Source organism: Carya illinoinensis, chromosome 16, assembly GCF_018687715.1.
Source record: "Carya illinoinensis cultivar Pawnee chromosome 16, C.illinoinensisPawnee_v1, whole genome shotgun sequence".
NCBI lineage: Eukaryota > Viridiplantae > Streptophyta > Magnoliopsida > Fagales > Juglandaceae > Carya > Carya illinoinensis.
In genome coordinates, this window is record NC_056767.1 from 11,088,315 (window position 1) to 11,160,403 (window position 72,089).

Consider the following 72,089-nt stretch of genomic DNA (forward strand, 5'->3'; position numbering starts at 1 on the left):
GTAAGATTGATTGGAAAGTATCTCAAAATATTTGTGAATAGTAATAAAACAGTTTATAAATAGCAGTAAAATTGTTTTCTATGTATCGTCAAATTGAACAGATCATGGTGGGTATCTAATCCCATTTTCTTTTGATGATACAAATTATGTCACGTACCTTATGTATGGTATAAAGTCTTTTAAATAAAATTATTCTTAAAAAAATAATTTTTTATGTGTGATCTAAGTGAGATCTAAATTTATTCAATTTTTTCAAAAGAAGCATGCGAGACTCCTAAAATTGTAAATATCATTTTTTCTAAATATATATATATATATATATATCTATATCTACTAATACTCAATTAAAAATTATGATTTATTTTTATGTTGACTTGCAAACAATTTAATTTAATTTTTTTTTCTTTTTTTTTCTTTTTTTTTTGAAGTAAACTTTCATTACATATCAACGTTTACCTATACAACTTCTATCAAGAATCACTGTGCTTTACACTTCTCTTGGACAGTCTTCCATCCAGACTTTTTCTATCTCACTAGACAAGCATAGCTTTGACAAACAATGAGCTACATTATTTTCCTTTTGATTAATGTATTGAATCGACCACCTATGCCTACCAGACAAAACTTTATTGACATCCTCAATTAATTGACCATACAAACTCCAGCATTCCTCCTTCCTGTTTACAGCCCTTACCACCTGTAGCGCATCACCCTAAAAAACAACCTCCCCCATATTCAACTCGGCACAAACTTGCAATTAATGCTTTCCATAGAGCCAAAGTCTCTACAATCACAGGGTGAGCCACCCCTTCTCAGCTTGAACACCGAGTCAGCTACCCTTCCCCATTTGCATCCCTCATGATGATCCCAACCCCCATCCTTTTCAACTTTGAGTCATAAGCAGCATCCCAATTTACCTTAACTGCATCACCCATTGGCGCTGCCTACTTATAACCCTCTCTATTGATACACCAATACTTGTACTCCCCATTTGGCTATTCTGGGTTACCTGCAATTCCTCCATTTGGATGATTTTTGCTTTAACATCCACATCCGAGTGAGTAAATTTTTTCTTAAATTTTAGCTAAAAAATCATCTTGCCTTAAATTTTTTTCTAAATTTTACTCATCTTTTCAAAACCTTCTGCATATCACTTCCTATTTTTTCTTTATTCTATTAAAATAATATTTCTCTATTCTTTCTTTATTATTTTTTAACTTATTTCTTTATTATTTTCTTAACTATTCATTATTTATCTTTCTCCTTGTATTTTGAACTATTAATTTCTAATAATTTTAAAAATAAATTAATGATTTATCTATTGAAGATTGTAATATTTTCAAAATTTATCGTTTGTAATGATAATATTTTTTTCAAAAACCATCGTTTTGGGGAATGACTACAATTTAGGTGATGGGAGTTTTGAATCCTTGATCACTCGGATGCCAATGCGGAAGGGACTCTATATCATGTGCGGCGGCAAGGGTTAAGTGGTCTACAGCTTCAGTATGATTCGGAATGTGTCCTGAGGTCAGGGCATGAATGTAATTTTCTTATTTCATTAAGGGTCTTTAAGTCATTTTCTTTTTATGTTATGGTTGAGCCCCATAATGGGCCAGTTATTTTAGTGGGTCAAGTGTTCTGACTGAGTCCAGTTATTTTTCAAGTGGGTTGCAATGTGTTAGTAGTGGGTTGCCTTTGGGCTGTGCCATCGTGCTAGTAGTGGGTCATTTGTATAGTTGTTTTGGTCACAAATATGTTCGATAAGTGGTTTAGAGTAAACACCATCTATGATGTGGGGGAAAAAAGGAAATGCGAGTTTTTATTAATGGTATCCAAAAGTATGAGAGGTTAGTGGTGTGCAACCCGATCCGGATATCTAGCAATAACCGGATCCGAATGTTAAAATTCGGGCGGTTATCCGCCCAACCGGGTTAAAACACAGATCCGTAACCGGATCACTGGGATTTTCGAGTTTCGAATCATACTAGAAAAAATTCGACACAGTTCTAGACTCCTAATGAGGGGAATGATAGAGGGGGGCAGGCAACGAGTGAGTGGTGTTTATGATGCGCCAGTTGATTCGAGTAACTACATGGAATAGAGCTGGAAATGGATCAAATTTTACAGCTGAATACATCACTAAAGCAAATACCATCAAGGAACTCCATAATTGTCCCGATATGGACCTCTACAAATTATTATGCAAATCTACTTTCTTAAAATAGTTCAGCATTATCAACATATAATCTGGAGCCGAATGCTCCCATATCAATTTGGGTTTGCATCCTTGTAGATGTTGAACAATGTAACTCATAAGCTGGGTAGGCATTAGATACACCTAGAAAGAAGAAAATAATTCAAGCTCACTTGAAGTTGAATCATGTTTTCAAAAATAGGAAGCAACCGTGTCATTCAATTTGATTCCCAATAACATCATATCATTTAATTCGTTCACTCCAATAACATCATATCATTTAGTGCCCTGCTGCAGTTGTTCCAGCACCAACATAATGAACCTGCATATAAATTGTGATGCAATTACAAATAAACTTTTAAGTGATTGAAAACTTATAAACTATCCAAAAAACATTAGCTGCTTGGAATGGTGGTTTTCATCTTTTAACTGATATCAACGCTCAAGAAAAAAAAAATGCAAATTTCCCACTATCATATATAAAGGTAGCAATCAAAGTAATGAGATTTTTTTGCCAAGGGAGCTAGTTACAAGACATCAAGTTTGTAAAATTATTTAAATTCTACTTAATCACAGCTTAATAATTAGATTATAATTACCCACATGCAAAAGTTTCTTATCCAAATGCAAATCGGAACTCGACATATGGAGGAGCACTTGGGAAATTCTCAAAAAGATGCATAGTGCAGTGACATACAATGTAAGATTGATTGGTCTTTCAAGTGTCAATATGCATAAATTAGGCTCGTTTGGACACTTAAAATATCTCATAATATCTATGAATAGTAGTGAAATGGTTTATACATAGCTGTGGCGCCCCCAAATCCCCACGCACGGACACGGGGAAATTGAGACGTCCGGATGGTGACAACCCGGATCACCACCCTAACGACGGGTGCCAAGTGTGTGCAAAAGCAACATATGTGCACGAAGAAACACGCAGCGGATAACGAAAGCCATAACTAAGTACCAGAATTTTTTCTTAACGTAATACAAGCTGTTTAAAACATACATAAATAAAGTATTACACAAACACAAATACAGATTTAAACCAAATATAAAGCATAACATCAGCAACCCGGCGGAGCCGCATCCTCGGGCTCAGCCTCTTCCTCCTCATCCTCAAAACCTGCACCAAAAGCTACGGAACCAAAAATGGTGCCGCAGGTAAGCAAAACCCAAACGCTACCAGATAAAAACACATAGAACTCAAACAAAATGCATGAAGCATGCCCAATGCACAAAGCCCATAAAACATAATTTTCCACACACGCCAAAAACCCATTTGGCCCAAAAACACATCCTTTCCGAAAAACACGCCATAAGTCACATTTGACCTCTCAATCAATTAACCAATTTTATCCGTATGCACCATGACCTCCCCTAGGGGTCATCCGCACACCCTGGCTCCAGTGCCACACCGCAGAGTACCACAACGCATGTGACACCTAACGAGCGATGCCCAGTTCCGTGCCCCGCACGTTCGTAGCCAAGCATCCTCTAGCCCTCACCAGCGAAGGGCCACGGAGTCGGTGCGTAGAGCGTTGCCCGGTTTCGCGCCCGGCGCGTTCGTAGCCAAGCAACCCCTAGCCCCGCTCCCGTCGTCTAGCGACAACTCAGGGGACATCACTCAGTTTATTCCGCTCCCGAGTGACCAGAGGAGCTCCACCGGGATAATACCCCATCCCGGCTTGGGGTCGTGATACACACGCACCCGTAAGACCACTTACGCCAATACACAGGCTTTTCACATTTAAACAAAAACACATGTGCATGCACCATGTAATGCCATAACAATGCACAAAAGTAACCAACCAACATAAAACAATAAAACAAGTAACTCCGTCCTCCATCCATCCGACCCCCGAACTCCTCGGACTCAATCCGGAATCAACCAACCAACAGATAAAATAATTGAATGAGCAATATATATTTAAATCTGAAAATAGGGTTTGGAAAATACTTATAGCGCTATATGGCAATTTTAGAAAACACGAGGCGTTGCGAACGGCGGCGAAAAAGCAACGTCACAGTGAAAATTCACTGTGGTCGTGGGTTGTGAAAAATCCACTTTTGAACGGGGACAAACTAGGGCTTGGGATTGATTGGGAATGGTCTAGGGATGGTTGTGAAGCTATTGGAAGTGGTGGTTGGCCGTGGGTGGCGGCGGAATCGCCGGAAAGAGACCGGATTTCCCAAAAAGGAAAGCTAGCTCGTAGGAGCTGTTCCGGTGGTCGTTGGTGGCCAGAAATAGGTGGGTTAGGACGGCAAGGGACCGGTGATGAAGTGGTGAAGAAATGGTGGCCGGAGGTGGAGCGACGGCGGCGGATCGAGCCAAAAACCGTGGAGCTTTGGAGGGCTTTTCCGGCCAAACGGCCGGCCGGATGGGGGAGATATTTGGTGGGAAGGTGCGCCGGAGGGAGGGGGTTCGAACGGTGCCGGTGGTGTCGACCACGGTGGCCGGACGGTGGCGGGTCGAGGGCCGAACCAGTTCCGGCGTGGGTGAGGAGAGAGAAGAGAGAGAGAGGCCGGGGGGGTCGACGCGGGGAGAGAGAGGGAAAAAGAAAGAAAGAAGAAGAAAAAGAAAAAGGAAAAAGGAAAAAGAGATGTAGGGAAAAAGAGATGAGGTTTAATCCTCATTCCGGGAAACAAAACTAAACCGCCGAAAAGAGATTAAAAACTATAAACAACTAAAAGAAATAAAACACAACATCAATTAAATAAAAAAAAACAATTTTAAAACACAAATAAATAACTAAAATATTAATTAAAATAAAAACAACTATTTCAGTGAAAATACACTCAAAAGCGGGTCATCACATCCTCCCCTCCTTAAAAACAAATTTCGTCCTCGAAATTTGCAGATCAACCACCAACTTAAAACAAGCCACAAGAAAGCACATAAATCATCTGTGATCAAGATTAAGACACATACCTTCTCTATTCGAACAAATACGGGTACTGCTCCCTCATGTCCGCTGCTCGCTCCCAAGAGAAGTCTTGAGCTAACGGATCTCCCCAAGCCACTTTAACCAAAGGTATCGTCTTAGATCTCAACTGTTGCTCCTTCCAATCCAAAATCTGCGACGGAACAACTTCATAAGTGAGATCCGGTTGCAACTGAATACCCGCTGGGTCGACGAAGCGTGGTTCTTGCTGTCCAAAGCTCTTCTTCAGGGATGATACGTGGAAGACATCATGAACATCCCCAAAATAATCTGGCAAAGCAACTCTATAGGCGACGGACCCTACTCTCTCCAGAATCTGAAAAGGGCCGACGTACCTCGGATCTAGCTTCCTCTTCTTACCAAAACGCTTAACACCTCTCATGGGAGAGACTTTAAGGTAAACCCAATCACCAACTTCAAAAGACAACTCTCTACTCCTGGTATCAGCGTAGCTTTTCTGGCGACTCTGAGCTGCCGCCATTTTATCTCTGATGATCCGGACTTGGCTTTACATCTCTTGAATTATTTTGGGTCCAATTATCCTACTCTCCCCAACTTCATCCCAACACAAGGGCGACCTGCACTTTCTCCCATAAAGAGCTTCATAGGGAGCCATCTGAATGGTCGCATGGAAGCTGTTATTGTATGCAAACTCGATGAGCGGCAAATGGTTTTCCCAACTTCCTTGGAATTCCATGACACATGCTCGCAACATGTCTTCCAGGGTCTGAATGGTGCGCTCTGACTGGCCGTCTGTCTGCGGGTGATAAGCAGTACTGAACTTCAACTTAGTACCCAAAGCTGCCTGCAAACTCTTCCAGAACTGCGACGTAAACCTCGGGTCTCGATCCGACACTATACTCTTTGGTACGCCGTGTAGCCGCACTATCTCTTTGACATACAAACGGGTCAACTTACCCAACGAGTCGGTGTTATTAACAGGCAGAAAATGAGCACTCTTCGTTAACCGGTCCACAATCACCCAAACAGAATTCTTCCCACTAGGCGTTCTCGGCAAACCCACAACAAAATCCATCGTGATGTCATCCCATTTCCACTCAGGAATAGGGAGGGGTTGAAGCATGCCTGCAGGTCTCTGATGCTCGGCCTTCACCTGACGGCATGTGTGGCATCTCTCCACATATAAGGCAACGTCCTTCTTCATTCCATCCCACCAGTAATTTTTCTTCAAGTCCCGATACATCTTTGTACTGCCGGGATGAACTGAATAAGGGGTCGCATGAGCTTCCGCCATGATCCGTGCTTTGAATTCTGAGTCCTTCGGGACCACTCTGCGATCTCGGAACCGAAGTATCCCATCATTATCCATGCTATAATGCAACGGCCCTCGAGATTTTCTGACTCTTTTCCTGATGTTCAGCAGCTTCGGATCCTTTCTTTGGAGAGTCTTCAATTCTTCAAAATCAGTTACCCGAATGTCCAGAACTGAAGATAAGATCTCCACTTGCTGCGAACTCTCTATAAGGAGCCTTCTCATCCCACAAAGCAGCGAATCCAATTCTGACAGCTCGGCTTCATCTTCCAAGTGTGACTTCCGGCTCAAAGCATCAGCAACTATATTAGCCTTCCCCGGGTGGTACTTGATCTCACACTGATAGTCACTGATTAGCTCCAGCCATCGCCTCTGCCTCATATTCAGATTTTTCTGGGAAAACAAATGCTTCAAGCTCTTGTGATCGGTAAATACCTCGCAAGCTTCCCCATACAAGAAGTGTCGCCAAATCTTGAGTGCAAAAACAATCGCAGCCAATTCTAGATCGTGCGTCGGATAATTCTTCTCATGGTCCTTTAGCTGACGAGATGCATAGGCAACAACCCGTCCTTCCTGCATAAGGACACAACCCAAACCAAACTTAGACGCATCACTGAAGACTACAAAAGGCTTACGCGGTTCTGGGAGTGCTAACATTGGTGCCGTCGTCAACCGGTTCTTTAATTCCTGGAAGCTTCTCTCACATTTATCTGACCAAACGAATTCTGTATTCTTCCGAGTCAAAGTCGTGAGAGGTCCGGATAGGCGAGCAAAACCCTCTACAAATCTTCGGTAGTATCCGGCGAGCCCCAAGAAACTCCTGACCTCGCGCACTGTAGTCGGGCGCTGCCATGATAAAATGGCTTCTACCTTACTAGGATCAACAGCCACTCCGCCCCGGGAAATTACATGCCCAAGAAATTTAACTTCTTCCAACCAGAATTCACACTTGCTGAGCTTGGCGTACAGCTGGTGTTCTCTCAATCTCTCAAGTACCAGACTAAGATGATACACATGCTCTTCCACGTCTCGGGAATAAATCAGTATATCATCAATAAATACTACCACAAAGGAATCCAGATAAGGTCGAAACACTCGATTCATCAAATCCATGAAAGCTGCAGGGGCATTAGCTAACCCAAACGGCATCACCTTAAATTCATAATGCCCATACCTCGACCTGAAAGCAGTTTTAGGCACATCCTGGTCTCTGATTCTCAGCTGGTAGTATCCCGACCTCAGATCAATCTTAGAGAACACGACTGCTCCTTGAAACTGATCAAATAAATCATCTATCCGCGGGAGAGGATATTTATTTTTGATGGTCACCTTATTCAATTCCCGATAATCAATGCACATGCGGAGGGTTCCATCTTTCTTTTTAACAAATAAAACTGGTGCACCCCACGGCGACGTACTAGGCTGAATAAATCACTTCTCTACCAGTTCTTGCAACTGAGTCTTCAACTCTTTCAATTCAGCCGGTGCCATGCGATAAGGAGCTTTATGCACAGGAGCCGCTCCAGGTTCCAAGTCTATAACAAACTCCATCTCCCGAACAGGGGGTAGTCCGGGCAAGTCATCCACAAACACATCGGGAAATTCTTCCACAACTGGAATGTCTGCCAAAGACTTCTTCTCAGACGGCGTGGACACCATCTGAACCAAGAATGCATCCGCTCCCCATGCAATCTCTCTTCTTGCCTGAATCGCCGATATAATTATCGGTTTTTCTTTTAATCTACTCCCCACAAATTCCAGACAATCACCATCTGAAAGCTGAAAGCTAATTATCCGACTTCTGCAATTAATACTCGCAGAATATCGGTATAGCCAATCCATCCCGAGGATGATATCAAAACCCAACAGCTTGAATACCACCAAATCAGCATCCAAGAATCTTCCCTCAAAATTTAACGGGCATCCCAAAGCAACCTTGGAACACCACACCATCTCACCATCGGGTAGAGCCACTACCATAGACTTCGGCAACGGTTCCGTGACCAAATTACACACCCGAGCAAACGTGGAAGATACAAACGACCGTGAAGCACCGGAATCAAACAAAGTACAAGCATAAAACTCATACAAACGGACTCTTCCTGAACCAAACACATCAACCCATGAAATCCAAAAAGCAAAGAATAAACCACATACACCAAGAATTAAATCCAACTTAAAATTAAATTAAACCATACCTGTAATTACTCCAGCATCATGGGTCGCTGGTGCCTCATCATCTACCTCTCCGGGTGTGACAGCATAAACCCGGGCTTGCACTGCTTGTCTCGGGTTGGTTCTTCCACCGTGTCTACCTCCACGACTTCCTTGAACTCTGACGGAGCAATCCCGAGCGATATGTCCCACTTGGCCGCACCGGTAACACTGGGATCCGCTACTCATCCGGCACTCGCCCTCATGAGCTCTATTACAAGCTCCACAAATAGGCACCCGTCCTCCCATACGAACACCTGAGGATGTTTGAGGTCGAGTTCCGGTCTGCTGAACAAACTTCTGGGGCGAACCCGAGCTGCTTCCTTCACCAGAAAAACTCCGCCTCTTATGCCCTGGAGGGGAGCCCACACTCAGATTATTTTCCCGCTCCACAAGGGTGGCCACATCCACTAATTCCTGAAAAGTGGATATCCGATGGCTGACCACCATACGGCGTATGTCATGGCGTAGCCCCTCCTGAAAACGATCTGCTTGCATCTCCTCAGTGGCGACAAGGTGAGGAGCAAATCGCTCAAGTTCTATGAACCTCCGGGCGTATTGTTCCACTGTCGCGCCCCCTTGGACCAGATTGGAGAACTCTCTTGCCTTTTGCTTTCTTACCGATGCGGGAAAGAAGCGGTCATTGAACTCCTTCTTGAAACGCTGCCAGGTCACCGCAGCAAAAGATCCTAGTTCAGATTCCAACAACACCCTCTTGGTATCCCACCAATCAGAAGCGGTACCTTGCAAGAGATAGCTGGCGTAGAGTACTTGCTGTGCCTCAGTGCATCCACACACCTCAAAGGTTTTCTCCAGATCTTTGATCCATCTTCCAGCCTGAAGTGGATCCTCATTTCCAGTGAAGTGTGGAGTCCTATGCGCCAGGAAGCGCTCATAGGTGCATCCGGCTTGCACCATGCTACTGGACCCTCCTGGATACATCCAAGGCCCTCCCTGATATGGCCAAGGACCTCCTGGTTGTGGCCAAAACCCTCCTTGTGGTGGACAAGGCCCTCCTTGTGGTGGACAAGACCCTCCTGATGGTGGCCAGGGACCCCCTTGTTGTGGCCAAGGTCCTTGTGGTGGCCAAGGCCCTGTCTGTTGAGACCTCGTACTCTGCTGCATAAATTCCGTCATCTGCCGTATTGCCTCGGCTATGAAGTCATCCCTGGAGGTATTGTCCCGTGGTTCCTGTGTAGATTTCCTTGGTCTCCCCATTTTCCTGCCACAACACTACTCTTGACCCTCCTTTAAGAAAACAAATAAAACCATCATAAAACCAACAAAAACAAAACCAACACCATACAGCAAGAAACAAAAGAAACCAGCTTGCAAAAACATAACTAAATAAATACAAACAAACAAACAAGCTCAAACAAATAAAACAAATAAAACAACTGTACTTAACATAATTTTCAAAACACAACTTTAAAAAGCATTCTGGTACTGCCTACGGGACATGTGGTTTTACCCAGAGTCAAACCGCTCTGATACCACCTGTGACGCCCCCAAATCCCCACGCACGGACACGGAGAAATTGAGACGTCCGGATGGTGACAACCCGGATCACCACCCTAACGACGGATGCCAAGTGTGTGCAAAAGCAACATATGTGCACGAAGAAACACGCAGCGGATAACGAAAGCCATAACTAAGTACCAGAATTTTTTCTTAACGTAATACAAGCTGTTTAAAACATACATAAATAAAGTATTACACAAACACAAATACAGATTTAAACCAAATATAAAGCATAACATCAGCAACCCGGCGGAGCCGCATCCTCGGGCTCAGCCTCCTCCTCCTCATCCTCAAAACCTGCACCAAAAGCTACGGAACCAAAAATGGTGCCGCAAGTAAGCAAAACCCAAACGCTACCAGATAAAAACACATAGAACTCAAACAAAATGCATGAAGCATGCCCAATGCACAAAGCCCATAAAACATAATTTTCCACACACGCCAAAAACCCATTTGGCCCAAAAACACATCCTTTCCGAAAAACACGCCATAAGTCACATTTGACCTCTCAATCAATTAACCAATTTTATCCGTATGCACCATGACCTCCCCTAGGGGTCATCCGCACACCCTGGCTCCAGTGCCACACCGCAGAGTACCACCACGCATGTGACACCTAACGAGCGATGCCCAGTTCCGTGCCCCGCACGTTCGTAGCCAAGCATCCTCTAGCCCTCACCAGCGAAGGGCCACGGAGTCGGTGCGTAGAGCGTTGCCCGGTTCCGCGCCCGGCGCGTTCGTAGCCAAGCAACCCCTAGCCCCGCTCCCGTCGTCTAGCGACAACTCAGGGGACATCACTCAGTTTATTCCGCTCCCGAGTGACCAGAGGAGCTCCACCGGGATAATACCCCATCCCGGCTTGGGGTCGTGATACACACGCACCCGTAAGACCACTTACGCCAATACACAGGCTTTTCACACTTAAACAAAAACACATGTGCATGCACCATGTAATGCCATAACAATGCACAAAAGTAACCAACCAACATAAAACAATAAAACAAGTAACTCCGTCCTCCATCCATCCGACCCCCGAACTCCTCGGACTCAGTCCGGAATCAACCAACCAACAGATAAAATAATTGAATGAGCAATATATATTTAAATCTGAAAATAGGGTTTGGAAAATACTTACAGCGCTATATGGCAATTTTAGAAAACACGAGGCGTTGCGAACGGCGGCGAAAAAGCAACGTCACAGTGAAAATTCACTGTGGCCGTGGGTTGTGAAAAACCCACTTTTGAACGGGGACAAACTAAGGCTTGGGATTGATTGGGAATGGTCTAGGGATGGTTGTGAAGCTATTGGAAGTGGTGGTTGGCCGTGGGTGGCGGCGGAATCGCCGGAAAGAGACCGGATTTCCCAAAAAGGAAAGCTAGCTCGTAGGAGCTGTTCCGGTGGTCGTTGGTGGCCGGAAATAGGTGGGTTAGGACGGCAAGGGACCGGTGATGAAGTGGTGAAGAAATGGTGGCCGGAGGTGGAGCGATGGCGGCGGATCGAGCCAAAAACCGTGGAGCTTTGGAGGGCTTTTCTGGCCAAACGGCCGGCCGGATGGGGGAGATATTTGGTGGGAAGGTGCGCCGGAGGGAGGGGGTTCGAACGGTGCCGGTGGTGTCGACCACGGTGGCCGGACGGCGGCGGGTCGAGGGCCGAACCAGTTCTGGCGTGGGTGAGGAGAGAGAAGAGAGAGAGAGGCCGGGGGGGTCGACGCGGGGAGAGAGAGGGAAAAAGAAAGAAAGAAAGAAAAAAAAGAAAAAGAAAGGAAAAAGAAAGAAGAAGAAAAAAAAAAAGGAAAAAGGAAAAAGAGATGTAGGGAAAAAGAGATGAGGTTTAATCCTCATTCCGGGAAACAAAACTAAACCGCCGAAAAGAGATTAAAAACTATAAACAACTAAAAGAAATAAAACACAACATCAATTAAATAAAAAAAACAATTTTAAAACGCAAATAAATAACTAAAATATTAATTAAAATAAAAACAACTATTTCAGCGAAAATACACTCAAAAGCGGGTCATCACATAGCAGTGAAATTGTTTGAATTAAAATATTTTATTGGGTTTTGAAAAATGAGAGAAAAAATTTGAATAAAATATTATAAAGCAAAAAAATTGTTTGAATATAATTTTTTAATATAATTTTTGTTTTAAAATTTGAAAAAGTTATTTCATTTCTTGTGTTTTGTTTGGAAATTGAGAAAATTTGTATTAGGTTTTGTATTTGGAGAATGATTAGATAATAATTAGATGATTTGAAATAAAAAAAATATTTTGTGTTTGAGTGATGTTTGGAAAGAAAATATCTAAGAATACATTGTTAACCGAACACGGCATAAATAAACATATGAGAGAGAGAGAGAGAGAGAGAGAGAGAGAGAGAGAGAGATGTCTAGGGATTAGAAAAAGCAGGGGAATTATTATGCCAAATTCATATATATGTCATTTGAAATTTCCACATTTAGCTTGCTAGCAGACATGTTTATATATATATTGGAGAAGACTACGTACAATGGCTAAGAAAATGGTGGAACTCACTCTTTTTCAAAAAGAGTACGCGAGACTTTTACACTATAAATATCTAGCATTACTCAAGGGAAAAAATGTTGCTACATTTGGATATGGAAACATTATGTTCCAACAAAGTGAAGACCGAGATGTAAGGTTTTACTCTAAGATTAAAGTAGAGTTTGTCAGTCCTTTTTTGGGAGTTTTGCTTAATGTCTTAATGAATGGGAAACGTGAAAAGGCTTTAGGGGTTAGGCACTTAGGCTTCTTTGTGCTCTAAGTTTAGTTGAAGCCTGTTATTTATTTAAGAATAGGCTACATGTGTTTTCTTAAACAGGGGAAAGTTGATACATGCAATAGGAATTAGGTCTATAATACTTGATGTGTTGATCTTCATTGAATATTTGAAATAATTACCTTATAAAATAAAAAAGAAAGAAAAAAATACAGAATTACTAATGGCCAACAGAAGTAGACAATAAATATTCACCTCCTAAGGAGGTCTACGACTGCTAGTCAAGAGATTGAGGAGAGGGGCCTAAAATTAGATAAAAATTGATTATAGGAAACTGAGAAATTCAAGAGAGAGAGAGAGAGAAATGAGTAAAATATAGAAATTTACATGTTGTATATGTAGACTTGGAACTTCTGCGACCTCTAAAAATTTTCAAACCTGGAAGGTTGAAATTCGAAGAAAATGGTTTTAAGAATTTTGATTCTAAAAAGGAAAAAAGATTTAATCACATTAGATACCTTATATCTAAAAAGGAAAACATACATTTCCTTTGATAATGTGTTGTATGGTGGTGTTGAGGTCTCGTTCAACCATTTGTTGAAAAGTTTCAGACTTCGTATGCACTCCCTTTAGCTTAGGTGTTTATGTACTTGTTGAAACAAACATTTTTAATTTGGGGGCATCCATATGTTTTTATTTTATCCAGATATGGCCACTCAAAAGCATGATTATCTTCGATACAAAAAACATTCCAACTTTTGTAAATTCTTGAGCAAGAGGATCTTCACTAGGGGGAATGCAATCATATCTTTTTTATCTTATTCCCGACTTTGTGCAGAAAGTTGTCGAAGATTTTCCAAACTTTCACTCAAGTTGTGTGGAAACAGAGACAACATCTTTGTTTGATTTTCAATCTCACACGCATTTTGCTCTCATTTCTTTGTCAATGTAATCTACCAAAACATAAAAAAGTGTGAAGGAGTACATTATCTTTAACAAAAATGCCATTTCAAGATAGGCTTGTAGGAGGACATTTTTACACTCAACTTCAATTTGAGCCCATAAATTATCATATTTTCTAATTAAATTACACGGCCAAACTAGCAAAACATCAATAATTTGATATTGCAAATAACCGACTTATTATTATTATTATTAATAGTCTAATAGAACTCTAAGATCTTTAAGCTCCATTTAGATGTTGAGATGGTTTCATCTCATCCTATCGCATCACATTTAATCTCATCTTAACATCCAAACACCACTCAAACACACATTTTTCAATTTTAAATATTCAACTTTTAATCTAATCATTACAATTTTTTCTAAATGTTAAAAAAAAAAGCACAAAAATAATTCAATTTTTCCAAATTCCAAAATAAAAATAATATTTTGATAATTTTTGAATTTTATAATATTTTTATTCAACATTTTCTCTCTCATTTGTCAAAATTCAATAAAATATCTTAAATCAAACTATTTTACTACTATTTACAAACCATTGCACTATTATTCACATATTTTTCATCTTATCTCAACGTCCAAACAAGGCCTAAATGAATTGTTCAAAGTTCCTTTGGAGCTTTAGTAAAAATATATATATATATATATATATATATAATAAGAATAAAAATAATTAATGCAATCAAGTGTTTCAAAAAAGTTATAAATAAAAAGAATAATAACTAAACCTCAATCACATGCCTCTTTGTTAATTAGGTCGTGTTTATTCTCTCCTAAAAAGGAGCTGCTATTTCCTTGGGCTGGGCTATAATTCCTGCGACATGGTACACAAGACTCTATGCATCGGTTGAAAAGTCTTGAAGACTTGCTGAGGAGGATGCATCACCAGGCTTTTGGTCTCTTAGATCCAATTCTGCATCCATCTTTATTTGATTTCTTCCGCTCATAACTTCTGAACCAAATGTTTTTAATTTTGGACATTCAAACAATTGGACCATCTTTATGGATGACCACTTAAGAGTAGGGGTGTGCATCCGGACCGGATTTTTTTCCGGTCCGGTCCGGAAATCCGGAATCCGGGTGAATCCGGGCGGTTAAAAAAATTCCGGATCCGGTTACGGATCCGGATTTATAACCCGGTTATCCGTAACTGGGTTATACATCCGTTTTTTTTTTAAACCCGAAAACGGCACCGTTGATGGATTGAATACTTCCTCCGATGTCTCTCGAATCCTCTCCACTTTTCATCCCCTCTCTCAACTCTGTCTCGTCTCTCAAGTCTCTCAAATCCTCCTTCTCAAGTCCCTAGCCGTGCCATTGTGATTGTGAAATAGGTATGTTAATCTCTCTCTGTCTCTCTCGGTTTAGTTGGATTCCTTTTTTCTAGATTTGTGTTTGATTTTTGCTTGGGTCTGTTTGGATTTGTGGTTGATTTTCGCTTGGATCTGTTTGGGTTTGTGTTTATTTTTGCTTGGATCTGTTTGGGTTTGTGTTTGATGTTCTGGGTTTGAGACTGGTTCCGAAATGTTTGGATTTGTGTTGGATTTTTGCTAGGGTTTGTGTTTGATGTTCTGAGTTTAGTATTTTGTGGTTTAGTTCCTATTTTCTTCTAAGAGAATGCTTACAAACATTCCATATGTGTTAACGTTTTTTAAACCGGTTAGGCAACTTACAGCAAAAAGAACATATGCTCCAGATAAAACCCCCAAACACATCACAGCACCAAGTCTAAGACACAGATAGAGAGAGAGAGCATCAGTTGCTTCCCTTCGATATATCCAAAGTAAAAAGAGAATAGTTAAATATAAGTGAAAAAGTTAAAAAAAAAAAATTACCCAAAGAAGTCGAGAACCTCAGCAATCTCATCTGCTAAATCATCAACAGAAAGCACAGACTCATCTGGGCTAATTTTAGCAGCTCCCAACTGCAACGGCTCTTGAAGAAAGAAATTATGTTAATTATTAGATTAAATGAAAGAGAGAGCAATGCAATTTTGGTTTGGAGCAGATTTGTTTTCTGGAGTAAAGTAATTGAGATTGGTGCATGGGATCCATTGTGTCTTCAACTTTTGCTTTTACTATTTCCAAAAGCTCTGTTGTCTTATTTCTTTATCCTTTTATTGGACCCACAACACCTTTTGATATTAGTAGTGTTATTTCTGATTTTCCAGTGTCGGATGACACTCAAAAGTCCCACAGATTGAGGCATAGAATACATAAATCGTCTGGGTCATCTCATAGGACTATGAGCAGATCTCTCTCCTGTGACTCGCAGTCTAAGGGGTCTGTTTCTACTCCTCGTGGGTCCGTGGTATGTGACCTTTATCTAAGCTTGGTTTTACCCTTTGTGCTGTCCAGCTTTCATGTGAAACAATAGTGACAAACATGTTCTTGGATTTGTAGGTGGATGCCATACCCAACCCATCAAAAGAGCAATTAGTAGATGTTGTTCAGAGGCATTTCATGTCACAGGTATTTTCAAAATGTGTTCACTTCGATCCTTTTCTAGCCATTTTCTATTTTTATATTTATAAAATACTGAATGAATAACATATGTACATTAATCCGGTAATGACATTGTTAGTTCAGCAGCTTTTGGATTATAGTTGCCATTATTCTGTTATGAAAAATGCATTTTTTTATCTATTGGTGAAGCAAATCGACGAGTTGCAAGTCATTGTGGGATTTGTTCAGGCTGCAAAGAGAATGAAGACTCTGTGCAAATGATGATTCACGAAGAGAGAAATGAAGAGCTATGAATTTGGTTGTTTATGCTAACAGATACTGCACTTAAAAAATATCCACTCCCCTCTAGTGATTGTCTGTAATATATTTTATCCAGTGGCTTGTCTCTGTCTTGCTTTAGTAGGTTAGTATTACTTTGTACCGAGTTATAGACGTTCTTACTTTACTTTTTTTCTTCGATTAATTTTTTTAGAAAATTCTTTTAAAGTGTTTTGATTATTTTTTTAAAAAATTCTCGGTAATTTAAATATGAGATCAGATTTTTTTTTAAAAAAAAAAAGTGATATAATTTCTTTTTAAAGTTATAAAGATTTTTTTAGATTTTTTTTTTTTTTCAAAACCCAGATTGAACCCCGGGTATAACCCGGATATCCAGGATTAAAAGCCAAAAAAAAAATTCCGGATATCCGGTTACAATCCGGATATCCGGATTGAATCCGGTTATCCGCCCGGATTGAGTCCGGGTTCAATCCGGGCGGATAACCGCCCGGATTTTGAAATCCTGATCCGGATCCGGTTATGGCCGGATACCCGGATCCGGGTCCGAATGCACACCCCTAAGTACCACCAAGAGCCTAATAGATAGGTCAATACCAATCACCATTACTTGTGATTATGTGACATCAGCATTTATCCCAAAAGTTTAAGTTGTTTAGAGGAAATAGATTTATTTATTTATTTATTTTATATTCTTAACACTACATCATGTGTGGGCTAGACTCATTCTCAATAAGTAGACCCGATAGGATAAAGTGTAGAGTCAGGATTCGAACTCAGAACCTCTACTTTAATATCATATGAAATGACCTCGTCCCAAAAACTTAGAAATTGGTATTCATTTTTATTTTATATCTTGTGTCTTTTCTAAATATTGGAGTTATAAGAAGCTGAAGTTGTCATGAAAATGGCCACCTTAATAGCTCCTTTTTGTGGTTTCGATTACCTATTCAATGATTACTACTTCTGTTCTTTTCTTCATCCACAACCTAACTAGCTCATTTTATATAGAGCTGGTTAGCTAGAACAACCTCCTCCACACGGCAACAGAGTATGTTAGACTTCTAAAAAGTCAAAGTCAAACATTGATGAACTTCACCCCACCAACAGCAATTCAAAGAAGGCAAGGCAGTTTTCCAAATCAGAGGTTTGAAATTCATAACATAGCATGGACAACAGGATAGTATGTACCATTTTTGAGATGTATATCATAAATTACTGAGAAAGTTGAATAGGGACCATAAACTACAGAACCGAGCCTGCACATTCAAGTTGAAGATAATTTAAGGTGAATATTGTGGCTTTTTCTCATCAGCAAAAGGGGGACCCATTTTGCAGGCAATGCATATGGTGTTGCAGCACTTCAAGTAATTAAAAGATTCAAACCAAGTCTGGCTAATCTCACTACTAATTCAATATTAATGGTAGCTTGGGGAAAGAGAAATATATCTTGGTTTGCTACCGAACTCTCATCTCTCTCTCTCTCTCTCTCTCTCACACACACACACACACACACATTAAATAACTTGCATCTCATTTCAGTTTCATCTGTTATAGAACGAGGCTACGATCATGATGCCAACTTGGAATATATTAAACTGAAATAGATCCTTCTACAAGGACTATATTGATCCCCCTTTTAAAATTTGAACTGATCAGTACAGTTGAAAGTTTTTAGCTCTCATAAGGCATCCCAAAAGAGGTTCTAGTCGTTTGCCAAGCCCGACCAGGTGTACCCGAGTTTTTTAAGAGAATGGGCTTCGCTATTCAAAATATCTACTCTCCTTTCTTCTCTAGCTTCGTACTCCCTTTGAATAATATTTTCCATCAAGTTGCAATCCCATATTTCAACAACTTGGAGTTGCACCAGTAGTTTTGCTATAGAAGCAAGGAGTAAATTTCTCAGGCTATGACATTCCTTGATATTAATTAATGTTAAGTTTTGTAAGCCTTGAAATCTTGGTGGAATATTCTTCCACATATGTTCCATCCCAAACAAGTTTCATAATCATAGATAAGAAAGTACTACTGGGAGGGACTTGCGATTCTCTTTGACCTTTAGTCATTCCAAATCAAATACCACTTCTAGTGATCCACAATCTTTTACTTCAAGACATTCCAAATTGGGTACCCACAAAATGGTGTTAGATGAAAGTAGTTTATGAGCGACAGTTGTTGATGTAGTGCTACCTTCTCTTTCAACTTGTTTAATCCATTAATTGAACCATTACAATGTTGTGAGTAGTTTTCATACATTATGTATTTCCTTAAGATAGGAAAGTAATACGATGTTTTTTCCCTACAAAACCATATTTTTGAAGAATTATTCTATTATCAAATTTGTGTATAGAACAAATTATCCACATCATTTAAATAATAAAATTTGATTTGTAAAATTCAAATTTTAAAATTTATTTTCCAAATCAAATTATATCATGTAACCAATATGTGGTATAGAGACTTTAGAATACAAGCAGTCATTTCTAAATTACAAATTTTTTCAGCAAGGTTTAAAACCATTGAACTCTTTGTTGGGCTTGGCAACATGTACAAAAATTTTCAACTAATCCATATAGAAAGTGAATCATATATGTATTGTTAACTGGGAGAACTTACCTTAATTGAATCTATGGAATTATAGATGCCAATGAGCCTTGGTAAGTTATTTAATGATAGTAACTCTAGGAGATGAAAGGTATTAGGTTGAGTACTATCTGATGTGGCTTCGAGTAGATATTCTAAATCTTCACATCTATAAATTATTAGATTCTTCAAGTTGCATGGTAAAATTCCTTTTTCCTCTTTCTCAAACCAAATATGTTTCGAATTTTTTGCAATATCCAAATTCAAAACTACAACATTCTTCAACACATCCCCAATTCTTGAATTCTCCCATGTACAACTCTTCTAGTCCATATAAACCAGATAATACACCAACTGCTATTTGCTTTAGAGATCTACATCCCTTCATATCCAATAACTTTAATTAACTAAGATTTCCTATTTCGACGGCAAATCCTTGATATTTGAATTACGAAAGCCAAGAATTTCTAGGGTTCCAATTGCCGATACATCACCTAAGTGAACGCTCCAGATTTAGCATCTGAACGTTCTGGATTGATGGTGGCAACGATGTCAAGGAGTAGCAACCTTTTTGCCAAAAAAACATCTTCAGCACCTTCATCCATTAAACAAATTGCTTGGGAGCATTTTTGAATGGTTTAAATATGATAGTCGCAAAAGTTGAAATTTGGGACACTTCAACTCAGTAGGAAGCCCTTTCATTTCTCCAAGTAAAAGAGGAATTACGGTGTAACTGTCATATCTATCTTTCTATGGCCATTCTTCAAGTTCTCTGTCCAACACTACCAAACCATTTTTGTCTCTAGATGCAATTGATATAACAAAATCTTGTACAAAATCATGCATTTTGATGCATTCGACCTTGAAGCTATTTAACAAGAGATTTGATCTTTTAAGATTCTTAACTATTGGGTGGATTTGATACACGCCGGCTTGAGGGAACACTTGAAGAGACGGGCAGTGCGGTGAAGGTAAAGGTAAAGTGTCGACGGCAAGAAGGGCAAGAAGATGAAGCCCAAGAAAAGTAGTATGGAGACTGGGCTCGTATGGACCTTAAGGAAATAAAGAGGCCGTAGGCCTAGAAGATTAATTAGAATTGCTTTCAGTGGCCGTGGGGCTTATGTTATAGTAAGGGTACTTTCGTATTATGTTAGTAAGGGTACTTTCGTATTTGTACCTGCTTTATTATATAAGCCTAGTAGCTAGGAATGTAAGGATTATCCATAATATTCCTGGAAGTGTCTAAACAATTAGAATATTGTTAATGGATTATGAATATGTAAATGACATTTTTTATGAATATAAGATAAATTTAAATTTTGCCTATTCCATTCACGTAAATCTCCATATTGAAATAGCTATTTTTTATTATTATATAACAATAAAATAATATAAGATGAATTTGACTTTGACTATTCACATCAAATCTTCATATTGAATTATCTATTTATTTATTATATAATAACGAGTAATTAATAATTAAAAAATATTTAATTTTTTTAATTACTAATTTATTTGATTTTATCATAATTTATTATTCTATCTATTATATGTTAATTAGTAATCATATTCAAATTAAATTATGGGTTAAAAAATTATATTTTTCAATTATATGTACTCTAATTTTCAATCCAATCATATTTTTTTCTACCAAACGTTTTAAAAATATCCAGAGGAGAGAGGAAGAGTTATAGAAAAATAATAAAATAAAAATTTACTCCGGGTATAATAACAACTAAATTTGATTTTATCCTTACATTTATTGTAGCTAAAAACTAGAGAATTTAATATTGGCTAATATGTTGCAAGCAACTTTTATCTCTAACATTTAAAAAGTGACATATTAGAGGAGCCGCCCTCAAAGTAGGCAAGACCATATTCAATACATGGCATACTTAACGACAATTTCATTCTTCATCTACACCACCTAAGCACTCCAGGCTTCAAATACCTCATCAAAATCACCTTTATCCACATCCACTTCCCAGACTGGCAAAATCACATTAGCACCCAACTGCATTGAATGTCGCGTCGTAAGCACAACTTCCCACACCGAAGACCACGAATTTACACTGAGACAGCTGCAACTGACTTTAAAGTCCTTTGCGCTCTCGGAGAGCCAACTTGAGAAGAACTTGGCGTTTGGAGGGGGCTTGCCATGTTCCCAGGTGGAAGCGATGATTAAAACTAGTGATTCTTTCAGGAGGTCCTCAGGCTCGTAGTCCTCGGGATCGACAAGATCGAACGACAGATTGTTCGACGATAAAAGATCGAACAGACGGTGAGCTAGGGCTTCCGAGGTACCTGTTTGAGAAACAAAGAAGATCTTGGCTTTCGAAAGAGAGAGATTAGAGTAAGTGTTAGGGATAGGGTTTAAGGAGAATTTAAGTTGTCTGAGGCGGCGAGACTTGTAGAAGCAATAGAATGTGGAAGCAGAAAGAAGGGCGAGAAGGGTGAGTCGAGCAGGGACAGAGGAGAGGGACATGGTGGGGATTTAACCCTCTGGTTCTAACCTTTCAGGAAAAGTGGCAAATTGTCGCAGACTTCATGTTCTTAGAGCTCAGGGAGGTTTAAGATTTCGAGAGGTAGGAAGACTGGAAGAGCATCTGGAACGAGAAGACGACAACGGTTTGGCACTCAAAAAGAGAGCCCGGTGGGCTTTGTTATCCAACTGGACTTTTGTATTCTTTATGAGCCTCATGCGTTATGTATAAATTTAGGCCCAAACAGAGCACATCACTTTTCTCTCCAAATGTATCGGCTCCGTCGAAGGAGATAAAATTGAGAAAGAAATACTATTTATCAAATGCCATTCATCTATAGTCTCTTATCATTTAAAAGAGAATAGTAAAAATAGTTTAATGTTGTAAGTGTATCTGTAATTTTTCTATTTATTTTCCAATTATTTGATATTATATCAGGAAATTATGAAAAGATGATAAATAACATTTTTCTTTTAAAAATCACACTTTCAAATATGGTAGTATTACCCTATAAAAATTATTGAAATCTTTTATTTGAATTTCAGATTTTACATATTTTCCCTTCATGTAAAATGTAGTTGTAAAATGAGTTGAAATTTGAATGGATTTCATTAACCTGTAAACTTATTCGCCAATCATTAAGAGAAATGATATTTGCAGTTCTAGAATATCCAAGCTCTTCCGCCAACTTCTTTTTAAAAAAGTTGAAATATTGGTCTCACATAAAAATATAAATTTTTAATGGCGGATCCCACTTTTTTTAAAAGAGAATTCGCAGGGCTTGCACACTCTAAGATTGTATGTAGCATTACTCATCATTTAATATTGTTTCAAAAGATGGCGAGAGAATGATAGCTAAAATTAAAAAAGATGATGAATATCATTTTTCTTTTAAAAATTACCCGACATAAGTTTCTTTAAATGTTATTCATTACTTTTGAAATTAAATTACTAACAAATATGATTATATACTAAGACAGTAAATATTAGATCAATAGGAGTGGTACTCTTTAATTCTCTACATGTATTGGAGTATTCAATATGAAGATTATTTTTATTAGAAGACAACTGCTCAATTGGATCAGTATGATTAAAGAACTATCTTTTATGTTTTTAATTGGTTATTTCTCAAACCTGTTCTTTCTTTTATTATTTCATTTGTCTCTTTTATTTCTGAATAAGTTAAAATTAATTAAAATTAACAATATGGTAAGAGGTGATAGGGTTCTCAACATATACCCCAAAACAAAAAGTTACAATGCAAAACATAAAAACAAACAAAAAGATAAAACCAAAATATTTTTTGTCCTATATTCCTTCGAGGAAGAGGATGCATTGCCTTTGTGGATTAGGTTTTAAGCTAACATTTTTCTAATTATGGTAGTGATGTACAAGATCTTTACAGGCAAGCTCTTTGAGATCGACCGTAAGATCATTGGACAGCTCTTTTCTTTGCAAATTCTCTCCCATGCATCTACAAATGTTACTACTCTCACTGCTTCCTCTCATTTATGGCATTATGGACTGGGCATGCCTCTTTTTCTTATGTTCAACTTTTAACCCCAAGGTTATCTAGGATCCGTATAATTTGAGTCTTTTGATTGTGTTTCATGCCAATTTGAAAAATAAACACATTTTTTGTTTAATGAAAGTAATCATTTTCTTCTACACATTTTGATTTGATTCATTTTGGTATTTGGCGACCCACTCCCATTTGGTCTCATTATTTTGTTACATTTGTTGATGATTGTTGTCCCTATACTTGGATATATCTCTTATAGCATTATTCTGAATTTGCTCAGATTTATAAAAATGTTCACAAAATAATACAAATTCAATTTTCTCGTACAATCAAAATCCTTCGTTCAAACAATGTTTTAAAATATGATTACAAATCTTTTCTTGATTTCTTGAGTCAACAAAGAATGCTCACATTATTCGTGCCCATATACTGGTCAACAAAATAGACAAATAGAAAGAAAAAATCGTCACTTTAGACATCCAAAGAGCCATTCTCATTTTGAGGTAAGGCTGCTCTAATTGTTGTCTGCACAATCAATGTGCCTTCTCTTACTGTCCATAATGATATTATTCATCAATGGACGTTGACTGCTTTCATCAATGGAGTTCAAAAATTTGAGGTGAAGGATTGAGGGCTTGGTGACTTATACTTCAAATGTGTAGTTTATGCTGCTCCGGCTAATTTAAGCTACTACATGGAATCAAGGTAGAGAGACTTCAAGATATATATAAAAGCATTAGATGATAACTAATATCATTATGGCTAAGAGAATTCTTATTGGATTGGCTAAATGTAAATACAAATTTTAACTAATATCACTTGAATTTGTATTTGCCTATTCCTTTCAAATTTAATCCCCACATTGAATTATTCATTTACTCTCTATATAATAATAAAATATTATTAATTTAATAAATTTTTTTATCACATTTTGTAGTTCTACCAATTAAATGTTAATAATAACTATTATTATATTCTAATTAAATTAATATTAAAAACTTATATTTTTTAAGGTCATTTAATGCTAATAACTAAAAATCTTTTATTAAACTCATCTAAAATTCCATATAAATTTCTTAATTACTAACCAAATATCTACATTTTCCATCAAATTATATTCTTTTACCAAAATTTCTTCGCAAACTTTCATCTATCAATTACAGCAACATACTAGTTACAAAAAACACCTACACAAATCTGCACTTCCAACAAGAAATTACCATGTCTAGCAACATACTTGTGCTCATGTCAACAACACATAACAACAGCACAAAAAGAAACACCCAGATTACAGCCCAATTCGTACAATACACACATCTTTTGTGCTAAATAAAAAAACTCAGATCTATCATACTAGGTTGCAAAAATCATCCATATACTAAGTTACAAAAACCATCCACATAAAATCTGCAATTCCAACAACACATAATAGCATCACAAAACACAGTTTTCAAAGAGTTTCAGCAATGTCGACCAGCCACAAAGGGTGTTCTGAGTAGTACCTGCAAAAACACAGCCATCCATAAATGTTGGCACAGTAGAAAGTATGCAGACTTTAATAAGATAAACAAGATAAACTAAATGAGACAGACTTTAATAGTTTTCTAACTATTAATTTTCTTATAGCCACATATATAAATTCTGCAATATTAAGCCCAGAATTAATGTAAATGAGACAGACTTTAATAGTTTTCTAACTATTAATTTTCTTATAGCCACATATATAAATTCTGCAATATTAAGCCCAGAATTAATGTAAACTGTGGTTCTTGCAATTGTGAGCAGAAAAAATGCAAATTGTGATTTTGGCAAATCTAATCATACTTCTCCCTCTATGAGTATACAAGAAAAAACACCCATGAAAGTGCCAATGCAATATCCCCAACAACCAGCCTCAGAACAACCACGAAAATGTGAAGAAGCACACACCCCTTGGAAAAGAAACTTTGCAACTCTGTCCTTGACAATAGAAGCAAACCAGAAAGTTGATTTATTGTCTTATTTCAGGTTTGTATTTATACAAAACTATTTACAAATCCAATGAGATAATGACCCAAAACATTACAAATTACCCAAGATGACCAACAAAATAACCCAGAATATTATATCTCATTTTTTTTACAAACAAAACAAGAATTGCAATCTTTAGCAGTGTTGATTTCCCGACATCAATAATTCTTCAACTACAGACAATGTGTTCAGAAAACAACTAGACAGTGTGCATCACACTTTGCAACAAATGTTGTTTTAACATGTTAGATTACACAAATCATGTGCAGGCACATATCAAGGTGAATTGGCACATATAAAGGTGCAGGCACATAAGTAGAATCAGTCACATATCAAGGTGCGGGTACATGTACGGTTCCTATACATGTAAGGGAATTCTGAAACTAAAGGAGAATTTTGTCCCTCAAACAATCTAAGGAATTTTGAGACTTAAGTGATGCTCTCCAGGCAAAGGTGGGAAATACAAGCAAGTCAAAGCAACACTTCTAATTGTTATGCTCCAACATGAAACTTAATTTAAGATGATCTCAAACATATTGCAGCCTCAAACTGAAAGTATGGGCATCTCATATAGTGCTGCCAATGGCATTAAGATCATCTCAAGACCCCAAAAACTTTCCCAACTTAATGCATCACGGAAAAAGCTCAACTTAATCGAAAATAAGAGGCTGTCTTTTCTATATTTTAAAGGCTAAGCATGCATATTTATTGTATTTTTTTAATCTTAATCTTAAGCATCCCGCTCACTTTCCTAGTTGAGGTTTCCTTCTTTTTCGGCCTAATGAAAAATAGGTAGCTCAAGAACATTTAAGTAACCAGTGGCTAGTAGAAGGATAATGCACATGCATAACTCTTGTCCACTTCAACCATTTTATAACAAAAACCAAGAGTTCTCTCCCAAACTCCAAAATAACACATAAGGAATAACACGGGAAAAGAAAAACTAAAACTGTTAAAGCATATACACATACAGGATACATAAAATAGAATTTCTAAGCTCTCCCTCTTTTTTTCATTTTTTTGAATGAATTTAATTTTTGGTTCCCTAGCAGTACTCAGATTTCAGTCTAGTTATTCTGGGAGGAATAACAGGACTTCTATGGCAAAGGTAATGGCTACAACGTAAACTACCATGTTAAAAAAAAAAAAAAAAAAAAAAAATCAAGAAATCTCCATCAAAATCAAGACGTCCCCATTCTTCCCCTCTTACTATTTTTTCAAACAAAAAGTCAACAATAACCATGTTCAACGGTAAGAAATTAATCAAGAAATCTCCCTCAAATCGCAAATTAAAAAAAAAAAAAAAACCATGCTCAACAGTAAGAAAATAATCAAGAAAAATTCCCAAATCACAGCAATAACCATGCTTGAGAGAAATTTTACAAATCACATTAATAAGGGCAAACGACTGCTAGAAATTATGAGAGAGTTAGGAGAAGAGATAAACCAAAGAAATTAACAATCAAGCTGTCGTCGAGCGTTTTGTGGCTGTCGTCGAGGAGGGGCTCAGTCATGGAGAGGGTGTGGTGAATGTCGATCGGTAGGGGTTTCGGGAGTGAGAATAAAAATGGAGAGAGGGATTTCGAGAGTGAGCGAGAGGAAGGAGAGAGGAATTTCGGGATTAAGACTGGTGGCAAGTTTGGAGAGAGTGGGAGCTTCTCTATCTCTCTCACAAGGCTCAGCCGTTGGGTTATGGAAGTGAAGGTTTATGGCAGTGAGAGAGAGTTGCGAGAGTGAGGGAGAGAATGGGGAAAGTTACCGGAGTGAGTGAAGGTTCAGTGAAGAGAATGGGAGAGAATATAGCGAGGGAGTTACAAGAGTGAGGGAGAGAATGGAGAGAAGGTTCATACAGTGAGAATGGGAGGGTCTCAATAGCGGGAGGGTTTCTCGCGAAATTGAGAGGAGCGAGAAATAAATATTATAGTGTGTAGTTAGGTTACTATAATCTCGGTCTTCCCTTAAAGAATAGGCTACATGTGTCTTCTTAGATACATGCATTAGGAATAAGGTCTATAATACTTGTGTTGATCTTTGTTTGAATATTTGAAATTTCTTCCAACTGGTACAAATAATTACCTCATAAAATTAAAAAGAGAGAAATAATACATAATTTCTAATGTACAGGAGAAGTAGAGAATTAATAGAAAATTCACCTCGTAAAGAGGACCAAGACTGCCGGCCAAGATATTGAGAAGATCATAAATCTGAAATTCAATAAAAAGAAAAAAGAGTCAAAAAGAATAACTTTAAGAATTTAGATTCTAAAAGAAAGAAAAATATTTAATCACATTATGTACCTCTCACCCATCTAGAAGAAAAATCAAATCGATCATTGAACCCCTAAAAGCAAAGAGAACATAAAATACTACGTTACTACGAGGTGAATGATATTTAAGTTTTATAATTAATTATATGCATCTCTACTATTACTGTAAAATGATCAACAAATAGTTCAAGTAAAGACTTTACCATTAAGCAATGTTTGCTATAAATTGTAACATACCTTTTCCTTTATAATGTGCTGTATGGTGGCATTGATGTCTCCTTCTATCATTGGTTGAAAAGCTTCGTGTCCCATAAGCACTCCCTTTAGCTTAGGTGTTTTTGTACTTGTTGAAACAAACATTTTTAATTGGGGGCATCCAGTTATGCTTAATAAATGCAGAGATGGCCATTCAAAAGCATGATTATTTTCGGTGTAAAAACATTCCAACTTTGGTAAATGCTGGAGAGTGAGGACCTTCACTAGAGGAAATGCAATCACATCTCTATTCTCTTCATCTCCCGATTCTTTTGCAAGGATTTCTTCCATTTCGTTGCAATTACGTACAGTTATGTCCTCTAATTTCACAAGAAGTTTTGCTATGGATGGTGGGAATAAACATTTCAAACTATGACATCCACGTACTCCTAGCTGTCTCAAGTAATTGAATCCCTTAATTTCTCGTGGGCCTTTCTTCCATATATGCAACAACTTCGGTAAAGAACTTAATTTCAACTCTGTCAAATTGTTGAAGATATTGCTTTCTTCAGCATTTAGTCCCTCAAGTTCAAATATCACTTCCAATAAATCACATCGATCTGCATGAAGTAGTTGTAGATTTTTCAAACTTTCAATCAAGTTGTGTGGAAACAGAGCCAACATCTTCATTTGATTTTCAGTCCCACTCACATTTTGCTTCTGATCTTGCGTTGTCAATGTAATCTACAAAAGCATTAAAAAGTGTGAAGGAGTGTATATATAATATTTAAAAAAATGACACTTTCAAGTAGGCTCATGGTCGTAGGAGGATATTTTTACACTCAACTTCAATTTGAGAACATAAATTACCACATTTTCTAAATTACAAGGCCAAACTAGCAAAATCAATATTTTGTTATTGCAAATAACCGTTTTTTATTTTATTTATAGTCTAATGGAAGTCTGACATATTTAAATGAATTGTCCAAAGTTCCTTCAGGAGCTTTAGTAAAAATATTGATAAAAAATAAATAAAAAATAATAATTAATGCAATTGTATAAGGAAGTGTCCAAATAACTTACTCTTTTATTTATAGTCTAGTGGAACTCTAGGATCTTTAAGTCTCATTTGGATGTTGAGATAGTTTCATCTCATCTCATCTCATCCCATCCAATCTCATCTCAATATCCAAATATCACTGAAACACATAATTTTTAATTTTTAATTTTTAAATTTCCAACTACTCATTACCTAAATATTATAAATTTTCTAAATTTTCAAACAAAACACAAAAAATTCAATTTTTTAAAATTCCAAAATAAAAATAATATTAAAAAAATAATATTTTGATAATATTTGAATTTTATAATATTTTTATTCAATATTTTCTTTCTCATTTTTCAAAATCCCATAAAATATCTTAACTCAAACTATTTTACTATTATTTACAAACCATTTCACTATTATTCACATATTTCTCATCTTGTTTCAAAATCTAAATGAGGCCTAAATTAATTTTAGTAAAAATAATATATAAAAGAAATAACAAGAATAAAAATAATTAATGCTATTATCGAAGTGTTTCAAAAAAGTTATAAATGAAAAGAATAATAATCCATATAGAAAGTGAATCATATATGTAGTGTTAATTGGGAGAACCTACCTCAACTGAATCCGTGGAATTACATATGCCAGTGAACCTTGGTAAGGTACATAATGATAGTGACTCCAGGAGATGGAAGGTATTAGGTGGAGAACTATCCGATGTGGCTTCGAGTAGATATTCTAAATCTTCACATCTAGAAATGCTTAGTTCCTTCAAGCTGCATGGTAAAATTCCTTTGTGCTCTTTCTCAAACCAAATATGTTTTGAATTTTTTGCAATAGTCACCTCCAAAACTACAGCTTTCTTCAATAGTGAACGAATTGTTTGGTGTTCCTCAAGATCACTTGCATCCTCTATTTCGAATAACAAAGTATTTTCAAATAAATATCTCCCCTTTCTCCGATTTTGCATATCAACAATCTTTATATCAAAAATCCCTATATCACCAATCCCTACATCACCAATCTCTATATCAAATCTGAAATCGGAGTTAATGAAGTGCAAATTTTTTGGCAAGCACAAGATACTTGGTACACTAATTTCTAAAACCACCAGTTGACTGGAATAATGAATTAGTTCAGCAAGGCTTGCATTATTATTTGTTACTTCTCCATTTCCCTCCATCTTAGTCGTACATCCCCAATTTGTGAATTCTCCCACGTATAATTCTTCTAGTTGAGATAAACCAGATAATACACCAGCTGCAATTCTATTTAGAGAATCACATCCCTTCATATCCAGTAATTTTAATCGACTAAGATTTCCTATTTCCAACGGCAACTCCTTAATATTTGAATCAGGAAAGCCAAGAATTTCTAGGTTTCCAAGAGTTCCAATTGCTGACACATCTCCTAAGCGACAACTTTGCAGATTCAGCATTCGAAGGTTCTTGAGGATCTGGATTGATAGTGGCAAAGATGTTGAGGAGAAGCAACCTTTTTTCATAGACAACATCTCCAGCTCCTTCATGCCATTAAAGAAATTGCCTGGGAACGTTTTTGAATGGTTTAAACATGATAGTCGCAAAAGCTGAAGTTTGGGACACTTCAACTCAGTAGGATGCCCTTTCATTTCTTCAAGTAAAAGAGAAATTGCGGTGTAACTGTCATATGATCTATCCGTCGGTGGCCAATCTTTAAGTCCTTTGTCCAACTTTACCATAAAACCATTTTCTTCTTTGGATGCAATTGATATGGCAAGATCTCGTACAACATCATGCATTTTGACGCATTTGTCCTTGTGGCTATTTAACAAGAGATTTGATCTTCTAAGATCCTCAACTATCTTATGGACCTGTAGTCTTGTTTCTTCCACAGTATCCAAGCCTTTAAAAAACCTTTTTGCAACTCCATACCTGACTAAATGTTCAATCGGAATATCATGATCTTCAGGATACAAACAACATAGCAAAAAGCATGATTTGGCATCGTCACTTTTTATATAGTTGTAACTGAGCTCTATGCTAGAATATACCTTTGAATGCTGACCATTGATATCTAGTGGCCTAGACCTTTTAAGTTGTTGAAGTGCGGCTTTCCACTGATTTTTGTCGCTTTTGTTGCTAAGAAGACTTCCAACTATCACAATGGCAAGGGGTAAACGTCCACATTCCTTCACAACCTGTTCTGCAATTGAGATTAGATTGGAGGTATTCGTACAATCACCTGTCATCTTTATGAAAAGATTCCACGCTTCTTCTTCAGATAAAAGTCCAACTTGAAAAATCTTCTGAATTCTCATCACATTGCAAGTTTCTTCATTTCTCGATGTCAACAATATTTTGCAGCTCTTTTCTTGAACTGCATGATAAACTCCAATAGCCTCAAAATCAAGTGGTTCCCAAACATCATCTAATATCACAAGGACATTCTTATTCTCAGTCAATCTTGAATATAATTCTTGTGCTCTTCCACGTGAAGTCGTTGAATTAAGACTACAACCTAGCATTTCTGCAAGTTCACATTGAATCGTTTCCAAGCTTGGACTTTGAGACACAACCGCAGTGGCAACTTTATGGAATAAATTATCAGACTTCACTCTTCTCTCAATCTCTTTGGCCATTTTTGTCTTGCCGATCCCTCCCATACCGTATAATGCAATCATGTCGATATTTTCATCTTGTAGAGATTCCAAAACATCTCCAATCATCGATTTTCGTGATTCAAAATCTTTAAACTGTTCATCTGTGGATGATAACCTTACTTCCAATGGAGTTTTATCAGTGCACACCCTAGCATAATCTTTACCTTTTTCTAGCAAGTCATCGACGGCTTGAGTATTCTTTTGAGCTTTCTTACCCAAAGAATAGCGTAACTTCACATCCAGACACCAACCATTCAAGCACATCCCATTAGCATTGACATCTTGTTCAAGGAATTTCTGCACCTCCTCAATTTTTTTCTCCACATCTGTCTGCCACGGCTTAACATCCCCTGGAACTACTACTTGAAACCATTGGGCTCTATCAAGAGATTGCTGCACTTCCTCTTTCTTCTGAGCTAGCATTGGAATTTTCTTTTTAAGATTTTCGATATTGCTCTTGTAGGAAATAATATAGCCAAACTGTTCCCCAATTGGACGGACCGAGTATTCTCCTATTTTTCCAACAATTGAAAAAATAATTTCCATTTGTCCAAATGTAATTTTCTGTTTCTGTAATTTTTTTTTTTTCACGAAATCTGCCACCTGCCCATTTACCAATCAAAGAAGCAAAACAACAAAAAAAAAAAAAAGTCAGTCAAAATTTGGGGCAAAAAGATATATATATATATATATATATATATATATCCAAGAAACACCAAAATGAAAGAAAAGTTTTTGGAATATCACATAAACACAAGCTAGTAGATCGATGTCACCATGTTGTAAGTAAAGAAGGGCAGGGGCATCTCAAGTACTACCAACATGTTTTTTGTATCAAATTCTCTAATCTATATACGATTCATTATATTCATAAACGTCATGAACAAGTATTTACAATGTTTGTGACCAATTTTAAAGTTTTTTTTTTTTTTTTTATTGGCATTCATTTACAAGGTAACACAAATATATCGTGAACAAGTAATTAAAAAGTTTGTGACCAATTAAAAGTAATTTATTGGATGCATTAATAAGTGAGGATGAAATTAGTAAGAACCTCTTAATTTTGCAAGATCAACTACTTCTTTCAGCTCTTCTGAGTTTTCAATATTTCGTCTTTCTTAGAGGGACAACCTCGGCCAATCTATCTCCTGCAAAACAAAGATGAAAGTGTAACTCCGAGCCCACAATCTACAAAAATTTAGTGATGAAATATATAATAAATTTCTTAGCCACACTTTTTGTCGGTCAGATAATGTGGTGGATATCTAATCCCATTTTCTTTTGTGTTTTAGTGTCGGCGTCCAGCGGAATACTTTCCTGCGTCGACAAAAACTCCCAAGCCCAACAAATAAAATCATACGGATCCCAACACAACATGCTTAAAAAATTAATAAAATAAACTTATGAGAATTAAAAATATTTCATCTCTTCGACAATAAGATAGAGGTTATACGAGAAAATTTAAAATTAATGCTACAACTCAAATTTCATTAAAAAAAAAAATGGTTTCTCAAATGAGAGAGAATCAAATCAATAATGTCCTCATAAAAAGCCTAGAGCATTCTTAGCAACTAAATAGCTGCTCTTCTAATGTGAGTTGCTTCTCCAAATTCTAGTTTTGAATTCAAGGTTTTAAATTTTATATAATTTTTTTTTTTTTTTATGTCGGGGAACCTCTCCAAGACAGGGCCCTTTGGACCTACCCCTATATATATATCTATGTATAGATTTTAAAAATAACAAATTATTTCAAGTACAAAAGAGTTTCAAATTTAAGTTGTCTTATATGTAATAAAATCAATCACATCAACAAATCAAATATGAGCAAGAAAGAAAATAACCTCACAAATAAAACTCTTAAAGTAATTCTATAAATCTCTTTATAAAATTCAAAATTGAATTGAGACTCAAAATTAATCTTTTCTCATAAAGTATCAAATTGTATTTTCTACATGTGCATGATATATTTGAAAATTATAAATTTGAAATTTGATGTTTTTAAAGATGATTGTCATCTTTCACATGTACATGACATGATTAAAAATTTGAATTTTAAAAATTTTAAAAATGATTGATTGTCATATTTCACATGTGCTTGTTTTGTTTGAAAATTATCAAAAGTAATTGATGCTCTTTTTGACATATACAAAAGGTATAGATTATTTTATTTAAAAACTTTGAAAAGTAAATAATGTTCCTTTTGTCATATGCAAAAAGTAAAATACTAAGTTTAAAAATTTTGAAAACTGATTATACTCTTTTTTACATATGTAAAAGATATATATATTTTTTTAAAATTTTGAAAAGTAAATAGTACTCATTTTGTTATATGTGAAAAGTAAAGAGATTATATTTGAAAATTTTGAAAAGTGAATAATGTTTTCTTTGACAATTGCAAAAATGAAAAACTTTTATTTGAAATTTTGAAAAATGAGTAGTGCTCATTTTTGACCTGTAAATCTTTTTACATTTGAAAATAAGGTCTTATATGCCTATAAATAGCTCAATTGAAATCTTCAAATTTACAGGAACAACATACACACATAAATTGCAATTTTTACAACATTCATTCAAAACTTTCAATATCTTTTCTCTAAACATTTAGCCTTAACCCTTGTTCATTTTAAGAGTGATACCCTGTATTCAGTATAGTTTTATTGAAGTAGTATTTTAATTTAATTAAAATATTGGTACTTTTGTTTTAACTTGATTGTATTTTTCATTGGATTTATTTTATGATTTTTTTAAGTTGTGAAATTTATTTTGATATGCTTTCTTAGTATTAATTACTGTTTTGTGTTTAAATTTCTTTTTAATTTAAATTAGCTTATTTTTAGATTTTAAATTATGTCGTTAATTTTTACTAATTATTTCTTTTATTTTAGCCAGATACTGTGTTTAAATTATTTTATTCAATTTATTGCTTTTAAAATTATTTTTCGTTGGATCAATTTCATTACTCAAGATGTGAAGATTGGACCTCATTTCTTTTTTCTATTTTTTCTTTTTTCTCTTTTCCTTTTTCCCCCTTTTCTTTTTTTTTTTCCTTCCCATTTTTCTCCGGTCTCTCTCTCCCCTCCCGCACGACAGCTCTCACCTCTCTTCCCGTTGTTTTTTTTTCATCCCGCCGTAGCACCGTTGTTCGTCGGCCGTGCTTCTCAGCACCCCTTCCATCCTCTTCCCCACCTACTGGCGTCCATCCCTTTCCATTTTCAGACCACCCAGTGCCGCCGATAGCCACCACGAGCCCCTCCAAGCCGCGGCGTCCATTTGCTCTAGTGCCGCCATCACTCCACCTCTGGCCACCATTTCTTCACTACTTCATCATCAGTCTCTTGCCGAACTAACCCGCCCATTTCCAGCTCCAATCCGTCTTTGGAGTAACCATCACTAGCTAAAATCCAATTGGGCCATTTTTTTACTTCCACCGCCATTTTCGTCGCCACCCACGACCAACCACCACTTCCACTAGCTTCACCAACACCTCTAAACCCTTCCCTATCAATTCCAAGTCTTAGTTTGTGCCCATTCAAAAGTAGGTATTTTGAGACCCACGACCTTAGTGCGATTTGCACTATTTTTTTTTTTTTTATATAGGAAATATCAACCTTTCATTAAAAGAAACTACAGACATTTATCAAGCCAAATAGCTTGAGAAATAAAGTCTGGACAACAGTCATCCCACATAGAGATATTCTCGACATTCCAAGCATATCGGGCAAGAATATGAGCTACCCGATTACCTTCTCGATAAACATGTTGAAAAATACATTCAACAAACAAACCACACAACTTTCTAATTTCAATCAATAAAGGAGTGAGCATAGCATCTGGTTCCACATCATTGTTTAGCGCCTGAACAGCCATCAAACAATCTGATTCCACCAACAATCTTTGGATTCCCCTACTAGCACATAGCTGTAACGCACGGAAAATGGCCAAGAGTTCAATAGCTTCTGCATTAAGAACTTCATATTCAACCTTACTTGCTACTGTAATGACATTACCCTTGGCATTCCTGAGCACCATACCCACTCCAGCCTTATGAATATCCGCAAATAAAGAACCATCGACATTAAGTTTTAACCAACCAGAAGGAGGGGGTTTCCAATCATAGAATTCACGTATTTAAAGCCTAGAGCATTGTTTCAAATCAGAATAGGCTTTTAACAAAGATAAAGTGTGATCAATCACCTGTTGAACTGCAACAACTTTCTGCTCATGAACCATCTGATTTCTTCTCCACCAGAAGCCCCACATAATCGCAAAAAACACATCCAGTTCAGCACCCGTACCATGTGGCAACAGAGCCAAAGCTACTTGCTGAACTGTCAGATCAGTCTCAAGATGCTGAATTAAAGGAACAAGAGAAGACCAGCATGGGGAAACTATAGGACAAAAAATTAAGGCATGTGATGTTGTCTCAACTTGCTGGGTGCAAAAACAGCATGGGCCTTCAATAAGAATGTGTTTCCGAAGAAGGTTCTGTTTAGAGGGAAGAATATCCCTACACGCCCTCCACGCGAAAACCTTTATCTGGTTGGGGACTCTCATCTTCCACAAGGCCTTCCACAAAGATTGTTGTTGCCTAGCATTAGAGCACTCGCCTCTACAGCCCTGAAGTTGAGTTTTGAAAAATCTATAGCAGCTTTTAACGCTAAATCTACCATTTCTTTCACAGGACCAAATCATTTTATCAGGTTGCTCATTTGGGAAGATCAAAACTTTTAAAATATCTGAGACTAATCTTGGATTGAAGAGAGCTCGAAGCTGGCTCAAACTCCAACCTCGCTGAGCATCATCAAATAAACTATCAACAGACGCATCCTGAAGAACTTCTGGAACTAAAACAGCTTCCTTCATCAAAGATTGATGGCCCGGAATCCAGGGGTCCTTCCAAAGTTTAGTGGTTTTACCATCACCTATTCTCCAAGAGCATCCATGACTCATCAACTTCGTCGCCTCCCAAATACCACGCCAAGTGAAAGAAGGGTTTCTTCCTAAACCAGCAGCTAACAAATCTCCTTGGGGAAAATACTTTGCCTTAAAAATTTTGTGAAGCAAAGAGTCTGTCTCATTCAAAATCCTCCACCCCTGTTTGGCTAACAAAGACAAATTGAACACCCGTAAATCCTTGAAACCGAGACCCCCTTTCCCTTTTGGTTCACACATTTTTTTCCAGCTCATCCAAGCAATTTTCCGTTCCTCCTTTCTCTGGCCCCACCAAAATCTGGACATCATAGACTCTAAATCTGAACAAAGAGAGATAGGGAGAAGGAAACAACTCATAGAATAGGTTGGGATCGAAAGAGCTACTGCCTTAATCAAAATCTCACGCCCCCCCTGTGATAACATAGACTCCTTCCAACCCTGAAGCTTCTTCCAAACCCTTTGTTTTATTTCATCAAAAGCCTTAGACTTCGCTCGACCAACGGCAGGAGGGAGGCCCAGATATTTCTCATAATTTTGTACTTCCGATACACCCCATAGGTTCATCAACTCAGCTTTAATATCTCTGGACACATTGCCACTGAAAATCATGGAAGTTTTCTCCATATTAATTTTTTGGCCCGAAGCATATTCATACTTCTCCAGCAGCGCTTTGATTTTTTTGTTCTCAGCAACATTAGCTTTGCAAAAGATAACGCTGTCATCGGCAAACAACAAGTGATTAATGGAGGGCGCATTCCTACAAAGTTTGATGCCTGAAATCTCCTTGCGAGTGGCTGCAGCCTTCAACAAAGCTATCAGACCCTCAGTAACAAACAAGAAGAGATAAGGGGATAAGGGATCCCCCTGACGAATCCCTCTGCTTGGGACTATACAACCCTTTGATGCTCCATTCACTAAGACTGAAAAAGAGGAGGATTCAACACAAGACATGACCAAATCAACAAACCGAGTATTAAACCCCAACATACCCATCACTTCCTTTAAGAAACCCCATTCAACTCGGTTGTATGCTTTACTCATATCGAGTTTGAGAGACATAAAGCCTTTTTTTCCTTTCTTCTTCATTCTCAAAAAATGGACTAATTCATAAGCTACAAGCACATTGTCCGAGATGAGACGACCAGGCACAAACGCACATTGAGAATCTGAAATGATCCTTGGCAAGACTTTCTTAAGTCTATTAGCAATGACCTTTGAAATAAGCTTATAAAGCACATTACATAAACTAATAGGACGAAAGTCAGCCACTTTTGTTGGATGCAACATCTTAGGAATCAACATGATAAAAGTATGGTTTAAGAAGGGGGGCATCATACCAGAGTGTAGCACATCTAGAACAGCGAGAGAAACTGACTTACCTAGAATAGGCCAGTAGTTCTGATAAAACAAAGGTGCCATCCCATCGGGTCCCGGAGCTGAAGTAGGTTCCATTTGTTTTAAGGCTGAAAAAACCTCAAACTCAGTATACGGCTTGGTTAATTCTTCATTCATCTCACCTGTCACTTTTCCTACCAAATCCCCCAGGAAATCACTCGTTTCTCGTTGAAAAGAAGCTGAGAAAATATTCCTGAAATATTCGACTATCAGTTGGTCTCGCTCTTCCCCAACCTTCCATTCTCCAGCATCATTCTGCAGCTTCTCAATAAAGTTCTTTCTCTTTCTGTGAGAGGCCTTTGAATGAAAAAATTTTGAGTTTTGGTCCCCCTCTCTCAACCATAAAGCTTTCGCCCGCTGTCTCCACATAATTTCATCCCTATTTAACCATTTATGGACCTCATTCCTGGCATGATTATGAGCTGCTTTACTCAAACCCATTGAATCACCATCTTGAAGGAATTGAAGATGCTCTTTCGCCTGCTTCAGCTGTCTCTGAACATTCCCAAAAACCGTGTGGTTCCATGCTTTAAGTCTCTGCCCACATACCCCTATTTTTTGCATCACATCTTCCATCTTGTTTCTTCCAGCAGAGAGAACCCATGTGTCTTGTACAATTTTATCACAACCTGATTCCCCAATCCGCATAGCCTCGAATCTGAACACTCTATTAGTCATCCTCTCAGTTTTACGAATATCAGAAACCAAACTAATTGGAATGTGATCTGAATAGGCTACTCCTCCATGAACCACTTCAGCTTGCGGAAACAACACCCACCATCGGGAATTCCCAAAGAAACGATCTAACCGTTCGCATACTCTAGATTCTAGGTCACGCCCATTACACCAGGTATATTTAGGACCTCTAAAACCAATATCCCGAAGAGAACAAGCATCCATCGTCTGCCTAAAATCATTCATTTGGCTCTGCGACCTATCCCTTCCCCCCAACTTCTCATGACTGAATAGAATTTCATTAAAATCCCCAAAAACCAACCAAGCCTCATCATCCCAGCGACACAAAGAGCGTAGTAAATCCCACGATCTCCATCTCTGAGAAGCATCAGGATTACCGTAAAAACCGGTAATAAAATACTTCAAAGACTTAGAAACATTCTCCTCAACACAAGCATCGATATGGTTCTTTGAGTAACTCAAAATAGAAAGATTAAAATCCTTGCCCCACAACAGAGCAAGACCCCCACTATTACCCTCCCTATCAATTGCTAAGCAATTCACAAAACCAAGAGAAAACTTGCACCGGTCAAAATCACGTACCGTCAAACGTGTTTCCTGGAGAAACACTATATCGGGAGCTTCCTTCTTTATTAAGTCGCGAAGGACCTGAATGCCGCGTGGGTTCCTAAGCCCACGGGCATTCCAACTGAGGCACTTCATGGCTCTCGGCGGTGCTGGGACCCAACCACCGCCGTTGGGAAATCATGAAAAACCTCCGACTCAATGATCGGAAGAGGAGACACCATCGTCCTCTTAGCATCTCGAACCTCTGTTTCCCCATCTTTCACCGTTACTTTCCTTTTTCTTCCCGAAGGCAGATGTTTGGGGGATACTGAAATTGGAGACTTCGGTTTGTCAAGAATAGAAAGACATTTCCACTTACGACCCTCCAAGACGTTGGGCTTACTGCGTCTAGACCCCGCTGGAACCTCCTGGGCCTTCGGCTTAATGAAATCCACCTTAGCGCCAGGATTGTTTAAGCCCATTTCCACAGCATTACCTGAGTCTAGTGAAGATTCTAGGCTCACCTTTTGAATAACCGAATCCTCTCTCTGTAATTCTTTATCCACTGATATCAACACATGCATATCATCCGCCTCTGTTTCCTTGATAACCACCTTTGTAATCGCTTTCTCCGAATCAGCAACCATCGTTGGAATCACGGAATCGTGGACCTCCGTCACAGTCACTGAAGCTACACAAACTGTCCCAAGATTTTCGCCTGGATCTGAACCCGAAGAACCATCCTTCCTATTTTGTGAATCCAGAGGAACCGAGGCATCCGCCTTATTTTTATCAGATTCTTGAGCAACTTCCCGGCTATGCCCGCGTCTTGTAAATTGTATTCCAGCACGCAACCAGTTACCATAAGGGAATCCTTCCTCCCCAACGCTGTGCTGTTGATCTTTCCATTTCACACACTCCGAATGACTATGATTCAATAGACCGCAGCAATAACAAAAATTGGGTAACCTTTCATAAGAAAATCGAATCCACACAGGTTTCTCAAGGCCAATATTCACCAGTTTTCCACGTAGTAGAGGTTTTGAAATGTCCATGGCAACCCTTACACGCAGAAATTCACCCCACGCTACTTCTCCTTTTACAATATCCACTTCAATGACTCTGTCAATCTTGCTACCTAACAGACTTCCCATATACTCATTTCGAGCAATGAAAGGTAAATCGTGCAATCTTACCCAGAAAGACGCCTCGGTGAACTGGATTTGATGCACTTGTTGATGACCTTCCACCTCCTTAACCAACACCAAGTGTTTATCGAAAGACCAGGGACCATCTCTAATGACTCGGTCCTTATCACATTCATCATCAAATTCGATTAGCATGATAGAAGAATTTAGATCTCTGAATTTTATACCCCTAACCGGCCTCCAAGCTCTCCTCATAGTATGTTTGAAAGCCTCCCGATTATAATGACGATGAGTGAGCAATTTGACTACCAAACATTTTCCACCACTTAGAACGGCATCTTGCAGCTTCCCTACATCAACAATGATCTCCTCACTCTCAGCTTCCGTGAGAGAGAGATTCTTGTACATTTCCTCCAGATTGACCCCCATCGAAGCCCTTTCCCAAGCACCCCGCCGACAGTACCCCAGTGAACGAAAACGAGACTAAATGACTCAAAAGACCTGCACTAAGCCAGGAGAAAAAACCTCTACATAGGGAAAACCCTAGGAGAGGAAATCGTAACCAGGGATCGCGATTTGCACTATTAAGTCGCCTTGTCGTCGCTTTTTGCACCTTCGTGATTATTCGAAAAATATTTTATAGCACTGTAAGTATTTTTCAAAATTCCTTTAAGATTTAAATGTATTTTCTCTTTAACAATACATTGTGTTTTGGTTGGTTGTGCCGGACTGAGTTCAAGGAATCGAGAGTTTATTGGATTGGAGGATGGAGATATTTGTGATTGGTTGATGTTGGAATTTGTTGGTTATTGGATATTGGTTTCGTGTCATACATTGCATAGTGCACGTATGTTCATGTTTGTAAAATGAAAACTGGGTTTTCGCATAATTGCATGCATGATCATGTGTTGGAAATGGAACTAGATTTTCATGTGATAAGTAATTTTGAATATGTTTGAAATGAATGAATTGACCGATTTGAGTTAGAGGTATTGTAGGAATGGTGGTAAGCAGGGATAGTGGTAAAGTTCCATCTGCAATTCCTGCCTGCAGACAGAGTTGTAGGGATGGTGGTAAGTAGGGAATATGGTAAAATCTCGCATGTTATTCATACCTACAGTGCATGCGTAGGGATGGTGGTAGAGTCTTACATGTGATTCCCGCCTATAGTGCTCTGATGGTTTGGTTAATGGGCCATTTTCTGAAAAAAAAAAAATAAAATAAAATAATGGCAAAATTGGATTTTTGGGCCAAAATAGGATTTTGGTGTGTGGAAAATGTAGATTTTTGGACCTCATGCATATGACATCATGTTCATGCATATTGTCATTGCTTAATGTATTTTTATCATATGGACTGTTTGGATTATTACTTACTTGCGGTACCGTCTTGGATACCGTAGATTTTGATACAGATGACGAGGAGGTTGAGTCTGAGCATGCGGCTCCGCAGAAGGAGTGATCGGGGATCTCTATTGTGGGTTGTGACTTATTTCTTGACTTTAGTTATTACTTTTGGTTTGTATTATATTTTTACTGGTTATTTGTAATATTTTTAATACGCTTCTTTTTAAGCGAGTTTGTATTTAAAAAAATTCTGGTACTTAGTCGAGTGACTTTATTATTCCGCTGCATTATTTGTTGTATACGTGTTGCATTTATACACACTTAATACGTGGCGATGGGATGTGTGACCCGTGTTGTCATCATTTCGGACGCCTCGATTCTCAAGTTTTTGTACGTGGGGGTCAGGGGCATCACAAAGAGATATATAGTTTGTACTGTAGTATTCTTATTTCACTCATTGAATAGTATTTTCTGATAACCTATCTACTATCTACTCTTGTATTAGTAAAAGAGTATGTATAACTCTTGTGTGTATAGAAGGTGTTCTACACGGAAAATAATTGAATCACTACGTGTAAGTGATTGCAAGTGTAGAGGATGTTCTACACAGATTCTTTGTAGCGATGTTGCTCAAAAGTGTAATAAGTTTCTATCTTTACATGAAGGAGGTTGAATAAAGAATTTAAGAGCACTCAAGGGGTAGCTTGGGGCGAGGATGTAGGCAATGAGACCAAACCTTGTTAAAATACTAAGTTTGTTTCTCCTATATCCTTACTCGTTATATTTACTGTTATTTCGTATTGTGTTCATATTTTATATTGTATATTTGATTTATAATTGTAAATTTTTAAAACCAACATAATTCACCCCCTCTTGTATTAGTCATCTGGATAACAATAGGTATCAAAGTAAAGGCTCTTTTGTAAGACTAATTATCTTTTGAATTAAAATCTTATATCTAACATTGCAGCTACATTTGGTAAAAACCAATCTAGAAGCTGGCATATACTATTTTACAAAGACAATTACATATTATGAAAAGCTAGAATGAGAATTTTCTTTCAGACTCAAGGTCGAGCATTTGGAAATGTATTATAAACAAACCTTATATCCTAAAAAAAAGTTGTTGATGGAGTAAATGTTAACAAGAAAAAAAAAGAGTTAAATCGTGAAGATGAGAGAATTTTAATGTTGAATTCAACGGTTATAAATCTCCTATTAACATGAACAAGTTCAATAGAATAATGACTTGCAATACGGTAAATGAAACTTAGGATACATTGAAAGTTACTTATGAAAGAACTTTGCAAGTCAAAGAATCAAAAATTTATATTCTTACTCATGATTATGAAATGTTTAAAATGAATAATGATGTATCTATTTCCATTATATACACTCGTTTCACTAACATCATATACAACTTGACAACTCTCGGCAAAGTTTATTCCAACGAGGAGATAGTAAGAAAAATTTTCAACTCTGCCAACATATTAGGAATCAAAAGTGAACAAACAATTCTTGAAGTTAGAGACTTTAAGAAACTCGAAGTAAATGAATTTATCGAGTCACTTATCATCTATAAGTACACACTGAAAAGAGGTGAAGATGAAGGAAAGCTAAAAAAGGGATTAACACTTAAAGCTATTCTTCATGAAAGAGAAAATGATGAAAATGAAAAAAGTGACGAAAAAAATAAAAAAGTTTCAATGATAATAAAGAGAATTAAAAGATTCTTAAAGAGAAATAAAATTTTCATGAAAATCTGTCAAAATATTTTTTAAGAAAGATATATGTAGAAATGACTTTTTAATTTATTATAAATACAAATAAATATAGACAAATTAAAAATAATTTTTGTATGCATTAATAAGTGAGGAAGAAATTAGTAAGTACCTTTTAATTTTGCAAAATCAACTCCTCCTTTCAGCTCTTTAATCTGAGTTTGCAGCATTCCCCCTTTCTTAGACGGACTACCTCAGCCAATCTATCCTCTGCAAAAAGAAAGACACCAGTGTCTAACTCTGAGGTTGTAGTCATGTTTTTGTAACTCTGAGCGCACAATTTACAAAATTTTAAGGATGAAAAATAAACAATTTCTTAGCCACAATTTTTGTGGGTCAGTCAAGCAAAGGACACGGACTTTGGTTATTTAGATCATGTTGTGGGTATCTAGCTATTACCATTTTTATTTGTCTTTTAGTGTCGGCGTCCAGCGTAATACTTTTCTACTATTTGATGATACAATTATTGATAGTCAAATGGTCAATATAGATATTCATTCTTGCAACGTTTTAACACTAGTGAAAGGCCGGAATAGATCTGGTACGTGATAATGGGAATAATAAAAATTTTATAAAATAAAATATTATTTATATTTACAATTTTATGCACATAATCTTACATACTAACATGTTAATCATTAAAAATATAAAACTTTTAAAAATTCAAAATTCAAATTAAAAGAAAAAATTGATTAAATAAGACTATCGTTGAATAGGAATAACATATAATATTGACATCTCAAGTACTACCAACACGTATTTTTGTATCAAATTATATAGTCTATATAATACGATTCATTATATTAATAAACATCATGAACAAGTATTTACAAAGTTTGTGACCAATTTTAAAGTATTTTTGTTTTTCGGCATTCCTTTATAAGGTAACACGCATATATCGTCAACACGTAATTAAAAAATTTGTGACCAATTAAAAGTAATTTTTGCATGCATTAATAAGTGAGAGGAAGAAATTAGTAAGCACCTCTTAATTTTGCAGGATCAACTCCTCCTTTCCGCTCTTGATCTGAGTTTCCAGCATTCCCCGCCCCTACTCATACAGACAACCAATCTTATCTCTGAAAACGAAAAACAAAAGTGCCTAACTCTCTCCTCTCCTCTCCTGATAATGCTCTATGGTATCGGCCAGGCTGCAATCAATCATGTTTTCCATTTACGTTTGCCTGTACAGGAAACCTCGTGAAAAAAAGCGAAAAAGATAAATAACTCTGACCCCACAGTCTGCAAAAAGTTAATAGAAAAAATACACAAAAGATCTCTTAGCCAATCTATCCTCCGCAAAGTGGAAGACAAAAGTGTCCAAGTATGACGTTGTAGTCATGTTTTAGTAACTCCGAGCCCACAACAGATTTCTTAGCCACACCTTCCCTGAATCTTAGCCATTTCCTGTTGTCTTGTAGTGTCGGTTGCAGAGTACTTTTGTCGACTGCGTTCAAGGCAACTTTTCGATTATTTGATCGGAGTTTGATGCATGATAATGATTTTGAGCACTGCCTCATGTTCTCTCTCTCTCTCTCTCTCTCTCTCTCTCTCTCTCTCTATATATATATATATATATATATATATATCTATTTCTCACTTATTAATGCAAATATTTGTTGATCAATTGCAGGTGAGTTATGTTAGAGTTAGAGATATTTGCCGAATTGAAAAGAAATTTATTATTTATTAACTCACACATTATATATCACATTTTTTTTAAATTTTTTTTTGAATTTATTATTTTTAAATGAATTGAATTATTCTACTATTATCTATATATAATATTTGATAAATAAAAAAAAAGTGTCACATGTGATGTAAGAACTTATGTTTAAAATTTTTCATTTACAAATAGAACAACGGATGAATCAAGTCAGATCTGGTTTGGAATCTTTGGATAGAGTTGGATCTTTCCTGAATCGACACCACCTCCCAACAAATAGATCAACGGATAAATCATCCAGATCCCAACACAACACGCTAAAAAAAATAATGAAAGTAAATTATGAGAATTAAAAATATTTCATCTCTTCTATTATTGGATAAACTTAAAATTAGATTTAAACTTAACGCTATATTTTTAGATCCAACAACTCAAATTTCATTGTGTAGTGATTGTTATACATTCAAAGAAATTTCTTTTACCATCCACAAATGGATGTTCATTTACTTAATGAGGAATGATTTGGCTAAGCAAATAACTTAATTCCATCAAAATAAAATAAAAATAATTTGTATTATTTTAGATGTGTAAACTTCACACAATCACTTTAACAAAAGTGACTCCCGCATGAGATGCACTTAATATATATATATATATATATATATATTTTAAATCTACTTTTCAGGATGAGTCATTTTTTTAAGTAATAATTATTTCCTCAATCAGTAAATAAAATTAAAAATTAAAAAAAAATAAATATAAAATGAGTAGTAAATAAATAATAAATTAGTAGTAATCCTATCATTTTTCTAAAAATATCAGCAAGTCAAATATTGCAGGCTGGCCATCCAATGGACGAGAGCCACAGGACTTTCGGGGGTGACAAATCACCAAATGTTCTTCATGTAGACATTGTTTTGATAATGATAAACATCGATCAAAGCTAATCACAACAATGCTAACTCCAAAAAAATTTTCTCACGTGCGGGAAAGTTCTTGAGTAATTGCGTTAGTTAATCTTATAAGTCTAAATTGTAACTTCATTTAATGAATAAATGCAATGAAGCATATTTCTATAAAAAAAAAAAAAAAAAAAAAACAAAAACAAAAATTTTTTCATGAAAACTTCATGTAGACACTGTTTTGTAATATACTAATCATCGAAAAAATAAATAGACTCAAAAGTTGAGGGAAGGTCCATATATAGACTCATTCAATAAAAGACCCAAACAAAAATGAATACGTACAGCAAAGTATTTTTAAGCTAAAGTATTTAATCTGATAATTTAAAACCAAAAAGACAATTAATACTGCAAATATAAATCAAAACTTGATATGGACAAGCGTGACCCTGAAAATAGCATCAATTTGGTATTTACTATTTTAGATGTATGCAAAACATAATCAATTTCAGACAACCTTACTTTCTAAGATAAATTTAAAAAAAAAAATTAAATTTTAAATTTTTTCAACCTTATGCTTTTAGATAAACTTTCAGACAAGCTTACTACCCACAATTATGGTGTTCATTAGGTTCAATTTGGTAACAAAAAATTTTTATCTTAAATTTAAAATTCTCATCTCCTTATTACAATTTTTTAAAATCTCCATATAAAATATAATAAATAATTCAACTTTTTTAAATTTTAAAATAATAATAATATCTTAAATTCAAAATTTTCATTCTATTTACTAAGCAAAACCTAATTTTTTTTTTTTTGTCACTTTATTGAAGAAGTTGAGTAGAAAATTAAAGACGAGGTTTTCATGACTAGTCATTTCCTTTTGTCTTGTAGCGTCGGGTGCAGAATACTTTTGTCGACAGCGTTCAAGGCCACTTTTATATTATTTGATCGGAGTCTGATGATACACATTAATTTATGGAGTCAAAATAGCCAGTCGAAAATTGGGGCAAGTACCAAGTTACCAACATGTTTTTTTTTTTTTGCATTAAATTGTCTTGTCTATATACGATTGATTTAACCAACTGTAGATATATAGTAGATGCCGATATTTTCATTAACATCATGAACAAGTTTTTATAAAGTTTCCAACCAATTTTGAAAGTATTTTCAAGGTAACGTTAACACATATCTCGTGAACAAGTAATTAAAAAATTTGTGACCAATTAAAAGTAATTTTTCGGATGCATTAATAAGTGAGGATAAAATTAGTAAGAACCTCTTAATTTTGCAAGATCAACGACTTCTTTTAGCTCTTCTGAGTTTTCAATATTCCCTCTTTCTCGGACAAACTCAGCCAATCTATCCCATGCAAAAAGAAAGATATAAGTGTAATTCCGAGCCCACAATTTGCAAAAAAACTTTAATGATGAAATATATAATAAATTTCTTAGCCACACTTTTACATGTGCATGTTTTGTTTAAAAATTATCAAAAGTGATTGATACTCTTTTTGACATATGCAAAAGGTATAGATAATTTTGTTTGAATATTTTGAAAAGTAAATAATATTCATTTTGTCATGTGAAAAGTAAAAATATTATATTTGAAACTTTTGAAAAGTGAATAATATTTTCTTTAACAATTGCAAAAATGAGAAACTTTTATTTGAAATTTTGAAAAAATGGGTAGTGCTCCTTTTCAACTTGTAAATCTTTTTACATTTGAAAATAAGGTCTCATATGCCTATAAATAGCTCAATTGAAATCTTCAAATTTACAACAAGAGCATACACACATCAATTACAATTTTTACAAAATTTATTGAAAACTTTCAATATCTCTTATCTAAGCATTTAACCTTAACTCTGATTCATTTTAAGAGTATGATACCCCGTATTTTATCATAATTTTATTGAAGGAGTATTTTAATTTAAATAAAATATTGGTACTTTTGTTTTAAATTTATCATATTTTTAATTGGATTTATTTTATGATTTATTTTAAATTGTGAAATTTATTTTGATGTACTTTCTTAATATTAATTATTATTTTGTGTTTAAATTACTTTTTAATTTAAATTATTATTTTTTTGAATTTTAAATTATGTTGTTAATTTTTACTAATTATTTCTTCTATTTTAGAAGGATAGTGTTTAAATTATTTTATTCAATTTATTGCTTTTAAAATTGTTTTTCGTTCGATCAGTTTCATGACCTAAGATGTGAGGATTAGACCTCATTTTTTTTTCTTATCTTTTCTTTTTTCTTTTTCTTTTTTCCTTCTTTCTTTTCTTTCTTCCCATTTTTCTCCAATCTCTCTCTCTCCTCCCGCGCGATAGCTGTCTCCTCTCTTCCCGTTGTTTTTTTTTCATCCCGCCGTAGTGCTGCCGTCCGTCGGCCATGCTTCTCAACCCCCCTCCCATCCTCTTCCCCACCTACCAGCATCCATCCCCTTTCATTTTCAGACCACCTAGTGCCGCCGATAGTCACCACGAGTCACTCCAAGCCATGATGTCCATTAGCTCTAGCACCGCCGTCACTCTACCTTTGGCCACTATTTCTTCACCACTTTATCACTAGCCTCTTGCTGATCTAATCCACCCATTTCTAGCTCCGATCATCACCGGAGCAACCACCATGAACTAAAATCTGATTGGGCCATTTTTTACTTCCACTGCTATTTTCGCCGCCACCCACTACTAACCACCACTTCCACTAACTTCACTAACACATCTAAACCTTTCCTATCAATTCCAAGTCTTAGTTTGTCCCCCTTCAAAAATGAGTATTTTGAGACTCATGGCCTTAGTGCGATTTGCACTATTACGTTGCCTTGCCGTTACTTTTTGCACTTCTGTGATCCTTCGAAAAATATTTTATAACACTCTTTAAGTATTTTCCAAACTTCTTTTAAGATTTAAATATATTTTTGATTTAACAATACATTGTGTTTTCGTTGGTTGTGCCGGATTGAGTTCGAGGAGTCGGGAGTTGGTTGGATTGGAGGATGAAGATATTTATGTGATTGGTTGATGTTGGAATTTGTTGGTTATTAGATATTGGTTTCATGTCATACATTGCATAGTGTGTGCATATTCATGTTTGTAAAATGAAAAGTGAGCTTTCGCATAATTGCATGCATGATCATGTGTTGGAAATGGAAACTAGATTTTCTTGTGATAAATGATTTTGGGTATGTTTGAAATGAATGGATTGAAAGGTTTGAGTTAGAAGTATTGTAGGGATGGTAGTAAGCAGGGACGGTGGTAGAGTCCCGCCTACGATTTCCGCATACGGTACAAGCTTAAAGATGGTAGTAAGCAAGGATGGTGGTAAAGTCCTACCTACGATTCCTGCCTACAGGCGGAGTTGTAGGGATGGTGTTAAGCAGGGACGGTAGTAGAGTTCTGCCTGTGATTCCAGACTACAGTGCTCTAATGGTTTGGTTAATGAACAATTTTCTAGGAAAATGACGAGATTTGATTTTTAGGCCAAAATGAAATTTTGGTATGTGTGGAAAATGTGGATTTTTGGACCTCATGCATATAGCATCATGTTCATGTATATTGTTGTTGCTTAATATATTTTTATCTTGTGGGCTGTTTGGATTATTACTTACCTGCGGTACCGTCTTTTGTATCGTAGATTTTTACTGATTATTTGTAATATTTTTAGTTTTAAGCGAGTTTGTATTTAAACAAATTCTGGTATTTAGTTGATTGACTTTATTATTTCGCTGCATTCTTTGTTGTACACGTGTTACATTTACACACTTCACACGTTGCAATGGGATGTGTGACCCGTATTGTCGTCATCCCAGATGCCTCGATTCCCAAGTTTCAGTATTTGGTGGTCGGGGGCATCTCAAAGAGATATAGTTTGCACTGTAGTGTTCTTATTTCACTCATTGAATAGAATTTTCTGATAACCTATTTACTATCACTTCTTGTATTAGTAAAAGAGTGTGTAAAATCCTCGTGCATATAAAATGTATTCTACACAGGAAATAATTGAATCACTACGTGTAATGTGATTGCAAGTGTAAAGGGTGTTCTACACAGATTCTTTATAGTGGTGTTGCTCAAAAGTGTAATAAATTTTTATCTCCCCCTGAAGGAGATTGAATAGTGAATTTGAGAGTCCTCAATGGGTAGCTTGAGGCGAGGATATAGGTAGTGAGACCAGACCTCGTTAAAATACTGAGTTTACTTCTCTCATATCCTCACTCGTTATATTTACTGTTGCTTCGTATTATGTTCATATTTTATATTTGTATATTTGATTTATAATTGCGAATTTTTAAAACCAATACAATTCAATCCCTCTTTTGTCAGTTATCTAGGCAACAATAGGTATCAGAGCAAAGACTCTTTTTTAAGACCAACTATCTTTTGAGTTAAAATCTTATATCTAACATTACAGCTACATTTGATAAAAGCCAATCTAACAGCTGACATCTACTATTTTACCAACACAATTACATATTATCGAAAGCTAGAATGATAATTTTTCTTTAGGCTCAAGGTCGAGCATTTGGAAATGCGTTGTAAACAAACCTTATATCCTAACAAAAGTTGTCGATGGAATAAATGTCAAAAATGAAGAATAAGAGGTAGATCGTGAAGATGAGTGTCAAAAATGAAGAATAAGAGGTAGATCGTGAAGATGAGAGAATTTTAACAGCTATAAATCTCTTATATCAATAGGAACAAGTTCAATAGAATAATGACTTGCAAGACGGCAAAGGAAACTTGGGATACATTGGAAGTTACTTATGAATGAACTTTGCAAGTCAAATAATCAAAAATTTATATTCTTACTCATGATTATGAAATGTTTAAAATGAATTACGATGAATCTATTTCTAGTATATAGACTTGTTTCATTAACATCATAAACAATTTGACAACTCTCGACAAAATCTATTCCAACGTTGAGATAGTAAAAAAAAATTTCAACTCTCTCCCAAAATATTGAGAATCAAAAGTCATAACAATTCTTGAAGCTAAAAACTTTAAGAAATCCGAAATAAATGAACTTATCGACTCATTTACCACCAATAAGTACACAATGAAAAGATGTAAAGATAGAATTAAAAGATTCTTAAAAAGAAATAAAGCTCATTCATGAAATCTTTCAAAATATTTTTTAAAAAAGATATAAGTAAAAATGATTTTTTAATTTATTATAAATACAATAAATATAGACATATTAAAAATAATTTTTGCATGCATTAATAAGTGAGGAAGAAATTAGTAAGCACCTCTTAATTTTGCAAGATCAACTCCTTTCCGCTCTTGATCTGAGTTTACAGCATTCCCCCTTCTCATACAGACAACCTCAACCAATCTTATCTCTGAAAAAGAAAAACAAAAGTGCCTAACTCTCTCCTCTCCTCTCCTGATAATGCTCTACGGTATCGGCCAGGTTGTAATCAGTCATGTTTTCCATTTACGTTTGCCTGTACAGGAAACCGCGTGAAAAAAAGCAAAAAAAATAAATAACTGACTTTTTAATTTATTATAAATACAAATAAATATAGACAAATTAAAAATAATTTTTGTATGCGTTAATAAGTGAGGAAGAAATTAGTAAATACCTCTTAATTTTACAAGATCAACTCCTCTTCTCAGCTCTTTAATATGAGTTTTCAGCATTCCCCATTTCTCAGACGGACAACCTCAGCCAAGCTATCATTTGCAAAAGAAAGACACCAGTGCCTAACTCTGAGGTTGTAGTCATGTTTTTGTAGCTCCGAGCGCACAATTTACAAAATTTTAATGATGAAAAATAAACAATTTCTTAGCCACAATTTTTGTGGGTCAGTCAAGCAAAGGACATGGACTTTGATTATTTAGATCGTGTGGTCGGTATCTAGTCCCATTTTCTTTTGTCTTTTAGTGTCGGCGTCCAGCATAATACTTTTCTACTATTTGATGATACAATTATTGATACAGTTAAATGGTAAATATAGATATTCATTCTTGTAACGTTTTAAAACTAGGGAAAAGAATAGATCTACATGATAATGATAATGGGAATAATACAAATTTTATAAAATAAAATATTATTTATATTTACAATTTTATGCACATAATCGTACATACTAACGTGTTAATCATGAAAAATATAAAACTTTTAAAATTTCAAAATTCAAATTAAAAATAAAAAATTGATTAAATAAGACTATAGTTGAATAGGAATAAAATATAATATTGACATCTCAAGTACTACCAACACGTATTTTTGTATCAAATTATATAGTCTATATAATACGATTCATTATATTAATAAACATCATGAACAAGTATTTACAAAGTTTGTGACCAATTTTAAAGTCTTTTTGTTTTTCGGCATTCCTTTACAAGGTAACACGCATATATCGTGAACACGTAATTAAAAAGTTTGTGACCAATTAAAAGTAATTTTTGCATGCATTAATAAGTGAGAGGAAGAAATTATAATCACCTCTTAATTTTGCAGGATCAACTCCTCCTTTCCGCTCTTGATCTGAGTTTCCAGCATTCCCCGCCCCTTCTCATACAGACAACCTCAACCAATCTTATCTCTGAAAAAGAAAAACAAAAGTGCCTAACTCTCTCCTCTCCTCTCCTGATAATGCTATATGGTATCGGCCAGGCTGTAATCAATCATGTTTTCCATTTACGTTTGCCTGTACAGGAAACCGCGTGAAAAAAAGCGAAAAAGATAAATAACTCTGACCCCACAATCTGCAAAAAGTTAATGGAGAAATTACACAAAAGATCTCTTAGCCAATCTATCCTCCGCAAAGTGGAAGACAAGAGTGTCCAAGTATGACGTTGTAGTCATGTTTTAGTAACTCGAGCCCACGACAGATTTCTTACCCACACCTTCCTTGAATCTTAGCCATTTCCTGTTGTCTTGTAGTGTCGGTTGCAGAGTACTTTTGTCGACTGCGTTCAAGGCAACTTTTCGATTATTTGATCGGAGTTTGATGCATGATACACTTAATTTATGGATATTAATGATTTTGAGCACTGCATCATGTTCTCTCTATATATATATATATATATATATATATATATATATATAGAGTTTTGTTACGTATCAATATAATTACGTATTAATCTATATATTAATACTGATTTATTCATATTTAAAATTTAAATTAATACTATTTTTAGTAAAATTTACTTTTTAATCAATTACATCATATTAATACACAAATTAGTACATAATTATACTTACAACTATATTTTTCCATATATATATATATCTATTTCTCACTTATTAATGCAAATATTTGTTGAAAATTATAGAATGCAAATATTTGTTGAAAATTATAGGTGAGTTATGTTGTAGTTAGAGATATTTGCTGAATTGAAAAGAAATTTACTATTTATAAACCCACACATTATACACTATATTTTTTTAATTTTTTTTTGAATTTATTATTTTTAAATGAATTGAATTATTCTACTAATATCTATATACAATATTTGATAAAAAGAAAAAAAAGAAAAAAAAAAAGAACTTATGTTTAGAATTTTTCATTTACAAATAGAACAACGGATGAATCAAGTCAGATCTGGTTTGGAATCTTTGGATAGAGTTGGATCTTTCCTGAATCGACACCACCTCCCAACAAATAGATCAACGGATAAATCATCCAGATCCCAACACAACACGCTAAAAATTTTTTTCTCATGAAAACTTCATGTAGACAGTGTTTTGTATTAGACTAATCCTGAAAAGATCATCTTAACACACCACAAAAGTTGAGGGAAGGTCCATATATAGACTCAACATAAGCATCTCATCCTCATTCAATAAAAGACCCAAACAAAAATGAATACAGCAAAGTATTTTTAAGCTAAAGTATTTAATCTGATAATTTAAAACCAAAAGGACAATACTGCAAATATAAATGAAAACTTGATATGGACAAGCGTGACCCTGAAAATAGCATCAATTTGGTATTTACTATTTTAGATGTACGCAAAACATAATCAATTTCAGACAACCTTACTTTCTAAGATAAATTAAAAAAAAAAATTTAAATTTTAGATTTTTTCAACCTTATGCTTTTAGATAAATTTTCAGATAAGCTTGCTACCCACAATTACGGTGTTCATTAGGTTCGGTTTGGTAACAAAAATTTTTTATTTTAAATTTAAAATTCTCATCTTATCATTATAATTTTTTAAAATTTTTGTATAAAATATAATAAATAATTTAATTTTTTTAAATTTTAAAATAATAATAATATTAAAATATATTTTAATATCTTATTTTAAACTTAAAATTTTTATCCCATTTATCAAGTAGAACCTAATTTTTTATTTTTTTCACTTCATTGAAGAAGTTGAGTAGAAAATTAAAGACGATTTTTTCATGACGAGTCATTTTCTTTTATCTTGTAGTGTCGGTTGCAGAATACTTTTGTCAACAGTGTTCAAGGCCACTTTTCGATTATTTGATCTGAGTTTGATGATACACTTTAATTTATGGAGTAAAAGAGTCAGTCGAAAATTGGGGCAAAAAGATATATATCCACAAGTACCCAGTTACCAACATGTTTTCCTTTTTTTTTTTTTTTTGTATTAAATTGTGTCGTCTATATACGATTGATTTGAGCAACTGTAGATATATAGTAGATGCCGATATTTTGACTATATTCATGAACATCATGAACAAGAATTTACAAAGTTTCCGACCAATTTTAAAAGTATTTTCAAGGTAACGTTAACACACATATATCGTGAACAAGTAATTAAAAATTTTGTGACTAATTAAAAGTAATTTATTGGATGCATTCATAAGTGATCGAGGAAGAAATTAATAAGAACCTCTTAATTTTGCAAGATTAACCACTTCTTTCAGCTCTTCTGAGTTTTCAGTATTCCCTCTTTCTCAGACGGACAACCTCAACCAATCTTTTTCCTGGAAAAAGAAAGATAAAAGTGTAACTCCGAACTCACAATCTGCAAAAATTTAATAATGAAATACATAATAAATTTCTTAGCCACACTTTTCGTCGGTCAGATAATGTGGTGGACATCTAATCCAATTTTCTTGTGTTTTAGTGTCGGCATCCAGCGGAATACTTTCGTGAGGCGACAAAAACTCCCAACAAATAAAATCATCCGCATCCCAACACAACATTCTTAAAAAATTAATAAAACAAAATTAAGAGAATTAAAAATATTTGATTCTATTTGACCACTGAGAATTTTCAGATGAAAATTTTGAATTTTAAAATTAAATGTTAAAATATTATATTTTAATATTATTATTATTTTAGAATTTGAAAAAGTTAAAAAAAATTGAATTATTTATTATATTTTGTATAAGAATTTAGAAAAATTATAATGATAAAATAAAAATTTTGTGTTTGAGATAAAAAATTCCAATAGCTAAACAGATACAGGTTTGGTAAACATGTACTCAAAATTTTCATCTTTTCAATTCAAAATTTTTATCATATTATTATAATTTTGAATAAGCATAAGATTCCCCATATATCATGATGTGACTGACATTGAAAAACTGCATTGAAATGGAAAATTGCGTACATATTACATGAGAGGAACACAGACTTCCATCACATGAGTAGGTCAGTGACCCTCGGATTCCGCTCTTGAGCACCTCTTTAGAATATTAGCCACGTGATTTACGAGCTGCCTCAGTACCAGTGGGAGACTTGCTTTACAAGTCATTTCATGATTGTGCTGGCTTTTAAATTATTGTTGTAGGAATCTTTTACTTTGCCAGTCATAAACATGAATAATGACATTTATTTTTTGGCTAGTTTTTTCTTTTTAACTTTGAATAAGTATAAAACTTAATTCTGTAATGTTTTATTAATTAATTTATTTTTCAAAAAATCTAATTTTTTTACTTCAAACAAGGAGATTAGCGGGGATTGAGAACTCTCCAACTCGACTTAAAAGCAAGATTTTTCTCAAAATCTCTTCTCTAAATAAGATTTTCCCCATTGTATTCTTGACTCGTGAGTTTCGGTTAATGAAATTTTCCTTTAAAAAAAAAAAAATGTTGTGTTGAATTCGGCGCGTGTCAAGTCAAACTCATACCGTATACGAGCTAATTACAAGTCTAGCTCATTCATTTATTTAAACAGGTTATAAGATTCCTCAACCACAACTTGTTAACATTGGATTTGTATCGGATTCATGCCGTACTTATGATGAGAATGATTAATTACGATAAAATAATATTTATTTTGATAAAAAAAATAATTATTTTGATAGAAAATATACTAACTACAAATAAGTAATTTTAATTTTTTTTTGTAGTGTTGGAATATTATTCTAGCAAGTGACATGCCGCAGTCTGATCAGCCTCTCTATGCCTTCCAAAAATCGCGAATTTTTATTCCATTAACTGTCAGTATTTTTTTCGGTTTGTAGTGAGTATATTATATGGTGAATAATTCCCCGTATTTGACTAATATTTATTACTGAAGAGATATTATTACAATGACTAGTAATTATTAAAACGAATAGATTCGAATTCAGGATCTGTCAAACAGTATCGAAAGCTTACAAAAAATCTTTATTAAAATTGTTGTCGTCCTCTGTCGTCTTGATCATTGCTCATTTGCTTGCATGTGAGAGGGAAACAGACAATAAAGTTTTATGTCATTTCTTTTTTAGCTATATATTCATTAGATAATTTTACGTATAATTATAAAATACATAAACATTCTGTAATTATTTTAAAAAATTATAAAATTTATTATTAAAAAATTAATTTTTAAAAATAATTACACAATAATTATACAATTCACGTTGATATTTTCTGAGATCCATTTACCAAATACCAAAAACGTGAAACAAATTTAAGCAATTAATTTATACTAAATTAGGAAACTTCATGAGACTTGCATCCGCTATATATGATCCTCAATACGTCTCAAGTTTCTTGCACGTATTCAATTAGAAGAGTAATGAAGTTTTGCAGGGTTAATTTGATAAAAAAAAAAATAAAAAATAAAAATTAGAATCTTTTATTAAAAAATAATTTTTTCATATAAATTTTAGATTTATTTATTTTTTTAAAATAAAAAAAATATATAAAATTTATACATTTTAAAATTACAAATTTCATTCCTCTTATAGAATGGTAGCCACATCTTAGACTCTCAGCTGCCTCACCCTTCATTCCCTCTACGTTAAATTAAAGTAAAATACAACTTATAAAGTTGTCTTCTTCTTCTATTTTATTTTTCCTCAGTAACTGTAACAGAACGTCAAATCATTTCGAAGCGTAGGCATCTTTTTGTTGTAAGGAGTGTTGTATAATACTGATGGCAGTGAGAAGTGTGGAGAATAGTGGTAAATAATAATAGTAAAAAAGTAATAAATAATAATAAAAAATATTAAAAAGTAATAATAAAATAATAAATAATAATAAAATATGTTAAAAATATTTAAAATATTATCGGTATCCAAACGTAATATAAAATCTAAGCGAGACACCTCTTTTAATAGTTTCAAATACAATCCTTTATTATTAATAATTTAGAGTACTACGTCGTATAGAGCATAAAACTTCTAGTACTATTTAAAATATGGAAAATGATAGGATTATTACCTTTTCATTATTTATTTACTACTCATTTTGTATTTGATTTTTTTTAAAATTTTTTTATTTTATTTAATGGTTAAGGAAGTAACTATTTGTAAAATTATATATTTTTTTTAATTTTTTCTTAATGGCTAAGGATGTTAAAAAAATACTTAAAAGAAAATGATAAAAAAATAAAAATTTCTAATACTTTGTAAATAGTAAATGGATAGTAATAAGATAGTAAATCTATCGTTACCCTTAAAATATACAAAACAAATATTTGTCAAAGTGAAACGAGAGAAAAAGACAAAAACAACAAAAATGAAACACATGAGGTGGAATGAAACACAAATAATTTTGATCTTACAGGTCAGAAAAATTAGCTACACAACAAACAACAATTCAAGTAATTGATCAGAAGAAACTAGATATCTTATCGAAAGAAAAATTAGTAGCAAAAAGATAAATGACAATCTTCATTTATTTTTTTTTAATAAAGGAGCGGGGAGTTCGAATCCAGATTTTCCATTTAGAGAATCAAACTATATGCCATTAGAGCATCCATGTTGGCTTCTCTTTTTTTTTTTTTTTTTTTTTTGAAGAAAACCTCATTGTATTCATATTCAAATTGTATCAGTTACATCATACATTTTGTCTATAACAACTTGATTAGCAATTGCCTCAAGACCCTCCTTAACCCAATACCTATCCTCTTCACAGTTCAATGCCATCTTAGCTAATTGATGAGCAACCTCATTGCCCTCTCTTTGAATAAAGCTCACTTTCCATTTGAAATATGATTTTAATTAGTTTCTGCTGCAAAGCCTCCACCAGATGTCCTCCACTAGAGTCATCCCTTTCCCCCTTTTTAACTGCATCAATAACTCCCTTCGCATCCCCTTCAAACTGGACATCCCCTAATCCCAAAACTTCACATAATGCCATGGCTTCCCACAAAGCAAAGCATTCTGCAACAAAAGCACAACCATTTAACACTTTAGCAGCACATTTTGCAGCAAAAACTTCACCCTCACCATCTCTGATTACCACCCCAATCCCCAACCTCTGAGAGGACACACAAATAGCAGCATCAAAATTAGTTTTTAGCATTGAATCTTTCGGTTTTCTCCACCCATTGCCTTCCTTCATTGTTGGCTTGACAGCTTTTTTATCTATCTCCCCCCTTAACCATTCTTGAGCCAGCTTATAATCTTCATAATCTGATAATGCAATCTGTACAACACTAGCAGGAGTCAAGAATTTTTTCTCAAACACATATTTATTTCTTCTATGCCATATGTTTCTCATGATCATAGTCATTTTTTCTATATTCTCTATAGAGAGTTTACTGTACATTTCCTCCCAAAGTTGCAAAAAATTTGTAACTCTCACCCTCCATTTTTGTATAGGACTGCCCTACTCAACCCACACATCAGAAACCGCAGGGCACCACCAAATAGCATGCATTTCAGATTCCTCATTTTCCAAGCACATAGGACACTTTGCCTCCTCCACCATCCTCCTTTGCCTTAGATTTAGCATAGTAAGCAGAATATTGTTGGCAACTTTCCACAAGAAACGTTTGACAGCATTTGGGACTCCCAACTTCCATATCTGTGTCCATATCCTTTCTTCTTTGCCAAAATCTGAACTCTCCCCACCCCTTTGTCTTCTATCTTGTTGCACCATATGATAAGCACTTTTAACCGAGAACTTACCATCTTTTAAGTACCCCCAAATTAATCTATCATTTGTTTCCATTGGACTGATTGGTAAAGATAAAATCAAATCAGCTTCATCTCTCTCAAAAATTTGCCTCACTAAATCCACCTTCCATCCCCTGCTAGTTCTATCAATCAACTCACAAACTCGATCCTCAGCTTGTAAAATTTTAATATGAGATTGTACACAACCAGTAATAGGTTTTGGCAGCCATTTATGGCCCCAAATTCTGATATTCTTTCCATTTTCAACCCTCATCCTCATTCCTCTTCTGATCACCCCTAAAGCCAACCATACACTCCTCCAAATAAATGAAGGAGATTTTCCCAATGTAGCTTCAAGTAAAGGGACATTCTTGAAATACTTGTCTTTAAAAATTCTGGCAACAAGAGAAGTAGGATCCATCAACATTCTCCAACCTTGCTTTGCTAGCATAGCCAAATTAAAATCTTCAAGTTGCCTAAAACCCAATCTACCTCCCTTTTTATTCTGCCCCAACCTGCCCCATTTCCACCAGTGCATCCCATCTTCCTTTCTGTACTGAGACCACCAAAATTTAGAAAAAAGTTGTTCAATCTCACCACACAATCTCTGAGGTAGTTTGAATACACTCATCGTGTATGTAGGAATGGCTTGTAACACAGCCTTAATCAGAATTTCCTTTCCAGCTTTTGATAGTAAACCATTCTTCCAGTTTTGAATCCTCTTCCATACTCTCTCTTTAAGTCCCCTCAAAGCATTATACTTTGATCTTCCTACAATGGCAGGTAAACCAAGATATTTCTCATATCTATCACAAATGTAGGACCCAGCCTCTTTATAAATTTCACTCTTTACATTCTCCTTTGTATTGGTGCTGAAAAAAATGGAAGTCTTCTGCTTATTAAGTTTCTGCCCCAAGGCCTTCTCATAACCCTCAAGAATCTCATACATGCTTCTCCACTCATTCAAAGTAGCCCTGCCAAAAACCACACAATCATCTGCAAAAAGCAGGTGATTCACTTTTAACCCCCCCTCACAGCAGCTACTCCCCTTATTACCCCTTCTCTTTCAGCCTTCAAAAACATCTGGCTTAGTCCTTCTACACAAATAAGGAACAAATAAGGGGATAGAGGATCATCCTGTCTCAATCCCCTTGAAGGAAAAAATTTCTTCCCTGGCCTCCCATTCACTACAACTGAGTAAGATACTGATTGTACACACTGCATTAACAATTTAGTAATCTTCTCCCCAAACCCCAGTCTATTTAACATAGCTTGCAGAAAAGGCCATTCCACACGATCGTATGCCTTTGACATATCAATTTTTACAGCCATATTACCTATCTTTCCTTTTTGCTTGGACTGCATTGAGTGAAGTAACTCAAAAGCAACCATAATATTATCAGTAATAAGTCTGTCAGCAATAAATGCACTTTGATTCTGTGAAATAACAGCATGCAACACCTTTTTTCACACGATTTGCCAGGACCTTTGATATTAGTTTATACAAGACATTGCATAAACTAATTGGTCTGAACTCCATCACAGTCTTAGACACCTTTACCTTTGGTATCAAAGCTATATGAGTATGATTTAACTCTGCCACCATCGATCCCCCATTCAGAAACTCTAAAACAGCCTCACTTATATCACTACCAATTACACTCCAATGCTTCTGAAAAAAACCAGCCCCAAAACCATCAGGCCCAGGGGATTTCCAAGGTGACATTTGTTTCAGAGCCACCTGCACCTCTTCCCTGTTAAAAATCCTTTCTAACCCACACCTCGTTTCCTTGGTAATCTTTGGCTCAATATCACCAATGCACTTCTCAATAACATCCTCAGAAGGGTTGCTAGTTAAGTAAACTTCAGCAAAATATTCACTAAATGCCCCTTCAATTTCTGCCCGTTTACTCACTAAACCCCCTTGAGCATTAGTAATCTCAGAGATAGTATTCTTTTTCTTTCGTTGGTTGACACATGCATGAAAAAATTTCTTCCACCAAATATTCTCCTGTTCTAGCAGATCATCCAGCTTTCTACTTATACCTCTTATTTCAAATATATTTTTAGGTCCCTCCACTTCTTTTAACCTATTGAGTTTGCTAGTTAAGAGCTTAATATCAGCCCCTTTCTTTGCAAACTTTTCTTTGGCCCATAAACCGAGAGCCTGTCTACATGAGTTCAACCTTCTTTGTGCACTTGGTAGTCTTCCTAGCCCCTTACCATCATACCTCTGCCATGCCTTTTCCACTGTCTTCCCACACTCCTCTTCCTTATCCCAGCACATCTCATAATGAAACATCCTCTTACCTTTCTCATAGATAAGTCTATCTCTTGAGTAGGCAAGTATAATAGGTAAATGGTCAGAAACCCATGTTACCACTGTTTCCACTTCTACTTTATTAAAAAATCTCCTCCAAGCTTGATTGGCAACAACTCGATCTAACCTCTCTTTAACAAAAGAATTGTTATCATGACCATTGCTCCATGTATACTTAATGCCCCTCCACCCAAGATCACACAATCCTCCATTAGATAATGCCTCTCTAAAATCCTCCATTTGCCCCTCCTTCCTCTCATTTCCACCCCATTTTTCCTCTTGTGACACTATCTCGTTAAAATCTCCTAACACACACCATCCCACCTCAGGAGAAGGTTTTAGTATCTACAATAACTCCCAAGAACGTCTCCTCTTTACAGCCTCTGGATGCCCATAAAAACCAGTCATGAGCCACTTAGAGCTCTCCCCTTTATTCTTCACCCATAGACTAATATGCCATTGTGAGTAATTCCATAATTCCACCCCTTCTACATCCCTCCACATCATCACCAACCCTCCACACAACCCTCTTGGTTCCACCACCATACACCCTTCAAAACCCAATTTCTTTTGCACAGCTTCTACTTTCTCAGATCTTAACTTTGTCTCCATAATGAAGATAAAGTCTGGCAACTTCTCATTTGCAAGTCTACAAAGGAACTGAACTGTCCGAGGGTTGCCAAGCCCTCGGCAGTTCCAACTTAAAGCCCTCATTGATCCTGGCAAGGCTGCCTTGCAGCACCTGCCAATAATAACAAACCATCTGAATCAATGTCTTCCCTCCTTACTTTCTTTGTTTTTACCTCTTCCCTTTCATCCTCCCACTCATCCCTTCTAATCAACCTCTTTCTCTTCCCTGCATGCAACCCCGGGCTTTTTGATTTAACCATCTCTCTAGCTCTCCTCTTCCAAGTCTTTTTAAACTCATTTATTTTTTTTATTTTTTCTAACCCAAACTCCTCACTGCATGCCACCCCCTTGCAACCCTTAGATTGTTGCCCCATCACCTCCTTAACCACATTTTCTAAACCAACCTTTCCATCCCCACTTATCATGTTATTAATTTGCTCCTCTATCACCTCCTGCCTCTTAACAAACATTAACTCCCTTCCATTGCTCATCTCATTTCTTTCTCCCTCTCCTTCCTTCGGTTTTACCACAAATGACTTCTCTTCTCTAGAATCAGTAACCTTTTCCTTCCCCACAGCCTCATAAGAAGAACTCTCCTCCCCTTTACTACTATCTTCCTCATTTATTTTCCTCTCCCATGATTTTTTCTCCCCTCCTCCCTTATAGCCTTTTTTTTTAAATCCCCCCTCAGCTCTAAGCCACGAGCCAAATTGCTCTTGAGAAGACCTTTCATTCCTTAACCCCTCACCTCCCATCAAACACCCCTTCTCCCCGTGAGTTAACCAGCCACAATGAAAACACATTCTAGGCATTTTCTCATACTTCACACTAGCCCACACATTCTGACCATTTACCTTTATCCATCTCCCACGAACCACAGCCTTTTTCAAAGGAATTTCTACTCTGACTCGCAGGAAACCCCCCCAACCGATACCATTCTCAGGAGTATCCACCTTCATTAATTTTCCTAGTGATTCACCAATCAAACGTCCCTTCTCTTTTGTCATACAAAACATAGGTAGATTATGGATTTGGATCCAAAAAAGTTCATGATCAAAACACCACTCATTCGGTTGAGTAAAACATCAAACACCTTGAGGACAAACAACTGGTTATCAAATAACCATGGTCTGCCGTCCATTACTCTCAATTTATCAGCCACTGTAAGAAAGGTAATCACAAATTTATTTTCACTAACCTCACGAAAATCAGCTGGCTTACTGATGCGCCAGATTCTGTTCATCGTGCTTGACAAAACCTCCTTACTAATCGACCTCTCTAGGCAGATCTTCCCTACTAAACTGCGTTCCCCCTGTTCTCGTGCTTCCACTTCAACCTCCTCACCAACATCGACAACCACTCTTTCTTCCTCCGATAGCCTCAGCTTCTTCCATTGTTCTTCCAAACTCATCAATCCACCACTGGCAGACTCGTCCATAGTAGCCTCGCACTCACTTTCCTTTCGGTTTGTTATAACCGTTTTCACCACCTCTATTTCTAGAGAGAAAATAGAGAGGAGACTAAAAAATACAACCCACATTGGCTTCTTTAAATTACTTTTTATCTTCAAATTTAACTCATTTTATCAAAAGTTAGCCTACATTGAATTAGCCAATCCCTTTTCATCCCAAATATGAACTACAGTAATTTCATCTTTTTCTTGAAAGATGAAAAGTCCTGTAGAAAGTCTATATCAATTGTTTATTAATTTCATCTTTTTCTCTTATGTTATTTTGTTATATTTTGAGATTATTATATTATAGATTGTATATATGGAATCTTTATTTACATATGAGATTTTATCATCTATGTATATATGAGATTATTATGTTATAGATCGTTGGATTGTGAAAATGAAAATGAATATGATTGTTAGAGGTTATTCAAGATTAGGAAAATAAAATAAAAAAGTAATTAAAAAAATTTATTAAAGAAATATAAATAATAAAAAATAATAATATTTGATTATTATAGAGAATGTGATAGCTAATCTAATGTAGATTTTAAGTGTTAAGTGATTAGTTAAAAGTTAAAAAGTTACATATTCTTTAAATTTTGAATATTGTGATAGCCAATCCAATGCCAATGCTCTTAGGTCATCAGATTCTTAGCACATTCATATTTATCACTTTAGAAGCAAAAGATTCCCACAACGATTTAAGAACTAGCTCAATCATGGAATGACTCTTATCTAAAGCAAGTCTTCCACTAACATTTGTATGGTTTGTAAGATTTCTAAAATTTTTATCCAAAATTTAAGTGAAAAGAGTATAAGGGATTGTATAGATGTAATCAGTAAGCCAATGATCCAACTGGCAAAAATGAAAAAAATCTTAATCAATGGATAAAATCTCTCTTCCATATATCAGACAGCATCAAAGAAAATACCAATTAAAGATCTAGTGTCACTTTTGTCCTTGGACTCTACTTTTTAGGGTCTGTTTGGAGTTGCGTTAAGAGTCTTAAAAAGTGCCTTAAATATTCTTAAAAGTTATTTAATGAAAAAAATTAGGTCGTTTGGGTATTACATATTAAAATATTTTTAATTTCAAATAAGCTAAAATTTACGCTTGAGGAAAAGCATCATTTTGATGTTTTTTATCAAACGTGCTTTTCTGGATAATGCGGAACGTAATTCAAATTTTAAAAAGACTATCAATAGACGAAAATATCCATACATCTTTAAGATAATTACAACTTTCAAACTTTCAAGGATATGATCACAATTTTTAAAAATTCAAATAATCGTCATTTCTATCTCAGAAAGTACTTTTTTAATTTGTTTCCAAACAAATGTAATATATTTGAAAATGTTTTAAACATATGGTTATCGAAGAGTAAATAACTTTTTAATAGTAGAACTTATTACTTAAGTTATAAGCTTTAAAGTTATAAACTATATTTTTCACCGCAATTCCAAACATGTACTTACTTTCAAATACATGAGAGAAGTCCCTCTCTCTCAATCAACTCGATCAGCCACTCGTTCTCTCTAAAACAATAAACAATCCTCCCCACCAACCTTATTGGGCTCCTCCGTCACTCTTGTCATATGCCCATTACCCACGGCCTGATCCGTGAATTAGACTAGTTTAGGTCTTCTGTTGACTTAATCACCTCTATGAGGAAATGTGTTAGATAAGGTTACTTCGAATTATCTAAAGCAGAGCGAAATTTTTATAAGTTCTAATATTTGCTTGTCTTACCATCCACGCCAAATTGTTATGATTGGACTTCTACATTACTTAGGATGCCACTAGGCTCTCCCAAAATAATTCCACACTTTAAGATCAAGAGTTTAAATAGTTACTCTAGGAAATTGTAAAAATAGATAGAGAGGCCATTGCTTGTACGTACCTTCACTTTTTCCAAACTCATCAAAACTAACATACCTAAAATCTCATTTAAAGAGTCTGTTGATTGGTTAGTTAATTAATTGCTAGTAGTGGAAGTTAATTAACTACTCGTGACGGGTAGTTAATTAATTGATTGTAAGTTCTCCTACAAAAAAAGATAGAATGACCAGGGTAAACATCCGCTTGTAATGGATGGTGGCTATTTTTCCATTTCGACATTTTTTCAAACGCTTGTACGTGAAAATCTCATTAGCGGCATTTGTATATAATTTAGTGGCATTTCTTTAAACGCCGCCAGCTTTCCTAAATTAACGGCGTTTATTGAAACGTCACCATTAGTTCGTTGCCATCCCATTGCATAAAATAGCTAGTATGTTGCTCGCACATCATATAAAATTGGTAGCATTTATTTAAATGCCACCAATATTACGTTGGCGACACATTGAATACATTAACAAAAAACACCGTTGCTAGTATGGTGTCGGCGTATCATATAAATTTGTGGTATTTATTTAAACGTTACTAATAATACGTTGGGAGACACATTAAATAAATTAACAGTATTTAAATAAATGCCGCCACTAATTCAAATAGCGGCGTTACCATAAACGCCGTTGCTAGTACGTTGTCGGCGCATCATATATATATGAGATTAGCCAAACCGAATTTGCACGGCTTTCCACATGCCTCTTCTAAAAGTCTACTTCATCTCTTCCTTTCACAAACAATATTGCAGAAGTGCTTCTAGTACCATAACTTCCCTATGCATGAGCGAGGGACATCAGAAATTGTGATGGAAAGTGGAAAAAAGTTAGCAAAATAAGAAGCAATGATCTTTTTATTTCCCTTTTCCAAACATACATATATTTAATATAATTAATTCACTATGTTAATTAGATACATATATTTAATATAATTAATTCAATATGATACGCTCAAAACAACACAAAAAAATAATGATCAGAGGGACAGAGGGAAATGTTAATCCCCATGACTTTTTGCATTTCTTCATGTCAACGTGTATGCCGTATGGGGTGGCAAGTTATATAAAATAATATAAGAAGAAATATGAATATTATTGAAGCAGTACTTCATAGCTTGAAATAAGTAATAAACTTGAGATCAGGATTTTTGATCCTCCAGTGCATGCAGTCCCCTAGAAAGTTCAACAAACTACATCAACAAACAAGCATGAACATGAAGAAGCAAAGCTTGATGAAGAGCATGGACAGATGTGTTGTGCACAAAACTGTCCAAGAATCACACAAGACGATAAAGACAATATTTAAGTAGTTTGGCAATTTGCCTATGTCCACTAGAGCAAATTCACTAAGCGTGTACAAGTTTACAAACACTCAGCATAAACCCTCTTCTCTCCTCTGTTTCGCACACACACCATTTACACATCAAAGCTCTCCTTTTATAAGAGAAGTTATGCTAAATATCAACCAATATTAATGACAAATGGTGAGCTGCAGCAGCTATCTTCAATCTGCAAATATATAGGATGGTGCAAAGCTTGGACGGTGTAGAGCAATTACTTTGGACAGTGCAGACTAGTCTTTGGACTTCTTGGTTTTACACTTAGATGGTTTTCAACAATCACCACATCCACTCAAGTGTGCTAATACTAGGCTGCTTACAAACTATTGCATCATTCAAGTGATTGCACCGGCACCAATGCACCCGTGCTTAGCAGTGTATGATATTGATCAAGTCCAAGTAGTGTTGGAACTTAATCCCTGTGACAACTTCTGTCAACATATTTGCTGGATTGTCTTCAGTGCCAATCTTCTGAACTAGAATGTCCATTTCTTCTAATATCTCATAGCTTCAGTCCAAAATTGTTTACTAAATCCAGCATTCAGTAACATATATCGCACTTTCTCTAATAAAGTACAGTTTATCCGTTTTACCACACTATTCTATTGTGGTGTTTCTCGTACTGTGAAGTGTCTGACAATTCCCTCTCTCCGGTATACTTCCATGAAGGGGTCTAAAGTGTACTCCCATTCATTATCTGATCTGAGTCACTTGATTTTTCTGCCAGTCTAAGTTTCAATCATTTTCTTCCAAACAAGGAAGATATTCAGCACTTCATCTTTATTCTTATATATTATACACCCACACACGATGAGAATAATTATCTACAAAAGTTACAAACCAATGCTTACCTCCCAAAAATGCAATCTTGGTAGGTCCCCAAACATCGGAGTGTCCATAGTCAAGTATCTCTTGTGTATATTGTGATTCTGAACTTGATCCGTGTCTGCTTCCTCAATACACAATGCTCACAGAAAGACAATTTACCAGTCTTGGCACCTTGAGTAAGCCTTACCTGACCAGTGTACCTGACCAGTGTTTGCCAAGCTTTCTCTGACGTGTCCCATACACATATGTTAAAGATTGGTGGTGTTAGCATCAGTCTCATCTAGCTTCTCATAGCCTATAGAGCTTATCTAGCTTCTCACAATCTGTGGAAGCTCTACCATCGACAGTATTTTCTTGCAAGAAGTACAAGTTTCATAGCCACTTGAACTCCCATTACTATTGTCAGAGTCTTGACAGTTCCATTGTGTAGCTTCAACTGAATGCTTCCTATTCCTTGAGTTTTACAGGCACTGTCGTTGCTCATAAGTATTGCTCCACTATCAATATTTGTAAAACCAATAAACCAAACATATGTGATAATTACAGGCACTGTTGTGGTTCATCACATAGCTTCAACCAGACACATGTGATAATTACATTCAGAATCCATAATCCATTCATCAAAATGACAAATGGATGATGAACTTGACAAGGCAATGTCTGAATCTTCATCTCTGTCCACGATATTGGCTGTGGTGGGTTGATTCTTCTGTTGTCCCTTCAGTTTGGGACAATCATTCTTCCAGTGCCCTTTGTTGTGACAAAAAAATACTCGTCTTTGACGAGTTTTCTCCCGACTGATGAACCATGTGATGTGGCCCGAGTTTTCAATTGAAAACCTTTCTGCTTTGCTGGATACTTTGATTGTGATCTCATTCTTGCTGTTAATGCATCACTTTATGTATCTAGTTGTACCTATTTATCTTTTCTGCGGTACTCATTACTAATCAAAGAACTACATACATTGTTAAAACGATTTTTTCCTTCCCATACAATAGTGTAGTAATTAAATGCTCATATGTATCAGACAAGGAGTTTAGTAATAGTAAAGCCTTATCTTCATCTTGGATCTCAACATCCAAGTTTAGTAGATCAGCAAGAATTTGATTGTAACTATTGAGGTGTTCAGACATAGAAATACCTTCACGTAATTAGAATATGAAGAGCTTTTTCTTCAAGTACAAACGGCTCTCAATGCTCTTCTTCATGAACTTATCTTCTAATTTCTGGTAAAGTTCACTTGCTTTTGTCTCTCTTATGATAAAATACTTCTAATCTTTGGCCAGGGATAAATGGATTGTACTACAAGCTTAGGTATTAAACTTTTTCCAATCCTTCTCGGTCAGATCATCTGGTTTTTCCTCTAACGTGATATCCAACTCTTGTTGGATCAAAACGTCCGTCACTTCGCATTGCCACATGCCAAAGTTGTTACTTCCATCGAATTTCTCAACTTCAAACTTGGTATTCGAAACTGTGGACCTAAGCCCAGAGTTGCTAGCATTTCTAGAGCTTCTATCTCCCCTATAACCTTCCATATGAATTTTGAAAAAATTAGAAAATAAATTTCAAAATTCTAACCATATAGATGAGTCCGAAATGATTTAAATAGTTAGAAAACACTATTATATCGTTGAAATCGGACTCCAAATGGCTTAGATCAAGCCCAAAATTAATCTGAAATTTGAACGGTCCAGATCGTCTAGTGTGTGTGCTACACGCGCTGAGGCAGGGCATCTGGGGTGTGTGAGGCGCATGTGATGCATGCGCAGAGAGTAAGTAGGGTGCATGGGGGCGAGTGTATGTCACGCGCCTTCAACCTTCAATTGCGCATGGGGGCGCGTGAGCATGTGATGTTCAATCTTTTTCAACCTCCAGCTGCGAGTGGGGCACGTGAGTGCACGCTCCAACCTTCTAGTGGCCATGCGGGCTCCTTCGATGTCTATTTTTTATTCTGTTTGCGGCAATAGATTCATTTTAACGCGAGGAACTCCCTGGAGTTGTCAAAAGTTGATTTCGGTCAACTTGATCTTTGGACAACCCGAACCAACGGCTCTGATACCAATTGTTACACAAAAAACTGTTCAAGAATCACACAAGATGATAGAGACAATATTAAAATGGTTCGGCAACATTCCTACATCCACTGGAGTAAAATTCACTAAGTTTGTACAAGTTTACAACTTGTACAAACACTCATCATAAACTCTCTTCTCTCCTCTGTTTTGCACACACACCATTTACACATCAGAGCTCTCATTTTATAGGAGAAGTTCTGCTAAATATCAACCAATATTCATAACAAATGGTGAGCTACAGCAGCTATCTTCAATCTGCAACTATATAGGATGGTGCAGAGCTTGGACGGTGCAGACTAGTCTTTGGACTTCTTGGTTTCACACTTAGGTGGTTTTCAACAAGATGAAAAATGAGAGAAGAACCAAAAAGGGGTACAAGGTGGCTGGGAGGCAGCAGTATTGTACTGTGGAAGGGAGAAATATTATTAATGTGATGAGAAAGAGAGAGAATGGAGAGAGAAAGCATGATTTAAGTGGGGGTTTACGCATAAAACGGCGTGGGAGTTGCGGACAGTGGTGCTGAATATCAACTGGGCGATGAAGGCTTTTTTTTGGCATCTTCTGTTGCTGCTTGTGGTGGCTTCGTGGCCCAACTGCAGCAAGACATGGCCCTCGGTTTGGAGAACAATGCTCTATTCGTCTTGCTTAAAATAGAGGCTACAGGTTCGGTATTATATGCAGGACGTGGTTGCTGGTTTGATATAATTCGCGTCTCACATGTAGCTTCCGAAGCAACTTTCCAAGTGCAGAGGGTGCACGTGGTGGCGTTGGTTGGAGGGACTTCTGTTGTGCATGAGAGGACTCGGCTGCATTGGGTGGTGGTCATACACGGCTGTGATCTGTCATGGCCTTTCTCGATCGTGAGGCAGCAGCATGGAGTAACGGCATGAGGCGAAGGCAGTGGAGTGGAGAAGCTCATGTGGCAGTGGGTGGTCTTGTTCGGTTCTCCTCCGATGAAGGTAGACGTGTGCATGGGCGGGGCTGCATCTCGTTGGTTGACGGCATGTGTAAACTTGTTGGCTGATAAATGAGGGAATAAAAGACGCTTCATACTATAATTTGTAGGGCTGCAAGCCGTGAGAGGGAAGTTTGAATTTTATGAAAATTTGAGGGGAGGCACCAACTTAAGTTTTCATTAGGCAGTGGTGCTTCATACTTTATAATATTTTTTATATTATATATAATAATATTCTATAATATATATAATAATGTTATTATAATTTTCTGTTAATATATTATATATATAATAATGTTATTATAATCTTAAATATGAATATTTATTTGATCATAAGCTTTAAATAAAATATATATTAATAAAATTTTATGGCTTAATAAATTCTCAATATATTAATCATTTTAATAATTATATTAGTAAATTAGTAATACTAATATACATTAGTATATAATGTATATTAATTACAATTTATACTTTATGATCTTATATTGACAACCAATGGCCAATATACTTTATAATGGATACTGAAGGACCTGGGAAATAAATAGAAAGATTACAAGCACGAATTGAAGAAAAAGTTACTTCGTGAAAAAGACACCTTTACAGCACAAGTTGTGGTGCTAGCAAGTCTCAATATGGTGGACTTATAGCAACTAGCAGAGTTGGCCAATTTTTGGTTTGATCTAGAATATAAGGTAACAACACGCGCATTTTTCTTATAGATTTAGAAAGTCAATCAATTAGTTATTTTAATCATAATTCTCATAATCTTTGTGATGTTGTAGTCAAAATGTAATAAAAATAAGAGTGTCATAAGAAGCAGGTGGTTGTTCACAATAGATATTCAAAAGTTATGCAAGATATGCCCATGATGCACTATTTATTTAATTAGTATTTATTTACTGTTGAATATTTATTAGTTCTTTGTTTTCGATATATGTGTTTAATCTAAAATATTGAACGTAACAAAAATTGACTGGGATATTGCCAAGTAGAGCCCAGTTGTTTGTCACGACCCATAAGAGAAAGGATAGCACCCACTACAATGATGAGATGAGGAAGAAAGTAGTATGTTTATTTTCAAATTTATTACTTTTTAAATTTAATAGATTTATAAGATGAAGAATGTGTATTTTTTATTATCTATTCTAGGCTGAGATAGATGAACTTTTAACACAAAACACAAGTCCGATAGAAATGGGGTCTAGAGGAACCATGACTTGGGCATTAGATGATATTTATTCTAAAGTTATGGGCCTAGAACGGCCTAGAGGTATGCGTGGTTTGGGGTTTGGGCAACCCCTAGAAGGCAAATTTGTCAACATTCACTACCAATCTCTACACAAGAAGATGGTATATTCAAGGAAGAGTTTGATAAAATGCGGAACAAATTAATTGAATTGTGAAACTTAGTAAACACATTTGTGCATGCACATGTGAGCATCAACCTTATTTTAGAATTTTTGGACCCTCATTTGAATTTATTTTCAGGCTTTAGGACAAAGTCAAATAGAGAATGAAGAGGAAGAGAAAGATAAAGAAGAGGGGAATGATGAAGAGGA

At 35.7% G+C, this 72,089-nt stretch overlaps 2 protein-coding genes and 1 long non-coding RNA gene across 3 annotated transcripts; 1 reads left to right on the forward strand and 2 right to left on the reverse strand.

Annotated features, from left to right (window-relative positions):
* The first annotated feature begins 15,133 nt into the window (after positions 1-15,133).
* LOC122299191 lies at positions 15,134-16,765 on the forward strand. The gene is made up of 4 exons (XR_006239619.1): positions 15,134-15,189; positions 16,026-16,165; positions 16,258-16,326; positions 16,510-16,765. It is a non-coding gene; the product is annotated as an uncharacterized LOC122299191 (long non-coding RNA).
* Positions 16,766-24,315: 7,550 nt separating this feature from the next.
* Positions 24,316-54,685, reverse strand: LOC122299188 (probable disease resistance protein At4g27220). The gene is made up of 12 exons (XM_043109245.1): positions 54,589-54,685; positions 51,357-52,430; positions 51,021-51,218; positions 47,036-47,118; positions 44,174-44,372; positions 43,301-43,398; positions 32,399-32,492; positions 29,320-31,947; positions 27,698-28,399; positions 27,492-27,534; positions 27,348-27,398; positions 24,316-24,686 (listed from the first exon to the last, which is right to left on the reverse strand). Exons 8-11 carry the CDS (start codon positions 31,888-31,890, stop codon positions 27,391-27,393), a joined length of 3,324 nt encoding a protein of 1,107 aa, XP_042965179.1. The 5' UTR covers positions 31,891-31,947; positions 32,399-32,492; positions 43,301-43,398; positions 44,174-44,372; positions 47,036-47,118; positions 51,021-51,218; positions 51,357-52,430; positions 54,589-54,685; the 3' UTR covers positions 24,316-24,686; positions 27,348-27,390.
* LOC122298806 lies at positions 39,066-40,490 on the reverse strand. Its single transcript, XM_043108659.1, has one exon. The coding sequence runs from the start codon at positions 40,488-40,490 to the stop codon at positions 39,066-39,068; it is 1,425 nt and encodes a 474-aa protein (XP_042964593.1).
* Positions 54,686-72,089: the final 17,404 nt, after the last annotated feature.

Coding starts and splice junctions, on each gene's coding strand:
- LOC122299188 (XM_043109245.1), bottom strand. CDS start 31,890: ATGGAAATTATTTTTTCAATTGTTGGAAAAATAGGAGAATACTCGGTC. Junction 28,400..29,319: donor ATTCCACGGATTCAGTTGAG/GTAGGTTCTCCC, acceptor ATGCTTTTGTAG/ATTACATTGACAACGCAAGA. Junction 27,535..27,697: donor AGCACATTATAAAGGAAAAG/GTATGTTACAAT, acceptor CTTTGCTTTTAG/GGGTTCAATGATCGATTTGA.
- LOC122298806 (XM_043108659.1), bottom strand. CDS start 40,490: ATGGGGGTCAATCTGGAGGAAATGTACAAGAATCTCTCTCTCACGGAA.